Consider the following 72,089-nt stretch of genomic DNA (forward strand, 5'->3'; position numbering starts at 1 on the left):
CATTTTTCTGCCTCCAGTTGTTTGAAAAATACAGGCAATAATAGCATCAAATTTACCAGATTTCTCTGAGGAGCCAATGTGAGTAAACGAATACTTTTTCTTGGCACATAGTTAGCACTCCATAAATAACTAGTATCATCATGATCATCATCACTATTGACAGCATCTCTGTCCCAGGATTTGGAGATGACAGGAAGTGACTGGGTGAGAGCATGCAGAGCTCCAGCAGCAAAGATGGCCATGGATAGCCATGTAAGCTAAACTGTCACAAACCAGACCCCCATGCTCAGACTATGACCCAAGGGGCTCAACCACTTCCCTTTGCCACCATTCTAGCACAGGCACTCATTACTTCCTACCTGTGTTATTGCAAAATCCTCTTGACTGGTCTCCCCAACTCCGGTCTTTCTTCTCTATCAACCTTGGTAGTATATCAATCTTTCTGCTCAAAGTTGAGAGTTTCTATCTTACAGCCTATCTTCCTCAGCCCCAGACCCCTTGTATTAGACCACACACAGTGGAGATGCCAAGTGAAGGTTTTCTGAGATCACTGTGCGAGTTCCCTTCCCAGGGTGGGAAATGCAAGAAATAATACAAGAAAAAGAGGGACTCTGGTCATAGTTGTGGTGACTTGTTAGTTGTGATAAATTCCACTGTGTCTGTTTCACACTTTCACATGCTCTCAGAGGGAGTCAAAGCAGGTGAAAACCCCATTTTATAGGGAAGAAAACTAAAGATTGATTACAGACACAACTCAGCTAAGGTAGGACTTCATTTGGTAATGCAAATGGGGTCCCAAAACTTCTCAGCTAGAGTCACTTTGTCTCTTTTCAATAACTATTCAGAAAGGACCATGTTACATTTCCTGGTGAATTGTGCCCAGTGTGATGAGAATGATAATAGTAACCATTTATTGAGTAATATCTAAGTGTCAAGAACCATGCTAAGCATTCTGTATGGGTTATATAATTTGATTCTCTTAACTGCAGTTGCCTATTTTTCAAATGAATAAACATGAAATTTGCAGCTATTAAATCACCAGCCCAGGGGAACTCAGCAATATCAAGTGAAAAGAGAATGGCTGCCAGTACCTGTGCTCTCACCTGCACCCCTCTTGCCTCCTTGGCACTTGGATTCTCTGGGTTTCTGGCTGTGCCTTAAGCCAGTAAGCAGAGATTACCCTAGAAAATAATTTGGGCTTTTCCCACATCAGATATACCTAACACGAAAATTATGTAATAATTTAGAAATGCCTCTAAATATGCTTTATCGTTTAGAGTCTATCGTCTTAACCAAATTCTTTTTCATTACTCAGATTTTTCTTTGTATTTTTTCACCTGTGAATTCCTTATCCCAAAATATTAAATATAATTTCACTCCCCCCAAAATTTTGTGATGAGTGTTTTTGTCCTGTTTTGCTCATGAAACTAATTATTTCTTATTTTAGGTTTGATGTTGTGGTTTCAGGACATTCTTGCCTAGACCATAGCTTTTCTGCTTAGTACAAAAGCTACCAAGTATATCTTCATAGCACTTTATCAATTGTATTTCTTCTTTAATTTGTATATTTTTCCATTTGAATATATTTTATACATCAAGGAGATTAACCCAGCCTCTTATTTGTGGCAACTTTTAAAAAAGTTGGTTGCTTGACACTGATACCGATGGGTTTGTTTATACAAAAAAAATGAACATTTATGGAGTTAAATCAAGGCAGGTTTTTCTTTGTGCTTTTCACCATTGCTTTTATACTTATCCCTCAGAGAGATAATCTTCCCACACTATCTTTAGTTATTTCTATGTTCTTTCTAGATATCCTTGCTTTACTGTCCATTCCTCCAGTTACTTTCTCTCTATTCATCCATTTTTCTTTCTCACTTCCTCTCTCCTTCCCTTACTTTCTTCTTATTCTTTTATCATTTAACTTTTATCTGATTTTGACATAAATCATGAGAGAAGGATCAACATTTCTAAATTGCCAAATAGTCAACCAGTAGTGTGCACTATTCCTTGAATGACTCCTATACTCCCCTTCTGGTTTCTTTTATCACTTTGTTGTATTTCACATTCTTGTATATTTTCAGATTTGTTTCAGGGTCATAATTCTGAGGTCATTATTCTTATATTAGACAACAATGTATTTTTTATATTCTTATAACCAGTTTCATTTGGTCATAATCTATTATTCTTTTATACATATCTGTATATGATTTGCTAGTGATTTAGGTAGGCCTTTTGTTTTGTGTTTATTCATGAGTGAAATTATGTATAGTTCAGTGTGTTTACGTGGGAAGAGAGTACCTTTATCAAACTGAATTATTAGTGACAAAGAATAGGCAAACAGCAAAGTTTTTCTGTCTTCTAACATAGTACAAAAACATGGAGATTACATGGTCCTTAAAAGTCAGAATTTCTATTTGTTCATAAAACTGTGGCCAAATGATTTTTTTCTCCCATTTGCTCATGTATTTTTTATGAACTCAACTTTGCTACCTCTTCTGCCATCATTTTGATAATTCACAATTTCTCTGAAAATGGTTGATATATGTGCTTTTATACTCTTACTTGGTCCTAGTTTTACATTCACTCTTTGTTTTTTGTCTCATTTGTTTTTTTTTATTGAAATGTTATTTATGCATTAAACTGTTTAAAAGATGAATTTCTTTCCCAAAGGACCAGATTTTGAAATCATTAATAAGTCCTACTGTTTTGTATTCCCCAATTTATTAACTTCTGACTTTACTTTTATAATTCTCTTATTTTCCATGGACTTATTTCGTGGTTTTTCAGATTTCTCCATTTATTGCTTATCTATTTATTTTCGTGTTTTTTTTTTTTTAAGATTTTATTTATTCATGATAGTCACATAGAGAGAGAGAGAGGCAGAGACACACGCAGAGGGAGAAGCAGGCTCCATGCACCGGGAGCCCGACGTGGGATTCGATCCAGAGTCTTCAAGATCGCGCCCTGGGCCAAAGGCAGGCGCCAAACCGCTGCGCCACCCAGGGATCCCTATTTTCGTTTTTAATTAATCATGATAGCATAAAAATATTTAAGTACAGATATGAACATACCCTCAAGTTTTGGTATATATTATTTTTAATAATCTATAAGGATAGGGTTTTGTTTAAAGATTTTATTTATTTATTTGAGAGAGAGAAAGCACAAGTCAGGGGAGAAACAGGCTCTCCGATGAGCAGGGAGCCCGGCCCGGGGCTTGACCTGAGCTGAAGGTAGACAATTTAACCTAGTGAGCTACCCACGTGCCCTTTTATAAGAATAGTTTTTATCTCCCTTTTAATCCGATAGTACATAGAAAAGCTCTCCTTTTGTAATTTCTAGTAGAATTGTTTTCCCTTAACTGTTATAGTCAGAGAATTTGACCAGTGAACTTTAACATTTGAAATGAACTTAAAAAAAATTTTCTATGGTACATGAAAGCTGCTAAATTTGATACAAATACCAATCTTAGGATAGTGTCCAAATTCTCTATATTCATATGGATTCACTCCTTTTGCCCACCTAATATGTGAATGCCCATAGGGATCTAACAGATCTAACATTTTGTACCACATTTGTGTCACTGATAATTTCTTTTGCTTTCAACACATTTTGCATTGTACACTAATACATTTCACCACTGACTTTTATCAATGTTAAATTATCTTTTTTCTACTAAGTGCTTTTTACTCTGTTTCTGTGTTGACGTATATGCCTTTGCCTTTCCTGCTTCTTTTATGTTTTCTTGGCAGGGTCAGTTCTTGCCCATATGGTTATTTTTTTACCTTTCCAAGTTCATTTATTTTAGGTATATCACCAACATCGTGTAATTGCTCTTGTAGTAGGATCTTTTGCCACTGTGTAGAATAAATACGTTTGGCACTTCTGCATTACCTTATTAATTTCCTTTTTTCCCCTTTCTTGCTAAGTTCACTATTTTCTGTCATCTGTTGAATAAGCAGTGTAAAATATATGAAATTTGCTAGATCTACCAAAGATTAATTACGAATCTATTTTTTATAATAAAATTCAAGATCGACATGCTAGCTTCAACTCCTCTCTGTGTAAGAGGAGCTTGAAACTTCCCCCTTACTACTAACCACATATTTTCCCCAATCTTTATCGGAGCTAATTCTTTGCTATTATTTCTATATTAGTTAACTTATATCTCAAAAGTTGTTTTTGATATTCTCCTTCAACCTTGTAAATAAAAAAAGTTTGTCTCTTAAGTAACAACCATACTCATTGATGTTTTTAAAAGACTTTATTTTATTTAGAGAGAGAGAGTACACATATGGGAGGAGGGGCAGAAGGGGAGGGAGAGGGAGAAGTAGATTCCTCACTGAGCATGGAGCCCTAAGTCAGGCTTGACCTCACGACCCTGAGATCCTGACCTGAGTTGAAACCAAGAGTCAGATGCTTAACCAACTGAGTCACCCAGGTGCCCCAATGCTTTTCTTTTTTTTTTTCCCCCAATGCTTTTCCTTTTGTTTTTCCTGTCACACTACCACTTCCCAAATATCTATAGTGTGCCAGGGTCTGTGCTACCCATTTTACAGACTGTAGCTAATCCTTACAATCACCTATGGGATAGATATTATTCTCCTGCTTCATAGATGAGGAAAGTGAGGCTCAGATAGTATGTTTCTAGTAAGTTGCCATGTAACATGTGACTGACATACAAAGCAGTGATTTTGTTGCAAATAACTAAGTACTGCAATAGAAGAAGGAAGAGGGCACACAAGAGGGTCAGAGAAAGGAGGGACTTCCTACAGGGGATGAGCCAGGAGGTAATGAAGAAATGCTTCACCGAAGAGAAGACACTTCAGCTGAGTCATAATGTATGAATCATATCCCAGGAGAACAAGAAGGAAAAGCCATTCTCAGCCCAGGAACGAGCACCTGTAAATGCTAGGAGTAAAAATGGTGCTGGTTTGAGAAACCTGCAAGTATGTGGCTGGAGGCAGGTAGTTTATGGCAATGGCGGAAGTGAATCTGGAAGTAAGAAGCAGGGGTCATATTTTGAAGGAGATTTTGTATCATGTTGAAGAGACTGAAACTCATCCTGTCAACGGTGGAAAGCTACCAAAGGATATTAAGCAGGAAAATAATTCAGCTTGATTGTTGAAAGATTATTCTCTTCAATAAATATAAAGTTGGACTTGGGATGGACTCTCACTGAAGACAAAGAGGTATATGATGAGATTATTGCACACAGAAACCCATTAAAGCAATTGTCACAGGAATGTTTGGAGGTCTCCTAAATAAAACTGTCACCTACTGTTTCCTTTTCTGCCTTGACTGTTGAGTTCAAAGCCATATTTAATCTTCATTTACTATAGCTGTATTAGTCCTCTGAAATCAGTATGGTCTTTTCAACTCCATTCCATGGTGTATTTGTTTTCTTGTTGCTGTAACAAATTACAACCTATTCGGCAGCTTAAAACAACATAAATGTATTATCTCACAGTTTCCATGTGTATGAAATCTGTCACAGGTCTCACTGAGCTTAAACCAAGGTGTTTCAGGGCTGTGTTCATCACTAGACACTCTGGGGAATGATCTGCTTCCAAAATCATTCAGTTACCACGTGATAGTAGAAGTGAGGTCCCAGTTTCCTTGCTGTGAGCCAAGGGTTGTTCTCAGCTGTTGAATCCCTACCTGCGCTTCTTGAAGTGTGGTCCCCTTCCTCCGACTTCTAAGCCATCAAGGCTGGCTGCAGGTCTTTCTTGCGCTTTGAGTATCTCTGACCATCTCCCCACTTTCTGCCACATCTCTGACTCTTCTTTCTGCCTCTCCTACTTTTAAGGGCTCACGTGATTTCACCAAGCCATGCTGAAAACCCAGGATACTCACTTGATTTACAAGTCAGCAGATTCAGAACTTTAATTCTATCTTCAGAATCCTCTTACAGCACACTCCAATTAGTGTTTAATTAAATGTCAGGTAATCGGGATTTTGGAGGGCCATCATTAGAACTTTGCCCACCTACTTAAAAAAAAAAAAAAAAAAAAGAACTTTGCCCACCTAACTCGGTTTTAATTTTTTTAAATTCAATTAATTAACATATGGTGTATTATTAGTTTGAGGTGGAGTTCAGTGATTCACCAGTCTTATATAACACCCAGTGCTCATTCCGTCATGTGCCTTCCTTAATGCCCATCACTCAGTTACCCTATCCCACCTCCTTCCCCTCCAGCAACCTTCAGGTTGTTTCTTATGGTTAAGAGTCTCTTATAGTTTGTCTCCCTCTCTGATTTTGTCTTGTTTTCTTTTTCTCTCCCTTCCCCCATGGTCCTCTGTTTTGTTTCTTAAATTCTACATATGAGTGAGATCATATGACCTCTATCTTTCTCTGATTAACTTATTTCGCTTAGCATAATACCCTCTAGCTCCATCCATGTCATTGCAAATGGCAAGTTTTTATTCTTTCTAATGGCTGAATAATATTCTATTGAGTGTATATATACCACATCTTCTACAGTTTTAATTTTTGATTTCCATTTCAACAGTTTTCTTCTTCATTATTTACTGTTTTGGACATGAAAGTAAATGGTGTTATACAGAAAATTTGGAAAATAAAAATGGAAAAAATCAATCATAACCAACCATAAACCCATCACTTATATACAGCCACTGTAAGTGGTCATATTTTTTCTCTCATTTTTCTCCTTACATATTCATAAAAGCTGAAGTTCAAACCATATGTGCAGTATTATGTTCTACTTCTTAAATTAATGTCAGGTTGGGAGCAATTTCTACCATTTACTATTTACATAACTGCCACATAATATTATAGTAAGTGTATATGCTGTACTTTATAAAAGTGTATGGGATGTTGCAAATTTATCATTATAAATAACACTGAATCACACATTTTTACTGTTGGAATTTTGGATTTCTTTCTGGATGTATACTGAAGTGTTGAGTTGGGGTATCATGTCAGTCTTTTTTTAAGTATTCCTTATATTCTTCAATATGCTTGTAAACTAAGAGGCTTTTAAAATATGAAGTCAGAATAAACAGCTGATTTTGACCATATGTGTCTATCACTTACAATTCCATTGCAAATATGCAAAAAAATACTTCAGCAGAGTCATCTTTTCTCATAGCATGGCTCCCATTTTTGAATATACTTGCAGCCTACTATAATAAACCTCAATTTACAAAAGTCAGTAAAGGATGGGGTAGTCATTATTTCTGTTCACCAAATATCTGCTGTTCTCTTTACAGATGTATCATAAGATTTCATTTCTCTGTTCCCTTGAGTTTGATGTAGCGAGTTATTTGATTTGGCCAATTACAGGTAACGTAACTGAACATTTGTGTCGCTTATTGGTGGAAGCCTATAAGCTAGTATGTGGTTAGCCATACACTCTTTCCCTGTCCCTTAGAGACTGGTAATCTTCCAGATTGTAGATATTCCACTAGTTTAGGATTTGGAGATGGCACAAGGTAGCAGAGCCCGTAGGAAAGACATAGTGTGAATGAGAAATAAACCTTTCTTCTTTAAGCCACAAGATTTTAGAATTATTTGTTGAATAGGGTAATCTCTCCTCATAATCTCCATCATGAGTAGATCAGACACAGCTTCTAACCAACAGAAGTTAGTACACAGAAATGAGCACCCGCCATAACAAAAATGTAGCATTAATTAGAAACTGTGTGAAGAAAACCGTCTGTGGAGATGGAAGAATGGTGATCCATGTTATACAGGAAATTTGGTAAAATTTCATGTGCAATATCTTAGAAAGCATACTATATACCTAATACAATTGGACAAGTAGGGGAGTGAGCCAGAAAACAGAATGTTAGTAATGTGCTGGCTGCTATCAGCTCTATATGACACAGGGAGATAAGCTTACAGTAGAGATAAGCTGAAAAAACGAACTGGTTAGTTTATGAGCTAGAATAAAAAAGAAAAAGAAAGTTCCCTAATTCAAGGGCTGGTAGTGTTACAAGAAACGACTACTCTTCATACTTAAACAGTAAAATATGTAATTGAGAAAGAGTTTTAAGCAACAAAGTCTGATTAAAACTCTGCCTAGTAGCTAAAACTAAATTAAGGATATGGCAATAGTGTTAAAAGCTAGTGCTAAAAGCTCTGAGCAGACTTAACATGTGTATTCATTTCCTGTTGCTTCTGTGACAAATTACTACAATCTTGATGGCTTAAAATAATGCAGATTTACTTTTCTAGTTCAGATCATCTTAAACGGCTTTTTCTAGGCTAAAATCAAAGTGTTGGCAGGACTGTGTTCTTTCTAGAGACCCAAGGAGATAATCCACTTTCTTATCTTCTGCAGCTTCTAAATGCTGCCCAACATTCCTTGGATCCTGGTCTCTTTCCACTTTCAAAGCCTGCCATGGCTGGTCAACTATTTCTCATATTGTGTGAGTTTCTGTTAAATTTCCAGAGCTTCCTGACCAACAGGACAAATAGTATGAGGAATAAATACATTTGTTATGACAAGGGAGATATTTGTTACTGTAGCATAGTCTATCGTGACTGATACAGAATACAAAGACTTTTTTTTTTTTAAGGATTTTATTTATTCATGAGAGACACACAAAGAGAGTCAGACATATAGGCAGAAAGAGAACCAGGCTCCTCCTGGGGAGCCTGATGTGGGACTCAATCCTAGGACCCCGGGATCCCGACGTGAGCCAAAGGCAGACATTCAACTACTGAACCATCCAGGTGCCCCCCCTTTTACTTTGTAAAAGTTTTATCCTGATGTTTCATTAAATATCCCCTAAGATCTATCAGTAAGAATTCAGGTACAGGCCTTCTATTTATACATGTTTTTAGAAATATATCTATTGGAGAAAGTAAGCTATATTCTCCCTATTGCTTTCTTCACTTAGATAAATTTCAATAAATATTTAAGAGATAAAGAGGTAGAAAACTTGTAAGAAAAATGGATTCATTTTATCTAGGGTAGCCCTGTCCTTCACTGCATCAATAAGGATTCCTTGGCTCTATTTAATTATGAGACAGAAGTTTAAGACTTGGGTCTGTCAACTGAGCACTTTTTGAAGGCTGAGCTAGGGAGAATGAGAAACCAACCCCATCAAGCAGCCCCAGGGTTGGGTCGCAGGGTCAGGATTTAATTAACTTATTTACAGAGGGAACTAAAGAGTAAATCTCAAATTATCAAAAATCACAGAAATTAAATCGATTGTCATGGTGAAGGTAAAGGCAAAAATAGTGGGGGAAAGTTATAAAATGTAGGCAATTGCACAACTGCAGCTAAATAAAAATGCTGAACCAGTGTAGCAAGATGAGAAGGTACAGGATTCTTGTGATGAACAGAGCAGAGGCAATAGGACTCTATTATTGGGTGCGAGGCCAGGCTGGTCCAGGTTAAATACACAGGTTGCAGACAGATGGTATCCAACCTACAGATGTCATCAAAATAACTAAACCACTCTCTAGTATATCACTCTAAAGTGATTGCTTCAGATTGTCAATTAATATCTGGGCACTTCTGTGATTTCACTGGAAAAGAGTTGTCTTCATTTGAAATGAAAAAATGTTTAGAGAAACCAAAAGGAGAAGCAGAGGATTGTATCAAGGAAGACAAAAGGAGGAGGAGGTAGAAGAGGTGATGCAGGAGGAAAGGGAGACAGAAAAAGAAATTAGTGTTTTAAAAAATTAAAGGTAAAGAAAAGCTTCATTAGTTCTGGAAACCCAAGGACCAAATTAAGGACACTGCTGAGAGAGCCAAGGGAAGCTACCCCAAAAGGAGGTCAAACACCTGGAAAGTTTGCGGGTTTGGTGGCAATGCAGGCAGTAAAGTCCAGCCTGGGAATTGGAAAACTGGAGGTAGTGGCATCAAGGTATCCAGAACAGAGAAAGCTCAGTGAAAAATATCTCCCAGCTAAGCCAGGGCCAGTTTGTCTTTTGGCTCCTGCTTTTTCACAGCCAAAAGAATCTCTGGGCATCTCTGGGTGGCCCTGAGCAGTCAGTCATGAGCCCCTTTTCACACACAGGAAGAGCCTTATTATATGTGACACAAAGAGTAACCAAAATTCTGAAGAAAATGTAAGAAAGCACATTTAGTCCTTTCCAAAGGTGCCCAATCGATCTCTCCTTGAGAAAGGGAAAATTTTTAAAAATAAATACAATTCATCTTGTGCTTATTTCAAATAGGAATTTAAAATGCCTTGCTTTCCAGTCAATAGCTGGCCTCATCACCGAAGAGCACAGCCACCTAGAACTATACCTGAGGATTTATTCCAAAGCTGGCATAAAACACCTCATTCCAAACCAATCCCATTTGAAATAAAACTCATTTGAGTCCATGAACTGAGGAGATGCAAACTCAAAGTTGGCATTCCTTGAACATTTTCAAAGACAACAGCAGAACACAGGGACTGATGACTTTAACCCAATCAAGCCTGTCACAATGTTGGCGACCCTGCTTTTAGGGATTTTCTAATGGCATTTCTCATTTGAAATATTCTTCTCAGTTGATTTTCTTCCTGTTTCATAAAATATTTTAGCATGAAAAGTCCTCAAGGCATGACGACATATTCTCGGGTCCTTAAAACTTGTAATCAGCCTCTTCCGATGACTTGACAAATCATGTTTTGTCATGAGTTCATTATCACATGCCCCCTGTTCATTTTTTAACTTGATTTGGCTTGTGTAGTGCAAGGAGAACCAGAGTCAAAAGATGTGCCAAGTGTGCTGTCTGGGAATAGACTCATCACTCTGAGGTATAATAACACCAGTTCTACCCACCCCCACCCCTACCCCTGCCAAGTTTTTAGGGAGTATGATATCACATATTAAGTGCTTTAAAAAGAAAAACACCACAGAAATGTAATGCATGTGTTATTATTTGCATTATGATTTTTCTCTTTAATTACAATTTCCATGACTGAAGCTCCAATGCAAGGGATCATAAAAGATCTGTCTGCACATTCAGCCAAGTTCTCATGAACCTGGAAGTCTCCCAAGCATCACGGAGGGCTAATCACTGTCCAGAGAACTAAGACCTTTAAGACACTAAGAAACTCAATTATTCATAACCACTGAGTTAAAAATAAAACAAAAAAACAAAAAAACCACACAGTGATTAGTGACAGAAAAGGAGGGAGAAAGCAGGAAGTTAATCTAATCATCTATGAATGCTTCTCAGACTTACAACATACAACACACATCACCTACGAATCACATTAAAATACAGCGATAGCACTACTGTATATTTACCCCAAAGATATAGATGCAGTGAAACAACAGGACACCTGCACCCAGACTTCATAGCAGCAATGTCCAACAATAGCCAAACTGTGGAAGGAGCCATGATGTCCTTCAACAGATAAATGGATAAAGAAGATGTGATTGCTATATATCACATATATACATATACACACAGTGGAGTATTACTCAGCCATCAGAAAGGATGAATACCTTTCATTTACATTGACATGGATAGAACTGGAGGGTTCAATTGGAGAAGGACAATCATCATACAGTTTCACTCATATGTGGAATATAAGAAATAGTGAAAGGGACTATAGTGAGAGGAGGTAAACTGGGTGGGGAAAAATCAGAGAGGAAGACAAACCATGAGAGACTCCTAACTCTGGGAAACAAACAAAGGGTTGCAGAAGGGGGCGGGGGGATGGGGTGACTGGGTGATGGGCAGCAAGGAGGGCATATGATGAGATGAGCAGTGGGTGTTATATGCTGGCAAACTGAATTTAAATAAAATGAAATAAATTTTAAAAAGAATTATTGGAACTTTCTGATTTTACAGATGTGGAAACTGAGGCCTAATAAAGAGAAGCAAATAAGTGGCAAAAAAGAAAAATACAGATTCTGGTTCAGCAGGACTGTGGCAGAGCCCAAGTCTGCATTTCTAACAAGCTTTCAGATGATGCCTACACTACTGAGCCATGAGCCACATGCCAGGAGAAAGAGAGAGAGAGAGAGAGAGAGAGAGAGAGAGAGACCGAGCAAGCAGAATATATGAAGAATTCAGATAACCAAGAAATTCCAAACAGTAAGCCACAAGAAGTTATCAACATACATGTTTTCCAAGGCCTGTTCACATTCTTCACTTTCCCAAATGATATATTCGGTCTTAAAGAACTATGCTCTCCCTCCGTTCCTTATAAACTGTACATTAAATATAAATGATTTGTTGCTGTGGTATCTCAATACACCAAACTGCTCTATCAGTGAAAAAAGATGTGGAGTTACATTTGTGCACAGGAAATTATGCACCAATCACAAACTACTACATTTATATGTGTACTGTGGCCTGAGGGTAAATGTTACTAATGGGTGTGTCTTATACAGGAGCATTAACTTACAATAAACTTATGTTTATTGACGTCTAGGTATCCAGCACTGTGCTAGGAGCTGGAGTGGCAGGAGTACACAATAGGATATCTGCCTGCCATCATGAAGACTACCAACCAGAAGGTAGTAGGGGTATGTGGAGAAGGAGATAAATCATAATAAAACATTAGCTAGGCTCCTATGGGGGAAAAAGAAGAAGCTGAGCTAGTAGCAGAGGGTACCCACTTTAAATGGAATGGTCAGAAAAGTTCTTTCTGAGAGGTCATAGTGCCAGAGGACAAAAAATTTTTACTACTGTCTGTTCAAGTGAAGGTTCCAGACCAGCTCCATAACTAAGCTGACATCGAATGAAGAATGAAGTCAATCCAAAATCCTAAGATGGTACATTCTAGATATCTGGTAGATAGGAGGGCAGAATGAAAGAAGGGACAATATCAAGTGGGAGAAACAGTATATACAAGGACATGAACATATAAAATAACAAGACGTGTTCTGGGAACCACCAATGGGAATTGAAAGCCAACTACAGAATGGTGAGCCTTGTATACCAGACAAAGAAGTTACATGGTGGGTGATGGGGAGTCCCTGACCCAAGAGTTTTACAATGGCCCTCTTTCTTGCCTTGTCAGCCTGAAGCTGGTTTTCCTCATGCTCATCTCCTGTTGCTTTCTTCCCTACTATTATGTCATATACGAATCTTCAAAGTAGCACTTTTGCACTAAATTATAACTATCTGCTTCTATATTTATTTTCTCCATTATATTGTGAGTTCCTTAAGATTAGGAACAATGACCATTTGGTTCTGCACACCCAATACCTGGCACAACATTAAGTATATGATGTAAGCTCAGCAAATTTTAATGGGAAGTGGATAGATAAATAAATGAGTGGCTGAAAGGTCATAAACATTTTTGAATGTTTCCAGGACTGAAACCAAAACGTTAGCACTAGTATGGGCACATTGCATTTAGATGAGGTTGACAGCAGTTGTTTCAGGTATTTCCCTTGGAATTTCTGATGTCTTTTAATTTCACAGGTTTAGTATTAGTTACTCAGTTCCACCCAGTCTTGTGATGCTGCCTACATTTAGAGCTTTCTCACGAGTTTTTGACCAATCTCACTGTCGGTTTTCTCTAGCCTGACCACCGGCTCCCTCTAGAGGAAAGTCAGGAATTAGTATTTAGCTCTAATCATCATGCCTATTTTGATCTTTTACAGAAGCTGATCAGAGCATCTCTGGCAACAATTCAATGACTGGTTTGATTCCATGTACCATCCTTCAGGGGGGATCATTACTCAATCTGTAATGCATCAGTGGTTACATACAGATTACTAGTCATCTCTCAGAGTGCCCCTCTTCGGCAGATTATTTAGATATGGAAGAGAGGCAGAGGCTGAAGCAGAAAGAGAGGGAGAAGGAAAGAAGAGACAATCAAGAATGGAGGAAAAAGAGATGGATAGAGGTGAGGGCGAAGGACAAAAGAGATTGCATTTCCTTGCCCAGAAGACATATTTACGCTCATATGTTCATATTTAGAAATTACTGCCCATGACAGAGTTATTTAACCTGTATGTGGCAAGGCTTCCAGATCACAGGTCTAGGGAATAAACCCAGAGTAAATGTGGATATGCCATGTCGGCTACATCTGGGCAGAGCAGCCAAGATGGTGCAGTGAACTCCAGAGAAGAACCAACACTGGAAGAAGCAGACAATAGTTCCTGAAACTCAGATTCCAAATCAGTCTTAAGTAATGGCTATCTTTTCTCTCTGATAGGAACTGGATGGAAGAATTCAAGATAGGGAAGAAATATCTTCTCAGAAGAGAGATAATTAGGTACCAACCTATTTGTGGAATATCAGTCGGAGGTGGAAAATAAGAAAAGATTTGGTGTGTGACCCTGAGCAGTATTTAACAAAACTGTCTTTGTGTTTCTGCCCAGCCCCCAGGAACTTATGATGGGTTCCCAGGGAAATAAAAGACAGAATAAGATGGAAAAACTGTGTAATATGTACAGCTTAGAAATATGAGAGGTCAAAGCCATTCTGCTTGTAGCTCAGTAGCCTGTTTTAACATCGGAGAAAAGAAATGTCTGCTTCATCAGGTAAGAACAATGTGAGGTTAAGAGAGGCATGTAGGAGGTGGTCAGTACAAGTTCATTTCCTTCCTCTGTCCTTCCCTGCCTCATTGCCATCTACAGGCTGGAGCAACCACACACACACACACACACACACACACATGCACAGGCATGCATACACACACACACACGTGTGCACACACATACCTCCTCACGAACAAGCCTCTGAAATGAGCAACTATTGCATCTTTGGCCTCACAGATGCAAACCTGACCAGTGGTGACCTCTTCCGGACTGCTCCTCCTAAGCAAAGTTTATTTTGGCCAACTGAATATATGAATGAAAGAGATAATAAGCAAATGAACTTGTGAATTTCTATCTATTCAAATCTGTACTTGATACTCTAATAAGACATCTTATTCATTTGATTTTCAGCACACCTCCAGAGAGGAATTCTTATCTCCCTTTAGAGACGAGGAAATTGATGCTTGTAGAAGTAAGTAGCCTGATTAGGATCATTACACGGGAACTACAGAGTTGAGATTTAAACCCAGATGGTATGATTTTAAGTCCATTTTCTTTTCCTATACAATAAAGCCTCAAGTTATTGCTTATTTCACTCAGCCACAGCATCAATCCTAGTCATTAAAATATAAATGTGGTTGCAAGAGGTGTCAGGCACTGCTGAATACATAACCTGAGACCCATTCCCAAGCACCTCACTCACTGTCTCTGATTCCTTGAAACCAGGAATGGCCAGATACCTGGGTTTTAGCCAAGTGATTCACAGGTTGAAGTTTGCTGGAGTATCTGGAAAGCTCTGCTGTATGATAAAAGAAGTGTAAACCTCTAGCACCATACCTGCCCTTCTACATCCTACACGAATATATGCATGATGTCTGGAGCAGCAGCAACCATATTGAGACTCTCAGGAAAAGGTAAAGAAAATCACAAAGACGCTGCCCCTGACATCAAGCTGCTCAAAGAAGAGCAGTCACCTACATTGTGACTCCTCGATGTGTGAGAAAAATAAAGTATTTGGTTCGGCACTGTTTGACCTATTCTTGTAATTACAGGTAACAAAACAACGGATGCAGGAGAATGTCTAACACACTGACTCTAAAGTATCCAGATTAGTGAGATAACAGAGAAAAACAACTTTAATTTTATAATAATAAATAACTATCCTTACATGAAAAGCATATTGCTAAGTCATAATTTCCTGCTCTGAAAAGATCAAATATCACCCATGTTTAAGTGATTCTAAACACTGAGTAATATGAATGACAAAGGAAAATTTTTATGAAAATGGAATTAAGATAAAGACAGTTACTCTGATTTTTCTAAACAGCCTCTAACACATAGTTGATGCTCAATAAGGCTGAGTGTTTAAAATTATGTATCTTTTTAGCAACCCATCTCTGTACTATCATTTGGGAAAGTTCCTTCTCTCACAAATCAATATTATGAAGAATCAGGCAGCAGGTGGAGGATGTAAAAATGAATCATTTTTCAATAACTTCTTTCAGTGTGGAAGGCCTCATATGTCTAGACATATTTTGCTATTGAATCCCACACTGATATTTAAGGGGTTGCTTCTCCCCATTGCATACAAAATTACCCTAATTATAGCAAAGCATTTTGCTCACACACTGTCTATCCTGAGCCAAGGGATAATAAATTAACTTTTACTTATTAAATAAATAAAGTGTCCCTTCCTGCAGCTCCAGCTAGCACAGCCAGCACCCACCTCGGTCATCAGATATGGGTCAAGTAATAAGACATTTTTCTCTCTAGTTTGATGATGAACACAGTAAGTTCTTTGATTTTTAGAATTGAGTGGAAAAATTACAAATTTCCCACATGGCATTTCATTAAAAGTTGAATCTATTACTTAGTAATAAAAATGTGGAGAATAATAACTAACAAAGCTTTGACTTAAAAATTAATATTTAGGGAGACAAGAATTTGAAAGTACTTTCATGTTCTCATGGTTTCTTGATCATTTGCAGATTATCAGGTGTCCATGATTTGCAGACTTGCATTCATGTCTTGTTTGAGAAATGTTCAGAAAGATAAGCCCAGCAGGATAAGAAAGCTCAGATGCATAATCGTAGCAGGGACACACCTGGATCTGAGAGGAGGAAAGGGAACAGAAAAAGAACAAAGGGCTCTAGAAGACCAACTGGCCAGAATGGTGACAGTCACCTGGGGAGGACCAATAATAACGGCTCAGATCAAGTGACTTCTGAAAATTATTTCAAGGATGCTTGATAGAGCTCATGAGCTATTCCCCAATACACAAGCTCATTATTCTGATGTGTGCAAGAATACATTTTGTTCACTAACAAAAAGGGAGGAATTCGATTTTAAAGTTTCTAACAGGTCACAACATTGCTACTAAATACCTGCTCCCATTATCACGTCCCTGCTCTCCATCTCACTTCATTTAACTTCCTCTTGGCCTGTACTTGCAATTACTCCAAATAAGGATAGAACGCTACTCTGGGTTGTGTGTAGGTGAATAGGCAGTCTTCTTTTTTCCATGTGGCCCCCAGGATTGGACCATTATTAGATATTTTGACATGTCCAAGCAGTAGTCCTCGACTCAACTCTCTACTTCCCCGGCCAAATGACTGCTTAACTCTCTCTTGAGACAATGTTATTTCAAGGACTCTGTTGGCCACCAAGGTATTGTATTGTGCAACCGCCTTTAAACCCAGGCTAGTCCACACTGCAATAATGGGAAATGTTTGGGAGTTGGTCTCACGTGCTTTGGATCTAACCCTAGCTCTGAAACTACCAGGTCTAGGAGTAGAGGGAAAGTACTCAGCCTCCTTGAACCTCAGTCTCCCTTTTAAAACTAGGGGTCTTGATACCTAACTCACAAGGACTGTTGAAGGGCAGAATGGGATAGTTTGGTGGAAAGCAGAATGGGATGGTTTATAGTGGAATCCAAAATAAACTTTCACTGGATCTGAACTGTTTATGGAAAGCAAAAAGCAGGAACCCAGTAACTTCCTGGCACCCAGGGACTTAAGTGTGCCATGCATGAGAATACAGATTCTTTTGTGTTTATATATGCATTGCTACAAAAAAAAAAAAAAATCCACCTAACAAATGTCACACATCCACCTAACAGCACTGGAATGCCTGACAGATAGCACTGACCTTCTCCCAGGAAATCACAGATTTTCAAAACAAGCACTTTTTAAAATTACATAAGTATGCAGTATGAATCAGAAAAGCATGAGGCTGTGTTTGCTTGTTTGATCAACATTTCATTTCCTGTAGTTTCCATCTTTTTACTGCTGGCCTGCTATCTCCCTCAATAGAAGAAGGCTACCGGGATGTTTGTTATAATCGTCTGCTTAAGGTTCTTTGGCAGATCACATGTTTTACTTAATTAAATAATGTCCCAATTAATTGATTTGTTTGTAGACATTCTTAATTTAGTAAACGCTGAGCAGAATGCTAAAAATACCATTATATTTCTGACAGAGGCACCACTAAAGTCTGATAATTGATAGCTTTGCTGTTTTTTCTGATGGCCTGAAAAGCTTTTAAAGCTAAATTCTGTAATCATGTTCATCTTTGGAAATTAGTTTTGTGAAACCACACATTTAGTTCTTGCTGAGAAATCTCATTTTAGTCATTTTAACATAATTTATAATGCATAAACTAAATTAGCTTTTGTAGCTAAGCCAGCACATTTTTCTTTAATTTTTATCTCATCCTAATATATTTTTGACCTTGAAAACTGTAATGTCTGTTGGATATTGAAGCCTCTGAACAAAGAAAATCATTTCCATTCCATCACTATGGTTACACTTTCCTCGCTCTCCAGCACTGAACAGCGCTGAAAGTGTTGAATCTGGATTCCTCAGGAGGGCAAGGGGAACTTCACGTAATATCATTTAGTCCTGATTAAATAAACACATACACATAATGGAACCCAGGAAAGTAGCAAACTGCTCCACTCTGTTTACATTGCATATGATATGACTAATGGTAAGGGGTGATATATCACCCTGTGTTATTCGCTTCAGGTTCTGCTGTATGTGCTTTCTCCCCAGGCAGTTATACATACATATTCGTCTCGAAAAACACAGTCAAAATGCCAAGCAGAAACTAGCACCTCCGGTCCTCCTGAAGTCAAAGTGGTTTCATCCCTTTCGAACACCAGAGAACTTCAAGTGTGAATCATAGTTCCCTGTCCACCAGAGACAGGTTTCAGATGTGCTGGCGACACGTCTCTCACCATCCTAAAATGGCTTTGGCTGCCCTACAAAAAGCAAGAGAAGGAACTGGTCATTCAAACAAACACTATTCTTGCTGCCCATGATAGAAAAAAAAAATACTCTTTACAGAGTACACTGTTTGGTAAAATGTTGCTTGAATTTCTTTTATTACATGGCTGGTTCATAATGTTAACTGTAATAGGTTTTCTGTTTTTTCTTCCTGGAAGTTCATGAATCAATGGCATCTTGCAGGAAACTGTTGGCAATAGTCAGTATCTTCAAGTGGTCATAAGTGCTTGGAAGAGTATATCCAATCAGTATTGTGGCAAATTAAATCCACATAAGCTGAAATGGAATGTCTCACTCCTAAAATTCATATGCAAACAGATTTCCAGCTACCTTGATTGGGTTGTGCAAAAGCAATGCAGAGCTATTAATTTCAGCAGCAAATGATTTTTATTTTTTTTTTTTTTTTTTTTTTTTTTTTTTTTTTTTTTTTTTTTTTTTTTTTTAAATTTTTTTTTAATTTATTTATGATAGTCACAGAGAGAGAGAGAGAGAGGCAGAGACACAGGCAGAGGGAGAAGCAGGCTCCATGCACCGGGAGCCCGACGTGGGATTCGATCCCGGGTCTCCAGGATCGCGCCCTGGGCCAAAGGCAGGCGCCAAACCGCTGCGCCACCCAGGGATCCCAGCAAATGATTTTTAAAAGTGGGTAAGGGAGGAAACACTTGGCGATATGCTAGAGCTCAAATAGAGAAGAAATCTGCATCTTTAATAGTTTTTGGGTACAGAGACCACAGTAATCACCCCTGTGGCCTGGCTCAGGCCTTGCCCTACTGAATCCACAGTAAATGCCAGTGGTGCTGAAGAACAGGTAGATGGATGAACGGCTCACTGTTTTATAAGACAGATTCTTTGATGGTGGGACACAACACACTGGCACTAGGATAGATGAAAGGCAGGACTCTCTGTACCTCAGGGTTCCAAATGAGAGAAAGCAGTCAGGCAGGGTCATTCAGGGGTTGCACCCAGGACAAGGTAAGAGCGAGCTGCGGCTAGAGGAGGCAGCTTACAGACGGCAGACAGAGTGGGGTTCCATCCAGGGGTGCTGGATTCCTGCCAACTGGCTCCAGGGCAGAGGAGCTGGTGATCTGCTAGCTGCCCCCTGGGTAATTAGGACAGGAGCAGAATGGTCTAGGCCCCTGGAACGTGAGAACCTGAGGAGGGAAGTGACTGGGGGTCAGGATTTCATAAGCTGCTCAAGGATGGGGTTTGACTTGCTTATAGGCCTATAGCCAGGGCCTCAAAACTGGATCAAGAGAGCTTTTTTTTTTTTTTTTTTGAAACGTCTGTTATACTCACCTGTCCCTAGAAGGGGAGAATTCAGCTGAAATTCAGAAAAGCATCACATGTCATTTAAAAGCAACTAAAACTGTCAATAAAGTGTCACAGGGAGTGTTTAACCAAAGCTAACCAGGCCCTTACTTGCACTAACTATAAACATAACTACAAAATAATTCAGTACAAGTCTCTCAGCAGGATTATCTAGTTTTCTTTTCTTTTTTTTAAAGATTATATTTGCTTTTTTATTTATTCATGAGAGACAGAGACAGAAACAGAGGCAGAGGGAGAAGCAGGTTCCCTGCAGGGAGCCCAGTGCAGGACTCGATCCCAGGACCCCAGGATCACAACCTGAGCTGAAGGCAGACACTCAACCACTGAGCCACCCAGGCAGCCCTGGAACACATGTAACTCTAAAGCAAATGTAGCAGGGGCTGTCCAGCTCAGGAGGGACTACAATCACATAGTATGCTGCAGCAGAGGCAGAAATCAAAAGACAGCTGTGATGGGCAGAGCACTCATCCCCCAAGGATGTCCCTGCCCTAATCCCCAGTGAGGATGGTACATTACATGACAAGGGAAACTGAGGTTGCAGCTGGAATGAAAATTGCTAATCAACTGATTTGAAAATAGATTATCCAGGTGGGCTCAATGTAATCACAAGGGTTCCTAACAGCAGTCTAGGAAGACAGAAGGGCAAGTCAGAGACAGGAGGAAAGAAGGGCCCCACCCACCATTACTGGCTTGGCAGATGGGGCAATGGGGATGGGGGGGGTGGGGGGGTGGGGAGCGGCCAGGACCTAAGTAGTGTGGGCAGGCTGTAGATGCTGCAAAGGTAGGAAATGAGATTCCCCCTGCAGCCCTCAGCAAGGAGCAGTGGCCTGCAGAAGGCTTGATTTTAGCCCAGTGAGTCTCAGGCTGGACTTCTGATGCACAGAACTGTAAGAGAATACGCTGGCGGGTTTTAAAGCCACTACATTTGCTAGATTTTTTTATAGCAGATATGAAACTAATGACCAACCAAACTCCCAAAGCATAAAATTGTTGCTACTTTTTTTCCCCCAGATTTTCTCTTCACCCAAAGTTTTATTTACTGAGGAAGCAAATCCTCAATGATTTGTCCAGATTCAGCTGATTTTTGCTTTCGTTGAAATATTTGCATGTTTCATATATAATTCATGACAACCTCATTCTGAAAGCATTTTCTGTTAATGTACCATCCTTCATCCTCAACTATCAACTCCCTTTGAATATTTATATTTAAAAATAATAAAACCTAAACCTATTTTGATTTTGTAGAAGGTGACACCGGAATAGAAGCAGTTTGCCTCTCAGACCATATCCACTTTCAGGACATCAAATGCCAGATAATATTCAAGGAAGATAGCCATCCATTCTGCCATTAAAGTGATAATTCTTACTTTCCTTCTTCATATTCATTCTTGTATACTCAAAAGAATACAACTCACCCTAATCCCCTTAGTTAGATGTGGAAGATACCAGAATTTGCACCATGTTTTGAACAGAATACATTGAACAGGAAGCCAAAGTGGTTTCAAGGTCAGTGCTGAAGAGTTTGATGGGACAGGGAAGTGGCTAGAAAAATGCAGGGTGGCTGAGCTGTTGTAGCATGGCTCCTTCATGGGAGGCATTATTCTAAGCTGTTTATCACAGATAATGGGTAAATATCAAGAGGTGCATAATCTAGAGAGCAGATCATTACGTAGATGTTGAGATCAAAGTGAATGTCAATCTCAGCTTCGCTCCCAAGTATTGGCAGGCAGTGTTCAGGTAACCTCCTTCTGTTTTTGTGTGACCTTCCTCTGTTCCAACACTTAAATCAAAATGCTTCTGTATCTTGCAGGGATACCCTATTCCCTTTACTTCCCATTTGTTTCCCTTAATGGAGTTTTGATTTTTTGATCTATCTCTTCTGCTTTTTTCCTTTCTGAGTTCAGAAAGCTTGAGTATCTGATTTCCCTCTCCTTTTTCTCTCTTCTCTTTCCAATCTAGTTTTTAAAATGTCACTTTTAGTCAGGGGTCTTCCCGTTTTTATTTTGGGCTTGTCTTATTTCCCCTTTTCTTGAAAGGAAAGTTCTTTAAAAATTCACTTTGTAACTGCTGTTTAAGTTTGTTGTTGTTGTTTTTAATAACAAAATTTTATATCTCAGAAGAAGTCATGATAATAAAATCTCCAGAGGCAAACTTGTTCCCTCTTTCAGCACCTTTTCTTTTTTTTTCTTTTAAAGATCTTATTTATTCGTGAGAGGCAGAGAGAGACAGAGAGACACAGGCAGAGGGAGAAGCAGGCTCCATGCAGGGATCCTGACATGGGACTCGATCCTGGGTCTCCAGAATCAGGCCCTGGGCTGAAGGCGGCGCTAAACCGCTGAGCCAGCGGGGCTGCCCTTTCAGCACCTTTTCATTGAATGCCACCTCACTTCATGATAAACTTCAGGAAGGAAGGATAAGAAGATGAATAAGGCAGTCATTACCCTCAAGAAATTCACCCACTAGTAAAGAAGAAAACAACTCTATTACAAACAATAACTCAAGGAATGGGATGACCGATTCCCAAAGGACGCGACATACAGCATTCTATGATGCTCTACCCCTCCTTTCTTACCATCACTCCTGAACACTCAGAATAATACATCTCAGCCCAAACCCCCTCAACCTAAAGAGAAAGGTAACCAAGCAGGCATCCAACCCAATCCCACAAATACCTGAACTTCAAATGTCATCAGAAAGAACAGCAAGGTGCGCCTGTGGAGCTCTTGATCTCAGGGTTGTGAGTTTGAGCCCCATGCTAGTAGTGGAGACTCCTTAAAAATAAAATAAAATAAATTTTTTTAAAGGAATAGGTAGCACTAAAGCACACTAAGTACTCTTGAGACCATTCTTGGTACACTCACAATGCTAAAATACCCTTTGAAATCACTGAAAATTAGCCAGGAAACAGACACAAAGAAGTTGAAACATGGAAACAAGTGAATTCTGATTACCTGGAGCCTTTAATTAATAAAGAAACTTATTTTTCTTCACACTGGAAAAAAAAATCATTTCTAAGCAAATCTGAGAATCTTCATCAATACCCTTATTCTCCTCCCAAAGTCTTTACTCCCTTCATTCTTCTCACTTTCTCCTAATCATCTCAAGGCCATCTTCACCTCTCTTTATCTCATACTGCTCCTTCAATCGAGTTACTAACTGATGCTGATTCTACTTTAGAAATATCCAAATCTACCCTCTCTGTTTAATTGCTAAGGTCAGTTTCATTTGATGGCTATGATACAATTTTTCCATTGTCTTGTTGATGGCCATTTGGGTTGTTTCAGTTTTTGGTTTTAATAGAGCAGCATGAATATTTGTATAAAAGTCTTTTCTGGACATATGTTTTCATTTGTCTTGATTACATATTTAGGAGTGGAATTATTTGGTCATAAGGTAGAAGCATGTTTTAACTTTATAAGAAATAGCCAGTTTCCAAACTGGTTGTACCATTTTGTACTCCTGCCAGCAACGGAAGAGAATTCCAGTTGCTTCACATCCTGGCCAACATTTAGCATTTAAGCCATCCCATAAGTATAATGATATTTTAATACTAATTTGCATTTCCCTGATGACTAGTAATGTGCAATTTTTTAGGTGTTTATTGGCCATTTATAATCACTTCCTTTGCAAAGTGCCTAGTTTGCCTATTTGTCATTGAGCTATTTTCTTACTGTTGAATTGAAGGTGTTATCTTTTAAGAAAGATTTTATCTAGAGAGAGAATGTGAGAGACAGAACATGAGAGAGACAGCACGAGTAAGAGGAGGAGCAGAGGGAGAGGGAGAAGCAGACTCCTCACTAAGCAGGGAGCCAGATATGGGGCTTGGTATTGGGACCCTGGGATCATGACTTGAGCCCAGGGCAGACGCTTAAATGACTGAGCCCCCCAGGTGCTTTGAAGATGCTCTTTATATACTTTACATACAAGTCCTTTGTCAGATATTTATACAGTATTATATTTGTTCCCATGATTACCTATTTACTTTCGTATTTATTTATTTGAGAGAGAGTAGGTGAGCACACAAGTGGTGGGGGTAGAGGAGCAATGCAAGAGGGAGAGAGAGAGAATCTTAAGGCTCCACATCCAGTGCCAGCCCGACTGGGGCTCGACTTCATGACCCTGAGATCATAACCTGAGTCGAAATCAAGAGTCCCAAACACAACCAACTGAACCATCCAGGCACCCCTACCTATTCATTTTTTTTTCCAATTCATTTTCTTAATGAACACTTTCAGTGAGCTGAAGTTTTTTTTGAAGGTTTTTTTTTTTTTTTTAAGATTTTATTTATTTACACTTGAGACACACACAGAGAGAGGCAGAGACACAGGCAGAGGGAGAAGCAGGCTCCCTGTGCAGAGCCCAATGCGGGACTTGATCCTGGGATCATGACCTAAGCTGAAGGCAGACACTCAACCACTCAGCCACCCAGGTGTCCCTAAAGTTTGTAATTTTGAACAATGTATCCATTTTTTTTCTTTTATGGTTAGTGTTTTCCAAGAAGACTTTACCTGTTTCAGAGTTATGATGATATTCCATTATATTGTTAGAAACTCTGTACTTTTAGCTTTTGTGTCACAACACATCTCGAAATAATTTTTGAGTAAAGTGCGAAGTTAGGGCTGAGTTGGTTTGGGGGTTGTTGTTTCCTCATTGTGAATATCCAATGATTCAGCATCATTCCTTGAAAATACTTTCTTTTTTTTCACTGAATATAGCTTTGGCTCTTGTGTCAAAAATCACATTGACTATATAATCGTTTATCTATTTCCAAACTTTCTGTTGTTTCATAGACCTTAAAGATCTATTGTTAGCCACTATCACACATTCTTCATGATATGTTCTGAAATCAGGTAGTATATAACTTTTACCTTGTTTCTCCTCTTCAAGACTTTTTTTTCCTTTACCTCTTCTTTTTTAAAATATTCTAAGTCCTTTGTATTTCCAAGTAATCTTAGAATCAGCTTGACAATCTTTAGAAGGAAAATGCTTTGGGATTTTGGATTGCAGTGAAAATCTATCTATAGACAAATTTAGGAAATTGTACATCTTACATTAAATTTACATTAACATAATTAATCTCAAATCCATGAATATTGTATTTATTCTCTTACACAGATCTTTATCTTTGCTCAGTAACTTTTTTAGTTTTCAATGAGGAGTTCTTCCACATACCTATATCTAATTATTTAATGTTTTGATGCTGTTGTAAGCAGTGGGTTTAAATTTAATCTTCAAATTATGTGTTGCTATTACATAGAATGCAACTAATTTCTGTATATCAACACTATATTCTCTGACCTTGCTAAAGCCACATTTTGGTTCTAGGATCTTTTTTTGATAAATTCCATAAAATTTTCTATGTATACATTCATATTGCCATTTTTCCTTTTGTCCTTTTTTTTTTTTTTTTTTGCTTTATTAACACTAGCCATTACTTTGAGCATAAGGTTGAATGGAAGTAAGTAATAGAAGTAAGCCTTCTTTGTCTTGTTCCAACATCATACGGAAAACAGTCCTTCACCATTAAATATGTTAGCTGTAGATTTTATCAGATTGAAAGACCTCCTACTATTCTTACTTCGCTGAAAGTTTTGTTATAAATAGGTGTTGAATTTTGTATTTTTTTCCAAATTTTAGATAATCACATAATTTTTCTTAATCTGTTAAGTGATATATTACTTTAATTTCATTAATGTTATTAAATTCATTTAAATAATTAATTTTAAACTGTTGAAACAACCTTGCATTCATTCTCAAGATAAACCCCACTTTGTCATATATATTATCCAACTAGGTATTTCCAGGTTCGAATTTTAATATTTTGATAAGATTTCTGCATACACACACACACACACACACACACGTTAATGAAGTTAAAGTTTTCCAAGTAAACAACCTGCATCTGAAATTATAGGAAAGTCTTAAATTATAACTTTAACTTCTTTCCATTCAACACAGTTATAGTGTTATTGTTAATTTCATGGCATAAAGATAGTATTTTCTTACTAATTTTTAATGTTCACAGCATCTATAGTGATGGCCCCTTCTACATTTCTGATAATGGTAATTTGTAATTTCTATTTCCTTTTAACATTTTTCAATACAGGGGTGCCTGGTGGCTCAGTTGGTTAAGTATCCAACTCTTGGTTTCAGCTCAGGTCATGGCATGATCTCTCATACAGCAGGGACTTCATGTGAGATTTCTCTCCTTTCCCTCTCCTTCTGCCCTTCCCCCAGCTCTCTCTCAGATAAATAATCTCTAAAACAAAAAATAAAATTTTTATCAGGGCAGCTGTTCTCAACTAGGATTCCACAAAATAATTAAGCCCTAATGCTCTAAAGCATCAATCATATAAAATGAAATTTTTCTATTGATCTAAAATAGTATTGGCTATGTAACTTACTTAGAAGAATAGAGAAAATAGTCCAATAATATTAAGTCTAATTCTCTTGCAGAACTCCAGTTGAGAAAGATCAGTTCTCAATTTTATTGATCTTTTCTGATAATCAACTTTTTGGTTCACTGATTTGTTCTCTTATCATTTTGTTTCATTAATTTCTACTATTTATTATTTCCTTCCTTCTGTGCACTTTGGTGTAATTTTCTTTGCTTTTTCTATCTTCCTAAGGAGCAAATATGGACGGTTGATTTAAAACCATTTGTTTTTAATATAAGATTTGCCATTATAAATTTCCATCTAAACAATATTTTACCTGCACCTCAAAAACTTTGCTATTTTGTTTTTGTTACCATTTAGTAAAACATTTCTCAATGATCTTTGTAATTCTTTTCATTTGGTGAATATATTATTTAGAAGTGTCTTTCATATTCTAAATACTTTCAAATTGTGTCAACATTTTGGTATTGATTTCTAATTTAATCCTTTATGGGCAGAAAATATGCTCTATAGGATTCATTAAGGTTAAATTTATAAATACATTTTGATGGTCTAGCAAATAGTCTCCCTTGATAAATATCCCATGTACACTTGAAAGTGTCTTACAATTGTTGAATAGTGTGCTCTAATTATCTAGTAGGTCAAGTTGGCTGATGGCAGCATTCAAATCTATAGCTTTTAGTCTGTTTGTCAAACCAGTTACCGATAGCAGACATGTCAAAATGTCTAACTCTGATAATGGATATGTCTATTTTTGCTCTCAGTCCTTTCACTTTTGGTTTATATGTTTTGAGGCTCTGTTATAGATGCACTCACATTTAAGACTTTGTCTTCTTAATGAATAATAATTAATTCATATTTCTATCATGAAATCTTCCACTTTGTCTCCGGTATATCTTTTACGTGAACTCTCCTTTGCCTATCCTTGATGTAATTACTGCATCTTTACTATGATCAATGATCTTTTTTTCTCTTTTAACCCATCTATATCTTCATGCTTAAAATGCATCTCACATAACTTATTAGAATGGTTGAAATAAAAAATAGTGACAACATTAAATGCTGGTAAAGATGCAGAAAAACCAGGGGCACCTGGGTAGCTCAGTGGTTGAGCATCTGCCTTCTTCAGCTCAGGTCATGATCTTGGGGGTCCTGGAATCAAATCCTCCATGGGGCTCCCTGCTCAGTGGGGAGCCTGCTTCTCCCTCTCCCCTCTGCCGGTCTACCGGCTTGTGCTCTACAAAATAAATAAAATCTTTTTTAAAAAAGGCAGAAAAACTGGATCACTCATACATTGCTCGTGAGATTATAAAATGATAAAGCTACTCTGGAAAAGAGTTTGACTGTTTCTTATAAAACTAAACATGAAACTACCATAGAGCGCAGCAGTTGTACTGTTGGGCATCTATCCCAGAGAAATGAAAACTTATGTCCACACAAAAATCCCTGTACACAAATGTTCACAGAAGATTTATTTGTAAAAGCCAGAAAGTGGAGACAATCCAGAGGTCCTTCAATGGATGAATAGTGAAATAAACAGTGATACATCCATACCATGGAATACTACTCCATAATAAAAGGAACCAATTATCATTACGTGCAACACCTTGAAAGTATCTCCAGGGAATTACATTGAGTGGAAAAAAGCCAATCCCCAATGACTGACTACTGTATAATATTATTTACTACATTTTTGCAATGACAAAATCATAGAAAGAGAATAGATTAGTGGTTGCCAGGGGTCAGGGATGCGGGACTGGAAGGCAGGTAGGTGTGGCCAAAGCAAAGAGCAATAAGTCTGCTAAATTCAAGCTCTGTGTTATTTCTGGGTCTGTTGCTATTGACTCCTTTTTCTCCTGGGTAAGTGCCACATTTTCATACTCCCTCACATGTCTTCAAATATATTATGTATACTCAATTATGGATTCTATGCTGTTACATAAGTCTGAATTTTAAGACTGTTGTGTTTTGTTCTGGAAGGCACTTAATTTATTGACAGATCAGCTTTATCCTATCAAGGTTTAGTTTTAAGCTCTTATATGATGAATCTAGAATAGCGCCACTCTTAAGATATAAATTTTCTGGGGTCTCAATTGAATGCCCAGGGTATTTATGAGGTCCCTTCATGTTGGATGGCCATCACTCCATCTTCCTATACTGTGCAACCTCCAAGATTTTGTTCAGTTCACAGTTGTCCAATAACTGTTCTCTGCCTATTTTTACTGAATCCTGATCTATGCATATGCAGCTTTCTATTCACCCAAACCTCCAAGGGAACCTGATGCAGATTTCTGAAGCCATCTCACGTGTGCACCTGCCTGCTTTTCAGTGACCTGACCTGTTACTTCCTGCTCCATCAGCAGCCCCAAACTCTATTCTCTTCTCGCCTCTACCCAGTGAGTCCATTACCTTAAAAAGAAACACACTTAAAAAAAGACGAGGCTTAACTTGTTTTCAATTGGGCTTCACTTACTTCAGCTGAAGTTTGGATGGTGGTCCCAGGCAGAAAGCTGTAGTGAAATATGGTGTTTTCCTTATCTCAAGCATCACAGCCCTGTGCTATCTGTTGTCCAACGTGTGAAAACAGTTTATTCATACATTTTGTCCAGTTCTACAGTTCTTCACAGCAGAAAGGTTCAGTCGCATGATCATTTCTCCACGATGGCTGCTATCACATCTACACTTAAGATCTGAGCTTTATTTCACTCTCATAAAAACTCCATGAAATAAATACTCTTAAATCATTTTCTGGCTAAGAAAGAAGACCAAACTTAGATAAGTTAAACACTTTCTGTTATTCTTTAAACCCTTCAAGGGTAAAAGCAAATTTTATTCACTCTGTTCTTCATCGCACTTTACTCGGTCCTTTGTACACAACAGATGCTCGATAAATAAACTAACATTTTGGTAGGTGCTATTTTCAATGTTACACACACGAAAAACCTACATCTCAAACTAGGGAAAAAGGAAGAAACAGAGCTTGGATTTGCAAACTATACAGATCACAGGCCCAAAGTGACCCACATGTCTTTTTTAAATAAAGTTTTATTGGAACACAGCCATACTCATTCTTTTACATATTGTCTCTGGCTGCTTTCAAGCTATGATGACTAACTTGAGTAGTTAGGCCTGCAAAGCCTAAAATATTTACTATCTGGTCTTGGGCAGAAGTTTGCCAGTCCCTGATTTAGTGTATGTTATATGCCAGGCAATCTGCTCAGCACTGTTACATACTTTTCACCTCATTAAATTTCCCAGCCGTGTTGTGAAATAATAAATAATGCCATTATCCAGATGTGGACTGAGACCCAGAAAGGTAACTTGTCCCAGGTTTTATGGCTCGTGAGTGGCAGAGCACAAATTTGAATTCTGATTTGTCAGACTCTGACACCTATGCTTTTTTTTTTACTTCTAACAGTCAGAGAACCTTGACAAGAAATGGAAGATGCTAAACGGGAGGGCCCTTTTTGTGATTTGCATATCATCACATATGGGCAAGTGGGACTACAGCTAAAGTAAGCTGAAGAGCTGGCTTTATATCCTATAATAAAAATAGTTAATACCATTACTGTAAGAAGTGTTTTATATGTTAACCCCTGTACTGATCAAGAATTATGTGCATGTGGGATGTGTGATATATAATGTTGTTATGTACGTATGTATGCGTGTGTGTGTGTATCACACAAATATATAGGTAAATATATGTATTTAGATATGTGTGTGCATATGTATAGTTTGATTTTATTTCTTCATATTCCATGAGGATGTCATTTTAGGTACACAGAGAAATGCTGAGTAGGTTTATATTTCAAGATGGTAACTTAACTAGTAAATCAAATGTTTAACTTGTTTTTTTTTAACTCACTAAGTACATACCTGCTTTCCATTCTTTTCAACTCTCTCCTAGGTTTTCATGACTTCAAACACCATCCCAGGGCAAGGAGAATATCTTACAGGTCCTCTCTGGTCACACAAAGTACCACAGGCCCACTTGTCAACAGCTCCTCTGGGCTTCCTTGGCAATCTTCCAGCCCTCATTCCCAGCCCTGTCAAGATGTGATGCGTTTTTTTCCTTCTCTCTTTTTAAATGCTTTAAGCTCTGAGCCATCATCATTTAATTTTAAATTATCTTCTGATTTCCTACGTGGGCCGAGAATGAGAGTAGTCTGGGGAAAAATGGTAGTGACAATAAATGAGAAGGGAAGCATTTGTGAAAATCTTTTTCTTCTTTTCAAGAAGAGCTGTAATAGTGTTTTGTATCAACATGACTCCTGCCTTCAGCTGTAACAAAGTTAGAGAAAATGTTGGTGCTATAAATTGAGAGTTCAGGAGGTAACTCTATTGACCCAGTCTTTTCAATGGGATTGGTATTATAGGTTTCCCGCATAGAAACCAGTGCAGAAATATTTCTAAAGTAATTTCATCTTTGCCAGTAGCCCTTTCCTCCCCCCTTATGCCTCTTCTCTTTCCCAAGGTGTTCCTAAGTTCTTCGATCTCCTGGTGTCTTCTGTTCATGCTCTCCTTCCAAGCCTCTGCAACTTCCTGTGGTGCCCGAGATCAAATCGCTCAGGTGGCAGAGGTAGGGATATAACTTACCATTTGCCAAATTGGGTTTTCTTATAACTAGTTCAAGAGAGCTCTCTCATAATAGACAGACTAATAAATGTTATACAGACACAGAGAATGTCAGATCTATACGACTAAGAGTCTGATGAAATATAAGATGCCATGTCTATAGATCATTTTCTTGGAGGAGTTTTGTTCATGTAAAGATAAAGGGATACGGGTCACAATTACCCTCATGGGTGCTCCCAATAGGGTCGTTTTAGTTTTAGAGATGTTCCAAAGGTAAGAAATGGCAGTGGAGTAAGCATGTAAAACCTGAGTGCAAATGTGACATCTATAGGCCAGCCAGAAAACTCTGGGTGCTTTAGGATTGTGCAGTCATTTTTCCAATAACAGACACCACACTACACTCTATCCCAAAGGGAGCAGGATTGGGATTGACAGCCTAGGGGAGACCAGGAGTCAAAAAATCACAGCAGAGAAGTGAACCACTAACTGGGATTACAATCCCACAGAGACTAGGAAGCTGGCCACCATTTCAACTACATTTTCACCAAACGTTTTTAATTGAGTCTACCGAGAATGTTCTTTTTTCCTTGGGGGGATACATCCTTGATTTTATAATAGCAGTTAAAAGAAACAATTGGGTTCATTTTATAACCAACAGCTGGCATACACCTGTTCCACAGAGCAAAAGCTAACTGTCCTTCCAATTTAAGTTATCATGTAGAAGCTTCCACCATGGATTATGCCTCTTCTGAACCAGCTTTCTTCCAGCTTGCCCATTTACATAATGCCATCTTCTCTGTCATCCAAACCTTAACTTTGCTTCCCCTTTGTCCTTCATTTCCCAAAATCCAGCCTACTGGTGGATGCTGGCCTTACTGCCAGCATCGATAGTGGATCAGGGTTACCTAGAGACACAGCAACTGTCAAAGACGATTCCAGCGTTAGCAGTTAATGATCACTTGACCTTCACCATTTCTCTGCTCCCTGACTGAAACATCTGTGAAAGAGGTAGGGAAAGAAGATTAAATGAGAACACCATGCTCTTCTTTACTGCTGGTCACCTGGCTTAGGTTGTTGGGTCTGAGCTGGAGAAGGGGAAAGAAATGAGATTGGAATCTGAGACTTACACAGGCTTGGCTTTGTCCTGACTGGAAAGGCCTAAACAGCAGTGGAATCCTCTTAAAATGTTAATAGAGAACAAGAATGGAGTAAATTGGCAGACAATGTTTCAGATGGTGAATGAAAAACAAGTAAGGCCTTCCCAGCCTTGTACTCCACTGAATTCAGACTTGTAAACAGATTACACTGTTTTTGTTACTTAATTTACATAGCCAAGACCCAGGCCAAGGCTAGCGAAGAAAACATTTTTTGGAGTCATATAAGTCCAGTTTCAAATCTTTGTCACTTAATACCTGGGTGAAGTGGATTACTTCACTTTTTTTTTTTTAATTTATTTATTCATGATAGTCACACAGAGAGAGAGAGAGAGAGGCAGAGACACGGGCAGAGGGAGAGGCAGGCTCCATGCACAGGGAGCCCGATGTGGGATTCGATCCCGGGTCTCCAGGATCGCGCCCTGGGCCAAAGGCAGGCGCCAAACCACTGCGCCACCCAGGGATCCCAGATTACTTCACATTTCTTGAGTGTGTTTTTGTTTTTAAGATTTTATTTCTTTATTCATGAGAGGCACAGAGAGAGAGGCAGAGACACAGGCAGTGGGAGAAGCAGGCTCCCCATGGGGAGCCCGATGCAGGCAGGACTCAATCCCAGGACCCCAGGATCACAACCTGAGCCAAAGGCAGACGCTCAACCACTGAGCTAACCAGGCGTCCCTCTTAAGTATACTTTCGCATCTATAAAATGACTACTGCATCCAGCTTCTGCACAGTCATCACGAGGATGACTTGGAATAATGCACGGCAAGTGACCAGCACATTACTAGACACAATAAAGCACTCAACAAATCCTTCTATTGTCATCACATGGGTTTACCTGTAATGTCTGTTTCTCTCATTTCCCTCAATTCAAATGCCATGGCAGGTTCCACCTCTTTATGAATCTATCCCTAACTATATTTGAGAGTTTCGTGCAAGTATTGGAAAGTGATTGTCAGGAGAAAAAAAAAGAGAAAGTGGACATTCTGTATTGCTCTCACCGGGCAATTTTACACAGAAATAAAAAGAAACAGATTTGAGTTTAGTATCTGAAATAGGCTTCCAACAATTTAAGCTAATCAATAGCAGATTAGAAATAGTGAACTCATCTCCACAAATGGGGATGCTGCTGAATGCTGCCACATAACAGCATACAGAAGCTTTGGTAGATGAGAGATCAGGTTTTAAATCCTGAGTCCACCACTTCCTGGCAGCAAGACCCTGGCCAAGTTGCGCAGCATCTCTCTGTTCCTTCAGTTGAAAACCGGTCTTAGTAACACCTATGGTGTCAGCGTTGTTCTGAAGATTAAGCGTTTACAAGAACCTCCACCACCGAGACAAAACACTGTCCTGGCTGCCCTGGGGACTGAGGTAACAAAGATAAGGAAAGAGGCCTGTTGGACTCGTAAGCCTGAGGAAGGTGGAGAAACATCGCAGTGCCTGCCAAGATCACAGAGGCTGGCAAGACAACAGCCAAAGCCCAGACAACCTTTTAAAGACAAAAATCTTTTCTTACACTGGCAAAGATTTCATGGTATTCTCGAATAGTAGCCCCCACTGCAATAATATCCCACATGCAATGACTGGATTACAGGGGCGCTTTCAGAAGGAATGTTTTGGGTGCTGTGTACCAATTATCTGGAACAACGGTGCTCTCTGCAACTTCCCTTATCAATATGTTGACGTGACTACCCATTGTACCAAAATCCTACATATTTTTCCGCCTTCACTAAGATATGAGTGACATCCAGCATTGTGTAAGTTTGAGGTGTATGATGTGTTGCTTTGATACGCTTCTATATTGCGAAATAATTACCACCATAGCATTTGCTAACACCTGCATGATGTCAGCTAATTATCATTTCTTTTTTGTGGTGAGAACATGTAAGATCTACTATCTTAGCAACTTTCAAGTAAATAATTGTATGAGTGTGATTACCTATAATCACTATGCTGTACATTCGATCCCAGAATTTACTCATCTTATAACTGGAAGTTTGTACTCTTTGACCAACATTTTCCCCTTTCCCCCACCTCAGCCCCTGGTTAACTACTATTCTAGTGTCTGTTTCCAGGAGTTCACCTTTTTTTAGGTTCCACATATAAGTGATATCACACAGTATTTGTCTTTATCTGTCCAATGTACTTCATTTAGCGTAATGCCCTCAGGGTCCACCCATATTCTCACAAATGGCAGAAGGTCCTCATTTCTCGTGGCTACATAATATTCTATGTATCAGGCTGTTTCCATGTTTTGGCTACTGTGAACTTGGGATGCAGAGATCTCTCTAAATCCCATTTTCAGGGATGCCTGGATGGCTCAGTGGTTGAGCATCTGCCTTCGGCTCAGGGCGTGATCCCAGAGTCCTGGGATTGAGTCCCATGTCGGGTTCCCTGCAGGGAGCCTGCTTCTCCCTCTGCCTTTCTCTGTATGTCTCTCATGAATAAATAAATAAAAATCTTTAAAAAAGAATAAATCTGTTGGGTATATACCCAGAAGCGGAATTACTGGGTCATATGGTATGTCTATTTTTTCTTGAGAAATGTCTGTACTGTTTTCCATAGTGGTTGCACCAATTTACATCCCCACCAACAGTGCTCACACAAGGGCTTGCTTTTCTCCATATTCTCACCAGTATCTGTTACCACTTCTCTAATTGATCTGAGCCATTCTAACAGGTATGAGGTGATTTCCCGTTTGTTACGGTCTACGGTATTTTGTTATTGCAGCCCAAGCAGGTGAAGCCAGTCCTCCTGGGACTCTTCAGGAAGACAACTTACGTATGCTCCTGCTGTGGACTCTTATGATGGTATGACAGTCCTCAGTGTAAGGGAGTCCCTTACCTTGGTAGCAGCCTGGGCATTGACTGATGGAAAAACCAAGCTAAATTTTTCTTTCTGTAGTTGTGCTTTTATGAATTATTTAACTGGGCTTTGTCCCTCCCTTTATTTAATTGCACTCACAGAGAAGTACGGGACTGTTGGCATTAAGAACCCTCTAGAAGACAAAGCAGTTGATTATTCTTATCATCAAAATAGGCTCTCACATTGGTGCAGTAAGAAGCACTGCACAGAAACAGCTTGTTGGCAGAATTACACTCTCAAGGGTGAATATCTTCAAGCCATCCTTGACTCTCTAGAGAGAAAGACAACCACGTACAATGCCGAGGAGTGGGGAAAATGTTGAACTGAAGGCAGAAGGATCTCATGTGAAACTGTGAGTGGCCTTCAATGACACCTGTCAAAGAAAAGATTCACAATGATTCGCTTTCCTTTTCCATAATGGAACTACTATCCCCAGGAAAGCCCTGTCTTCTTCCTGACTTGAGTGTTAACTGATGGTATAAGTGAGCACAATTTTTTTACCTACTTGTCTTCGCACATGGGGTTCCTCTGTCAGGAAGGCCTCCTCACCAAGCTGGCCTCCACCCCACCTGGTTCTTCTGGGGAACCATTCCTCCATGGCCTTCCACACCTAAACAGTAATCCTAGCAAGCACTTATGTAGTGCTTACTACATACCTGGTGGTATGGAGGGTGGAGGATGGGGTAGCAGGAGCATCTGCTTCAGAGGCAAGCCATAAGGAGCTGGACTGTTGATAGAGGATTTAAAAATAATAACAAAACCAGGGCAGCCTGGGTGGCTTAGCGCCATCTTCAGGCATGATCCTGGACACCCGGGATCGAGTCCCACATCGGGCTCCCTGCATGGAGCGTGCTTCTCCCTCTGCCTGTGTCTCTGCCTCTCTCTATGTGTCTCTCATGAATAAATAAATAAAATCTTTAATAATAATAATAATAATAATAACAACAACAAAACCAAAAAAATGAGTTTGCTTTTTCTGACTACTGTATGTTGGCAATTCTGAACAATGTATAATCAAATGCTCCTCTCTGCTGGCAGACTTCCTCCTGAGCTCCCTTCTTCCTTGGTTTCTGGTGTGTCCAGCACCTTTCTAAGCATTTATATATAATAACTTCCATAATTTAACCCCATTTTACAGCTGAGAGAACTAAAGCACAGAGAGGTTGTATGACTAACCTCACACAGCTTCATCATACTGCCTAGCAGGTAATTGATGTGCCCAAGGTCTCAATCCAGACAGTATTACACCAGTTCATCCACTTCACCACTGAACACATGCCTCCCAGATTATCTATTACACATATAAATATGCCTCTCTAGGAGGACACCCCTGATCCTCCTACGATCTAATAGCTCCCTACACGTGTTCCCAGCTTCTGTGCTGTTGTATAGAACTATAATTTATCCATTTTCCTTGCTGTATAGCACTCCACCATGTAGACAAACTAGAATTTACTTACCATTCTACTATTCATGAATATTTTGGATAAATACAAAGAAAGCCATACTTTGTGAATCGTAATAAAACTGCTGAAAAGATCAAAGATATCTATTAAAACTTACCCACTTATTTATTTTTCCAAAAAATGCTAATTCTCTTCCCCCTTTCTGGGAATTACTCCTTTCTCCAGACTCCAGCTTATTTAAATCCAGTAATTTCTGAGGAATGTTGAAGGTGGTAAATTTTGTCAGCATAAAAGAAGAAACAGTATCAGAAAAGTGCTTTATGAGTGGCACAGCACTGTGGAAGCCTGCTCAGCATCTTCTTCAGTGTGGGCCTGTCTTCCACTTTAAAGAATCCTCTCCCTTGACTTTGTACCCCCAAGCCTTGGTCACAGAGAACTGCCGGTGAGTGACGTAAGCCTGTGTTCTGGCTTCAAGTACACATGCCTGGCACATAGAAAGAACTCAACAAATAGTTATTTTATAATTGCTACTCAAATTCAGCACCTACTACTTAGCTACAGGCTCCTTCCTCATTTGTGGGTGATTACTTAACCTGTCTACCAATTGCTACTTCAAAATCTAATTCTTCTGAAATCTGCATTCTTACTTGATAAATAATTCTCCATCCTATTTTTTTGTTTTTTTTCTATTCCCATTACATTTTGTATTTTTTTATTTATATTCAATTAGCCAACAGAGTACATCATTAGTTTCATATGTAATTTTAAATAATTCATCAGTTTTGTTTTTTTAAACATTTTTTTAAGATTTTATTTATTCATAGAGACACACAAACAGAGAGAGAGAGAGAGAGGCAGAGACACAGGCAGAGGGAGAAGCAGGCTCCATGCAGGGAGCCCAACGTGGGACTCGATCCTGGGTCTCCAGGATCACACCTCAGGCTGCAGGCGGTGCTAAACCGCTGTGCCACGGAGGCTGCCCAATTCATCAGTTTTGTATAACATCCAGTGCTCATCACATCACATGCCCTCCTTAATGTCCATCACCCAGTTGCCCCATCCTCCCACCCATCCCTCCACCCACCTCCCATTCCATTTTTAATGAGCAATTCCAGAGATTCTCTTCTTCATTCTAACACCTTTGTTTATTTATTTTTTTAAAGATGTATTTACTTATTTATTTATTTGGAGGGGGGGCAGAGGGAGAGAGCGAATCCCAAGCAAACTTCCCAATGAGTGTGGAGCCCAATGTGGGGCTTAATCCCATAACCCCGAGATCATGACCTTAGCTGAAATCAAGAATCAGATGCTTTCATTTAAAAAAAAAAAACTTCAGAAAAAAAAAATAAAATAATAAAATAATAAAATAAAAAAAACTTCGGGGCAGCCCGGGTGGCTCAGCAGTTTAGCGCCGCCTGTAGCCCAGGGTGTGATCCTAGAGACCCGGGATCGAGTCCCAAATCGGGCTCCCTGCATGGAGCCTGCTTCTCCCTCTGCCTGTGTCTCTGCCTCTCTCTCTCCCTTTCTCTCTCTCTGTCTCTGTGTCTCTCATGAATAAATAAATAAAATCTTAAAAAAAACTAAAACAAAAACTTCAACCTTCATTTTTACCCCTTTTCCTTCTTTCTAGCTCAAAGGAACTGGTGTCCTTTTTTCACTAAAGCTAGATCCCATCTGAAAGATAGTCGCTATATTTACTCCCTCTCTGTGGCATCTTCAGACTCTCTCTACATAGACTTCCAACCCAATGTGTGTGTTTCTTCTTCACCTTGAAAGATAATCTCAGTATGACTTTGGTGTCGGCTCTAACTACCATCTTATTGCTCCTCTTTTACTGACATATTTCTTAAAATGAAGCTCAAGGATACATTGATCACCTGTCTTGAAACCTTGAAATGGCCTCTACCCACTTCGAAGGCAAGTCATTCTACCTCCTTCTGGATCGATCTCTTCTCCAACCCAGGCTTTTCTCCTCCCTCCTGTCCCCCAACTCTGAATCTTGAGCATTTCTGAAAATTCAGCCTGGGTGCTGAGTTCTTTCTTCTGCTACAAATGTTCTGTCTGCTTCTTGGATCATATCTGCACAAGTGACACCCAGATCTATACCTTCCACCTTGGTCTCCCACTCCATTCCTGCTGTGTTGTCTTTGATTCCTGCTGAATGTTCCTGCTTGGCTGTTCCATTTCCTTCCCTCAAACGAACACTTGCCAAACTGAGCTCATCCTTTTCCTTACACGCACACTGGGCTCAGCATGCTAAATTCCTCTCCTCCATCAATAACACCAACATTTCCCCACTTAGGCAGGCTTGAAAACTCCATCATCACTGACATTCCTATCTTTCATTACACATAGTAATCAGTCACTATGACTCAGGGAGATTGTTCTTTGAAAAGACTCTAGCAGCCATGCTTCTTTCTCCTATTCCCACATTCATCCATGATTTATATTAGCTGATGACATTACAAAGCTCAAGAAACACATGGCATCTTCCTTTTCTCCTGTTTTCCCTTCTTGATAGATCTGTAATTCTTTTCTCTCTCTGAAATGCATTTTTAGCTCTAAGCTATTTTCAGAACCAATATTACTGACCAACATGAATTCTAGGAATGAGGAAGTCTTCCATGGCTAACTGTCCCAGATCTGCTCATGTCCCTTCGGCTCTTAATAATCCTCACTTAGGAGATTCTTCCAAAGGAGGGAGTGGGGATAGATTCTAAATCAAAATTTTACAAAGTCATTACAAGATACCTTAAACCATTTGACAACAGCCATCACCGCTCTCACCCAGAAAAGCAGAGATGGTTCCCACATCTTATCTTGGTAGTCAGAAAAGCTAAGTACTTATTTCTCCATAACAGAAGAAGTACAGAAGTTGTGTTGACCATTCTGTAAATGTTGCAGTACCTAGCTCCAAACAAACACATTTCTTATGGTTCTGGAGACTGGTGGAGGTCCTCTGGCAGACACTACCTTCTTGCTATGTCCTCACATGGCAGAGAGGCAGCTCTGGGGTCCTCTTCCTTTTAAGGGTACAATTTCATCATGAGGGCTCTACACTCATGGGCTTATCTACATTTAATTCCCTCCTCTAAAGCCCCACCTCCAAATACCATCACATGGAGACCAGAGCTTCAGCATATGAATTTTGGGGAGACATAAACACTTAGACCATAGCAAGGATGCCCAGACCCAACTTGTTATTTCCTCAGTTCTCTCCCACCGTTTCCATGCCCCAGCTTTCCTCCTCCTGCTCTGATTTCCTTTACCTCAGGGAACAGCGTGATCACCCACTAGGGCTCAAGCCACACACCCACGAGTCCACTTCCATGTCACTCTCTTGCCTGAACACATCCATCACTAGGACCTTTAAAACATGAATATATCATTTGTATCCACTGCTCTCTAAGCACACTGCTACTGACTGTCCTGGGTTCAGCTGCCATTAGTTCTTAGCTGAACCACTGCAGGAGCCTCCTTTCACATTTCAGTGTCCACGTTTGCTCCAGGCCAGTCATGCTCTACAAAACCTCCAGAGGAATCTTCCAAACTGGCAAAAACCAGTGAAAACACATCCCCAATAAAATTTACTGTTCTTTCAAGGTATTTCCTTCTCCTCTCTACTCTCAGTTCCAAGTCCTAGTTTCTGTTCTCCCTGCATAGAATCACTGCAGGTCACCAAATGTCCCATGGGTTAGGCTCATGCTCTTTCCTCTGCTCGATATTCCTCCATCAGTTTGTCTATCCAAAAATCTCCAACTGATGCTAGAAAACCCAGTTCAAATGCTGCCGCCTTTCAGGTACCTTCCCTAACCTCTGCAGGCCAACCTAGATGCTGTCTTTCACAGTTTTGTGGCATCCAACAGCTCCATAAATCAGTGTTCTCATCATTTCATAAATGTTTGTTTACAGGAATATCCTCCAGCACCTCGACTAGATGCTGTACACCAGGACAGTAACAATGATAATATACTAATACTAGTAATGTTATTATATGTATTATGTCACATATATACTATATTAACATTATATATACTATGCTAATGATAATACATTGTTAAAGTTTTTTCTTCTGTTTCTAAAAATTGTTATTAATGTGAAATCTTTGATAGAATTCAGGTACTTTGCTAAGCCATTTATTAGTATGAACCACGTAAAATTGCTATTTTATTGGTCTAAATGGTCATATATTGATGATTTCATGTAGCTTGACCTAAAACATTCGTCTTTCTAATTTCAGTTTCACAATACCCCTAAGAGCTGTTTATTACCTTCACCATATAGGTAAAAAAATTGAGGCTCAGAAATTTTAAGTACCTTTGCCCAAGATCATAGAAATAAGAAAGTGAAAGAGCCAAGACTCTAATCCAGAATTGCCTGACTCTTGGTGCTCTTACCTATAACTACATCTTGACTCCCAGAATTGTTTAATTGTGTAATCAAGCAGTGACATGGGGGCCCTGGAGATATGATGATGCTCAGCTACATAAAGATGTCAGTTTGTGTTCAGCAAGTCCAGAGCAGACAAATCCTAATGTTCCTATGGCAGTTGAAATAGGTTTCTCTGCAGCAAGCAAAGGATAGTAAATACCGAAATGAGTTAATCAGGAAGGTTACAGAATCTCCTTCAAGGGAAGGATTTCTTCACCCGATGGAGGATAGATTCTCATCTGTCGGAGATGGTTTAAATATAATCCTTTGTGAAGGTCAATAAATTGGGCTCACAAAGTCCTTTTCAGGCTCCTTATGATACTCAGACATACCAGCTTAATGTGGATCAGCATGTAGCCTGAAAATAACGGGAGGGTGCTGATCCCCCAGCCAGAAAAAATCCCTCTGCCTTTAGCTTCCTCACCCTCTGACTTGGCCTTCTTTGGGACATATGTAGTGATTTGTGTGTGTGTGTGTCATTCTGCTTTCTTCAAGAGAAAAATACATGGAAAGTATAAAACACAAGTGGTTCGTTTTGGCATCTTCAAACATTTAAAATTTTTGATTAAATAGAAATTCTTTCCTCTTCAGAGAGAATCCTGTAGTATCAACTGAAAAGAGGTCTCTAATTTTTGTCTAAAATCTATTATCAGGGGCAGCCCGAGTGGCTCAGTGGTTTAGCGCCACCTTCAGCCCAGGGTCTGCTCCTGGAGACCTGGGATCGAGTCCCACATCAGGCTCCCTGCATGGAGCCTGCTTCTCCCTCGGCCTGTGTCTCTGCGTGTGTGTGTGTGTGTGTGTGTGTGTGTGTGTGTGTGTGTATCTCTCATGAATAAATAAATAAAATCTTTAAAAAAATAAAATCTATTATGAAAATTCAGCAATTCACACCATGAGAACAAAGTTTTAAGTGTGCTTTTGTGCCCATTATTATCAGGTATAACATAATTGTTTCTCTTTCCATCGGTATCATTTTAAAATATGGTCATTCGGATGTTAATTCCCGCTAGGTAAAAAGTCTGAAAGATGAGCCAGCATTTCAGTCAATAAGAGAGAGATCTAACTAGATCACTAATAGAAATAACACATTCACACATACAGTAATTCCTAGTTAGAGTCACTAACATCTCAAAATAATACTAATGGAAAAGTTTCTTCCATAATTGTCACTCCATAGAAGCATGACTTTCCACAATGATAATGAATAAGTGCAATAAAATACTGCCCTAGACCCTTATTCTCAATAAAAATAACAATAATAACTACTTGTATGGAACATTAAAGTAAAAACATCTACCAAATGATCTAGCTCACTCGATCCATATAACAATCCTTACCATTTATGTCACCACTTTAGAAGATATTTACAGGAAACTTGGATCAGAGAGATGAAGAAAATTGCTGTGAGTCACAATGCCAGGAATAGCAGAGTCTAGACTAGAACCCAGGCATTTTCCTGGTTCCAAATCTCATGATCTCTCTACTGCATCTTTCTGTCCACATGGCCAATCTTAAAAAAAAAAAAAAAAAAAAGCATTTCCAACTCGGCAGCATAGAAAATCAAGAGCCAAAGAAAAATGGCCAATTTGCAAAAAGAGGCACATTTTCTTAATTTTGGTAATTAAGCTTGAACATTAATTCCTCACACTTGTAAAAAAAATACCAATACTAACATTTATTGAGCACTGACATCTTGCTACCGTACTAAGTGAGTTATGTGGATTATCTCATCGCATCTTTACAAGGAGTCTAGAATGTTGGTCCTCTTCTGATTTTACTAATGTAGAAACTGAAGTTTAAGGTATAAAACTTTAACTTTCTCAAGGTCACATGGTTGGGAAAGTTAAGTGGCAGAGCTATGGTTTGAACCCATATCAGCCTGACCCAGAGCCTAGGCTCTTAACCACCATACTAACCTGCTACCGCAGTGGTTCTCAAAGTTTGGTTCCAGACAGGAAGCATGGGCACCCCTGGGAACTTGTTAGAAAAACAAATTCTTGGGGCACTTGGGTGGCTCAGTGGTTGAGCATCTGCCTTCCACTCAGGTCATGATCCCAGGGTCCTGGGATGGAGTCCCGCATCAGGCTCCTGACAAGGAGCCTGCTTCTCCCTCTGCCTATGTGTCTGCCTCTCTGTGTGTCTCTCATGAATAAATAAATAAAATCTTTGAAAAAAAGGAAAAAAGGAAAACAAATTCTCTGCCATACTAGACCTACTCTGGAAGTGGGACCCAGCAATCTACATTTTAACAAGTCCTGTAGGTGCTTCTAAAGCACACAAAAATCTAAGAACCACTGTGCTAGACTGAATCAAAACTGAATGACACCCATTTGCAAGGATTAAGTATATGCTCTGTGCTATCAGAGAATACAAAAAGGAAGTGAGAAAAGTTGAAGACAACTATAAGGTTGTTGAAAATGAGAATCTTTGAGGGATAGTAAAGCCAGAAAGTGAAGAAATAACCTTACTAGTGCATGCAGAAGCTGAAAACAGCAATGATGAGCAATTAATCACGCAATACATTACACTGTAATCAAGGATCAGAAAATTCCGGAAGGACTAAATGATACAGAGTTTATTACTGCACGTTAAATGATCATTAATAACACGTGGCTGTTAAAAGAAAGAGATGAATAATCACATAAAGAAAAATCAGCTGTAGAAGGAATAACTTGTGGTCTTAATCACATGGAAAAATCATAGGTATGGACACAGAAATCAAAATAAAATAAGAGATTAGCAGTCAGAACTGCTATCAGAACCTAGCACAAAATTGGTAGCTTTTTTTTAATATAAAATCAAGATAACTACAAAGATAACATGTACTTTGATCTGGCTAACATTTCAACTTAACATTTCAACTATTAAAAACAATGAATTTATATAATTTTAGTAGCACACTGCATCAATCTCTACCTGTAGTAATAAGAAATTACTTTGTTGGACTTGCTTAAATGTAGATTACCTGACTTGGGAGTGATCTGGTTATACCCTGGATTTTATCTGACTGATGACCTCTGCTGATCTGTGACTTTCCTAAAGGATTAACTCTGCACTTGAGTGCTTCCAAAGAGAGGACCAAGAGCAGCTTCCCAGGGCATGCCATTCCAATATTCCTTCATTATATCTCTTGAGAGGGCTGCTTTTTCAAAGTGCAATGTGGAGGAACTGAAAAGTGATATCAAGAACAAAATACCCACAAGTGAGTATAAAAAGAGAAAGGATCCCAACAAAGACACCAAAAGTGATTAGACAACAAAACAGTGGGTTATTCCTTTCACTTGGTAGCTAACAATTTGCCGTCTCTCTCTCTTTTTCAAATCTCTAGTAGTTAAGAAGAAGGAAATTAAAGAGGACGCATTAATTGAAGCTATCAAAGGAAATATTAAAATTGTCTAACTGGATTTTATAAGAAAATGTCGTCACTTCCACTATGGAGGAAAAGGTATGTTGTTCTCTAACTTGATGTTTTGTTGCAATTCTCCCATTGTCATAGCAAGAAAAATTAGCTGAAAGTAGCTAAAATGCATTCACTACTCCCTGTGTGCCAGGAATCACATATGTATTATTGTTGTCCATTTGACATTCTACACATAAAGATGAAGGCAGAGTTATTCTCCAAAGATAGCCCCAAATAATTCAGCTCCTCCCTCTACATACAAGCTGCTACTCCCATAAAGAGGTGGAGCTTACACTCCCTTCCTTTTGACTCTTTGCTGGGTCTAAGACTGATCTGCCCAACAGAATGCAAAGAAAGAAATATTATGAATCTTCCAAGCCATGGATTAGTACAGACTAGCAGAGATCCAGCCATTAGGTTGTGAGAAGCCCAAGCAACCACATGGAGAGGCTCATATGGAGAATAATCAGGACCCTGGTCAACAGTTTCAGTTGAGCTCCTTAGTAAACACTCAGCACCTACTAGTTAGTTAAGTGAGTGGTCCATCTCGGGAGTATATCCTCCAGAATGAGTCAACACCCCGGCTGATGGCACGTGGAACACAGATAAACTGTCTCCACCAAGTCCTACTCAAATTGCAAAATCATTGTTGTTTTAAGCCACTAAGTTTTGAGATAGTTCATTACACAGAAATAGGTAACTGAAATACTGAACTACCTCATGTTGCACCGTGGGACAATCCCACATGAGGCAGGCCATACCTTTCACTTTCAAATGAATTAAACTGCAAATGAGAAGGTGCAAAGAAAGGTTTCCAAACAGGGACAGGGATGAATGGATGACGTGCTTACATGGGCCCTTTATTCAACAAATAGTCACTGAGAACCTGTGAAGTCTCAGGTACTGAGCCCAGGCACTATAGATGCAAAGATGAATGATCAAGTCCAGAGTTCTGAGCTGAAATTCCCTACAAGGCCACTAAGACAAGTGACAATACCAGACAACATGATCAAACAGATGGAAAATAACAGGTAGCTACCTGAGACTACTTGGTGACTTGAGTTAATACTCTTGACTCTTTAAATCCAACCCAAGGCAAGGAATCACAGGGCAAGATTTGGAATGAGCTTAGAGTTGGGGTAAAAGAAAAGTGCAAGGAAAATTGCATGATAGGTCAACAACAACGTGTGTGTGTTGTATGTGAGTAAGGAAGGCAAAATACAATAATGAGCATTGGAAGAAAAAAGTTTCCATCATTTAAATTTCTCTTTGTGAACACACCACACATGTGCATGTGCACACACACACACACACACACACACACACAGAGGATTCCTTTGACAAAGTCACACTAACATTCTGACCAAACTGAATGTCTAAGAGTTCTTTAAAAACGGTTACAGGACCTCTAGTTCTAGGATGGAGGAGCCCATTTCTCCCTTTCTCATAGGTGGAGGTCCTCTTTCTCGCAGGTGAGAACACATGAACATGGAAGCACAAACAAGCTGAAAGACTTTGAAAGGTGGGAGGATGAACAGAGACTGCTAGGAACCTTAGGACTTGAGGAGCCACATGCCCCCCTACACACCCTCTATAGCCCAGACAAGGCTGCAGAAGCCTCTAACTAGAAACCACCAATATGCACAGACAAAAAAAAAAAAAAAAAAAAAAAAAGCCCACACCAAAACCCACATATACAACTCTAAGAAGAGTCTATTTTCCCTAGCCAAAAGACTAGGAAAAGGGTAGCCTATCAGCAGAAACCCTGTTTGGCAATACTGCCTTACTCGAGGAAATTGGAAAATTTTGAAAGACTACATTCCTCCTGCATCCATAGTTTTAGGAGGGTTGTGCAGGGATCCAGTCTCCCCCTGCCGCTCCTGCTCACTTCAGTAAGTGTGCATGCAGATTCCCTCACCAGGGGAGCCCATCAGGTCCAATGAGCTGCAAAGCCTTCCATCCCTACCAGGCAGTGAATCTAGGACCCCTCCATCGTGTCAGGAGCCCTGTGGGGAGCTGAACCTCTGTGCCTACCTGGCGTCAATGAGGTGGTAAGAGGAAGTATGAGGTGGGGGGAGGACAAGGGTGGTTAGTCAGCACTAAGCACCTATCCCCTGAAATCAAGGATGCCCAGCAGGGAGCTTCTGCCCCTCTCAGCAGCAAAAAGCAGGTGAGTCAGCCTGCTGCTCCCCCCTCCCTGGCGTCAGCAGGGTACAATCTTACCAAGGCACAGAGAGGCAGTGGAGGCAGCCCAAGTTGATGCCCCACTTCCTCCAAGAAGGTGTCTGCAAGGACTAAATGGGGAGCTGAACTTCCACCCCACGCTCCTGCAAGGAAACAGTGTGAATCATCCTTCCAGTTCTGGTATTGGCAGAGCCCTGCAGGAAGCCAGACATATATACCCATCCAGCCCTCCAGCTACATCTCAATGGGGAGACTACCAACCAAAAAAAAAAAATAATAAATAAATAGGATTCAGTCTCCTAAAAAAAAATTCAGAATGTCTAGGGTCCAATAAAAAACCATTTGTCATACCAAGGACCAGGAAAATCACAACTTAAATGAGTAAAGACAATCATCGGCCACCAACACTGAGGGTAATCGGATATTAGAATTATATGACAAGAATTTTAAAGCAGGCTTCACAAAAATGCTTCTACAAGCAATTACAAATTCTCTTGAGTCAAATGAAAAACTGAAAACGATTATTAACAACGTTATCTCTTATGTTATTAACTTTATATAACTGGCAATTATGGCTATGTCACCTTTTTCCCTCAAGGTACACAAGTTGTTTGCTCCTTAATAATCAGGTATCACATCCCCTGAAAGTATTTATAGTGCTAGCCCTCATTTTCCAACGAATCTCAGAGATTGTTATGCAACTGCATCTTCTACGGGATCCACGGCCAACATGATGCTGTTGGAAGAGGTCACTGAAAGGACATGACTGCCAGTTGACCTCAGAGCTAGACCCAGGCAGCTGGAGGCTCCTCACCCCTGCCCCTATCCTTGGAATGTAGGATCCACCCACCACTCCCCCACTAGGAGCTGTTTCAAGGACACAGCCTTAGAGAGTAAGGTATTATTGAGACCATAAGAACCGACCACAGTTAAGGCCTCTATATGCACTTTTAAGATTGTGAGGGGCAGGTATAGAGATCTACTCATCTTGTGGCTGCTGAAGACAAGGCCAGCTACAGACAGCACCAGTTACAGATTTCACCCAGGTCCTGAGTTTGTGAACCAACAGATGCACAACATATGACCAGTAGTTAATTTCACTGTTTCATGTTAGTCACTTATGAATTTCCCACAAATTTCACTGTATGTCTTCATTTGGTTAACCTCTATCTCAGAACTTAAAATCCTCTAATAAAGAGGCTCTAAAACACGATAAGTGGAAGAAATACTGAGTATTTTTGGCTTGACATTGATTTTTGTTTAACCTTGACACTGATAAAAATGAATTTCCTTCTTTCTGAAGATAAAAATTCGTCAGACATTTACTGTGAGATAAGACCTTAGAGAGAGGAATGCTTCCAATGACCTTCCTTCATTAAGGTTTTAGGCTTCCTTCATATGAAGCAAGTGGTGCCCCCCCACCCCCAGGCTATCTTTGCCTAATTTCTGCCATAAAGCCTGAAATTACATGACCAAAGTCTTTACATTAAGCACTTTTCAATCTTCTCAGGCATCCTCTCTAGAAGTGAAAATACTCTGAGGAAATGCATCTCAGGGATAAATGCCCTGTGAGGCCTCAAAAGACAGAAGTTTGATCTGACTCCACTGTTGACTACCCGGTGCGACTCTGGGCAAGTCTTTTTTAAAAAAACTTCTCCAACCCTGCTTTATAATAGTAGTAAAATGTGGATAACTCACATATCTGGTCCACTTGTCAGAGTTAACAAGAAAAATAAAATAATGCATATGTGGATACTTTATATAATCAAATGCACTATTACAAATACAGGTGATTAACTCTTAGCAGGTAAATTTTTATAGAATTTTGTAAAAAACAGTTCTCATGTCAGAATAAACTATTCAGTAACAAAGCATACAAATAGGATTTCAGAGGCTATGAGAGGGCTAGTAGGTATATCAAAAGGAGTTAGAGGACCATGGGAGAAATAGTGGGAGGCCACCAGGGACATTTTGCTACACCTTGATGCCCCTACAGCAGTACGGAGTTGGAATGAATGGTCCTTACAACATAACCAGTGTCGTGTATGCTCAGGACTGAGAGGTGACCCGCAGCTGAATGTGTTGTTTATGCACATGATATACAAATCTATAAGAATTTGGGCAACCTCCAAAAGTGCTCAAAAATTAGACACCCAATTCAGTTAATATATTTCCCCCCATAATCCATTTTTCTTAAAAAGTTTTTCTCTCTCCTACCACCCCAAAACCTGACAAGCTGTAGAGGAATAAAGAAAAAGTGAGGGAAAGAATATCCAAAGGGTGGATTCTAATTTGATTCCGTTACTAACTTGCTGTGTAACCAACCCTGAGCAACCTCTTTTCAACACTGAACTAATATTATATGTTTTTACTATCTGTGGTTGGGAGACTTTTTTCAGATTTACTTTCACTGGCATCTGCTTTTATACAAAAAAGTAAAAAATAAAAATACTAGTCTTAGGAACTATTTCCTGATGCAGAGTTTCATTTTCTTGCAGCCAAACTACATGTAACACCACTTAGAGTAGTGACTCGCACTACAGTTTCACAAGTGTGTATATGTGTGGATTCTGATAATTTTGTACCCTGTAGGAGAGGAAGAGAAACACAACTCAAGTTGAGAAAAAAATTACTCTCAAAATGTTTCTTTATAACTGTTTTTAGAGACCTTTGTTAAGGGTAAAGTTTGAGATGGTGCTAAGGTAGTAACGTGTGCCAGAAAACAATGGTAAAATCTCAAGCTTAGCAGTCAGAGAGACCTCACTGCAATCCTTGGTTCTGCTACCCACTGGCTAAGTGACTTTTTTATAATTGTAAATTGGGATAACATCTAGTTTGTAGGTCAGATTTTCTATGGTGATTAAAAATAATGGAAATAAAGTCCTTGCACATACAAGAAAGTCAATAAATGCTGCCTTTATTCTGATGATAGTTTTGATGACTGGGGGCAAAGAGTAGGCATAAGATCACCCTCTGCTACTATAGCAGCAAAGTCATCCTCAGCTCTGTAAAGCCTTCCAAGAGGGACTGGAAGCCTGGCTTTCGTTTCGAGAATTCCAATCCGTGTCCTCTAGGTTCTTGGCAATAAACCATAGTGTATCCTCTAAGATGCCAAATTGTCCCCAGTAAGCTTCTCTTGAATGCTGTTTCCCCCATGAGGAGTAAAACAAAAACAAAAACAAAAAAAAAACAAAAACAAACAAACAAACAAAAAAAAAAACACCTTCCAAATTCTGGGACACAAGATAATGATCACAGCTATCATCACCATCATCTTCACTTATTCACTCATTGGGTCCTCTCTTTAAAGGCCAAACACTGTGCTAAGTCCTCTACACGTATTATCTTACTCAATCTTTTTTCCAGTTTTGTGAGGTATTACTGCTCTATTAAATGACAAGAATCTCAAGACTCAAAGAGGTTAATAACTGAAAGAGCCAAGATTCAAACCCACTTGCTTATTCACTACTCTATTCTGCCTTACGTGATGCACTAAAATACTTAGCCTTGTTAATACTTAACCTAGACTCCCTAGCTGCTAGGAATTTATGATAATTGTATAATTAGAATTTCAAATTTAGGGCAGTGACTGAGAATTATTATACTTCATTATGTGACCTTACAAAAGTATTTACTATAATAAATTTGTCTGCACTATCTTTTGGAGAAGTCTACAGTCTTCTTAAGTAGAGTCACACATACTTAAACAGAAAAGAGAAATATGAATGAGATCGTATCCTTGACAAACAAGAAGGTGCTCAAATTAAATTGCAAATATTATCATTGCAAATATATGTAAATACTAGATAATGGACATAATTATAAGCATTTTCCATATATTATTTAATCTTCACAACAATTCTATGAAGTAGGTACTATTAAAATCCCCATTTTACAGATGAGGAAATAAAAACGGAAGTGTCAATAACTAATTTTGAAAGGGTTGATTAAACATCCAGGACAGGAAAAAAGTCTTTAATGAGTTAAGAACACAACAAATGCAAATCCAAGAATCGGTCTTCATTTTTTAATTCGCAACAGTAACAACAACGGTAACAGCATAGGAGTCGGGCCTTGATTAAGGGATGCTCATGGTCAATTTACAAATAAATTGAATTTGTATATCCCAAATATGTTGGACTTCACACCCCTGAGCCAAAGTCAGTGACCCCTTTCATGGTGCTAATACCTCAGAGGTCTGAGGCAATACAGAGATTGCGACCGCATGCATATATCAACATTTGGCCTTAGGCCTAGCCCACTAGTTTCTGTACTCTGGGAATTGTCTTTTAAGACTCGATGCCTAGGTTTCATAATACATTTAATCAGTCCTTGGTTCTTATTTTTCTCATAAAACTCAACAAATGGGTTGTGATGCATTCGTTTATGGAATGGACCTTCCTCTAACGAATTAGGGAGACACATTAAGTTATCTGACTACTCCACAGTTAACTTTCCTCTTCTTTTTAAATAAATCAGTAACCTGCTTATGCTGCTTTTAATGGGATTAAATGAGTAGAAACCTGGCCTTCCTTTCTAACAGGGGGTCAGTAGTTTCAAATATCCCAAAAGTGACCTTGAATCTGTGAGATACATTGTCTGCCTTCTGTAATAATTCTTAACTGGAACACTATTCCAATAATATGGGACATAGCCTGAGTGGTGCTCAAGATTGGCATTTGAAAATGAAATTAAACAGATTTTTAACAGTTAGCTAATTGCCCTTCTCTGCTTTCCTCAAAATTGTGCTCGCTTTCATATACCTGTTTCACAAATATAAATACCAAATGCCTACTAAAACCTAGGCTTTGTGCTATGCGCTGGGGATGCAAAGATGATTAAGACATACCCACAAAGAACTGAATAAGACAGGGCACCAAAGCCACTCAGCTGACTGCCATCTAGAAATTCTGGATCCTGTGTATCACTTATCACTCACATTTTGTCCTCGCCTTTCTGACAGCCGGCATGAATCTCCCTTTCCTGAGCCCTGACCTCCCCTCTCCTCATCTATTCTTCCACTGCTGAACCGGAACAAAGGTCACTTGGAATGGAAGCAAAGCTCAGCTGTAACCAAAGGCGCAAAGATCAAAGCTGGCAGCCACACCGAAGTTCAGATTAAGAGACTTCCTCTTTAAGATCAAAATTCCAGATGATCCAAATATAGGCAAATGAGCCCCAGCAGAACACTCAGCTTTCTGTGCTGAATCCAGGAAAGAAGCAGAAATCACCATAGAAGCAACTCAGTTTCACTCTTTCCAACCCCGTGGGCTCGATGCTAATTGCCTACCCCAACAGTGAGATCGCATTTCAAAATATGGTCAAACACAAAACAGCCAAGTCAATCAAGCATTAAGTATTCAAGCACAATTATCCCAACACATGCCCAAGTACCAGCAGTGAAGCAGCTTAATTTGGGAGCAGCTCCGTAATCATCTCTCTGGGCAGCTGAGATTTTAACCTCTCCCCTCGGGCCTCCCATTCTGGGCGCTAGGCAGGCTCCCTCAGTGTGGGAGATCACAAGGGGAGCAGCGGCCACCCCCCAGTTGTGGGGCCTCATTGACATGCATGCTGGAGGTGGGGGAGGGGAGGGGCAGAAGGTCTGCAGAAGTCCCCATTGTTGGGGGGAGACGTGTGGGAGCAGATGGTGAGGCTGGTCACTCAGTCTGGCTGTCAGACGCGCTCTGTCAAGTTCCCTGGGGACCTTGGGCCTTTCTTTCCACCCTCGGCTCGGGTCCTGTGTGTTTTCCCAGCGTGAGCAAGGGGTCTCTTTCTTTACCGCTCCTCAGACTTCCAGAAGGCTGAGTTGTCTCATCTACCCCCACTCCTTCTTCTGCTTTCTCTGGACCAGCCAGTTCTGAGCCTCCGAGGGCCCACTCGATGCAGAGTGGGCAAGCGATTTCCTTTGTCTCTAATTGATGCTGCACTCTCATCCAGCAGCTTCTGACTGGCACACTCACTCAGTTATTTAACAAATTACTCCACAGTCCTCATTAGGACTATTGACATTTACAGCTAACCAGCCCCTACAGTTAGGGGTGAGGTGGTGACTGACTTTCAAGGTCCTTCTTCCTCCTTCCCCCATGTCAGCCCTGCAGTGGAGTGAGCAGACGGACCTTTGGCACTCTGGATCAGCCTTACGCCCACCTTTTATAATAGGTCAAGATCTAAGAAAATAAATAAATAGAGCATGGATTACAGATGTGCCTCTTATTTGTATCCATAAGGGACAAACACAGAGTCAGCTTTTCTACATATAACTCTTGTCTCCAAAGCATTAGCTGTTGAACATAAATCTTGGCCTCAAAACCTGCTCCCTTTTAAGATTCCACACAGCTTATGCCAAGGCAGCTATTCCTCGCAGTTTTCAGTGAAGATTTCCTCCAGCTCAGGATGTTGTTAAATTTGTTTTAGTTTTTAAACCATTCTGGCAGTCCAGTGCTCACTAATGATGCCTCTGTGAGCTGGGTAAAGTCAACAGTAGCCCAGAGAGACTGGTGTCCGGGGCTGGGTGGCAAACTTAAAGTCATTTATTCCCCCTCATCTGCCTGAGATTAATCTTTTCCTCCCTGGGGCTATTCTCTAGACATAAATGCTTTCATGTTTCATTTTTCACTCATCGACAGAATTTCAGGTTCACGTTTATCTCCCATTCTCTGCAAAATTGTGAAAGCCTTCTGAAGGCAAAGATTGTAGTATTCATATTTATCAGTGCAGGACTCAATATTCTCCTCTGGTACATTGGAGCAGCTCAATAAATGTTGAATACATGAATGAATAAAAAATTAACAAACGGTAGAAAATTAACAAAAGGGAATATAATGAAATCTGAAAGAAGAGTGTCTAATCTAAATGTCAAACCTTTCCTCCACACCCCAGCTATTCCAGATATTCCAGTAGCTATGTAAAAAACACATTTTACTTGGAAGTAAAATGGCTGTGAGGAATTAGAAAACCTGAAATCACAAAATACTCATGATCTAAAACATCAAAGAATTCTAACTGTCCAAGTGCTAATATCCCCTGGAGACAAATCCATCAACTGGAAATTTGCACAAGTAGTTTTGCAAGAAATAGAGTCAGCACACATATGGGACAGAAGCCTAGCATGGCCTCTCAGACCTCATCCAGTCCCCTGGGTGATCAGTCTTCTGTGTGACAGGGTCTGCATGCAGAAGCAGAAATTGTGCATTCATTAAGTGCAGGTTTGCCTTCATGCCCAGGATACAAAATATGACACAGACAGTAGAAGGTGGGGGCTATCTCCCCGCTAAAGAGCACTTCTATGGACCCTTTCGGAGCATCAGAAAATGGCATCCTTTGTACCAACATCCAACAACTTCTTCTGTGGGTACCTGTAGGAGCAGGATACCATTAAGTGGCTTCCCAGCACATCAATGTAGGTGGAGGGCTAGAGAGAAAAGGCAAGGAAGAAATGAACGCATCCCACTGTGGGAGAGAACACTGTGCAAACACCCTCAAGGAAAATTAAAAAAACAAAACAAAACTGAAAATTGTAGGCATATATGCCCTACTTTAGCAGATAGAGGCAAAAGCTGGGACATATTGATTGTGTACATTTAAACACATATTTTTCTTTTCATTGCCTGTAGACTTAAGCACCAGAAAACCCATCTTTCACATACATCAATGCACCCTCTAATTTGAGATCATAAAACACTCTGCTTAGGAATGTGTATCTTAGTTTGTTTTTCATCATTTGCCTAAGAAAAGCTCCCATAATTCATTCAGGCTGCCATTTTGTACCTTTAAAATAAAGTTATTGTCTGAACAAGAATTAAAGAGACTATAAAATAGGGTAGGAAGGTGCATTATAGGTACACTGTGCTTACTCTTTCTCCTACCCATTACAGATATTGTTAATCAATCAAGGCCTTAATTATAGCCTTAGAATCCTAATAAAGCACAACAGATCAGCAGCCTCTGCCAAGCAATCTGTGCTGGTATCTGAGGTTACTCTTTATTTGTCACCTTGACTTTAAAGATAAGAATCATATGTCCTAAGCATTAAAGTATAGGAAATTAGCTTCATTGTTTAAGAGGCACTCAGAAGACTCCATGATGCAACCTTTACTATTAAAAGGGCGCTGTTTCCCACTGCTGATTTTCAGAAGAAGCCATGGGATACAGCCTGTGGAACTGGAGTAGGGGTTCATCACGGGAGGAAGAGCTCGTATGGGCGGCAACTCAGTAAACTCACACTACGTGTCTCTGTGGTTCTGGCACTGCTTTGGGGAAACTGAGGAGGCCTATGGCAATTTCCAAGGAAGTGGTTTCCCAGGCCACAGAAGAGGAATAAAAAGTCCATTCTCCTTGGCCATCTCTTTCTAGAAGTGGTAAGGGCAAGCACTGCATCTCATTTCCTTTCTCCTGGGACATGGCCTTCATAACATATGAAAGTCCTCAGTCTGTATGCTGAAACATTAAAACAAAACAAAACAAAAAAGCCCATAACAGAAACGAACAGAAAAACACCACAACATAAAGAATGCCACTGGCCAGGGCACCTTCTCAGCCTTGTCTTCACACTGCCTAGGATATGAAATTAGAAGAGCAAGGTGATTTATTTTATGGTTTTGGTTTTAGCCATCAATTCAGCATAATCTATTTTGCATATATGTTTACTTCATTTGATCTCCCTATAAATTAGCTCCATTTTTAAATGAGTGCGCTAAGACCCAATGAGATTGATGCACCCTGAGTCACAGCACCTGAAGTGGCCAAAACAGGATTCAAATCGAGTCTGTCACAACAAAGACCCAGAGGACTGGACAATATTTTAAAAACCGGGAGGGCGTAAAAATGATACAACAGAACACTGGCCCTAAATATGGAATAAAACATGACCTGACAACAACTTGATTGCATGTTTTAATATGTCAGGAGGAATGTGTTGGTCAGAGGAGGAGGGCTATTAGCTAGAGCATGGACTATGGAGGCAAATGCCAACATGAGTGCCCTTCCCAATGCTGATCTAAAAGAGGTCTTGAAAAATAATTAATTAATTATTTTTTTTTTTTAAAAAAAGAGAGATCTTGGTTCACTCAGCAGGATTAACTGATGGTGGAGACAGACCCAGCTGGCCCTGAGCCTACCTACATCCATTAAACATTCAAGCTACAGAACTAATCCTTCACTCTGCTTCCACCTATTTTAAATTTTATTTTGTTTGAACTTCTACGCTGCTTTTTCTCTGTGAAACAGCTAAGATGAAAACATTTTTATACGAGGAAGTGCATGTTGAGGGAACTTAGAGGAGTAGTGGATGTCTGTTACATCAGGTTTAAGTCCCACAATTAACCCAGATACTGGGCAGGAGTATATTCTTTGGAAAAACTTTGATTTGCCCATGCTTCGTATTTTCAACTCGGGAGTCTCAAAGAACTGTTAAGAGTGATACCAGCCAAGTTTGACATTAAAGCCGATAGTTATAAAGAAAAATAAGACAAGTGGAACCATTTCCCAAGTGCTGGTAACACTGAAAATGTAAACAGGTTCAAGGAGGGTCTGATAAGTCCATGGATGTCAAATCTGAGCAGATTAGTGTCTTCTCGAGTCCTTCGAGATTTATGTGATAGAGAGAGACTGTCTTTCACAAAGATGGTGCTGTCAAAGGGGATTATTAAGCTGGTAGAAGGATGACTCTGACCCATGTGATGATATCCCTGTGGGATTGTGGAGGTTAGCGGCAGTCAAAATAGTGGACAGGACTGACCCCACACAGTAGTTCCTAAACTTCGAACCTCTGAGTGGTCCAAATATGAAGGGTTTTAATACAGGGGTTCAAAAGCTTGCACAACAATTGGAATAGCTGACAAAAAAAAAAAAAAAAAAAACAAAAAACGATAAGCATTGCTAAAGATCTCTGCAGCAGTGAAAACAGGTGGTTCCCAAGAAGCTACTGCAAAAGTCAAGAACCTTCAGGAAGCCCCTGCTGCCTAAATCAGCTGGCGACACTCAATCAAGGATTCAGAAATAGCCACACTATCTCCACTGGCTAGAGGACAAAGCAGGTAACTCACAGGAGCTTGCCAGAAGCTTCTGTAAGGCTTGAATCTGCCACCTGTCCACACATCTGCCTAAACTCCTACATGGCCTCTTTTCTACCCCATCTCCTAAATCTCACCTGGGTTGTTCTCACTGGCAGACTCTGACTTGGAAGCTCAAAGGGAAGGGGATCCTGGGACATATGGTTCCTTTCTTCTCCTCTATAAGACCTTTGAAGTGTAAGGAGGTGATTTCAAGCTGAGAACAGACAGCTCAGCACAACAAGTGGAGGCCACATTTGAATAAATGAGTAAATGGACATGAACTTCCACCCCTGGATAGGGTGAAGTAGCCACATCTCTATGTAGCCTTTCACAAACTGGCAAAAACATTCTAAAGTTCTGGTGGCTGAGAGAATCTTATTTGGGGACTTCCTAAGAGAGAGACCTCAGCTGATCCCTGAAACTGAATGGTTCTCAAAGTTATGAAAGAGAAGAACCCAGAATAAAGAATGCTCTTTGCAAAATGTCGTGCTCTGCCAACCACCTTAAAATATCACCGTAGTGAGAGCTCCATCAGATGAAGCACGCACAATTTTACTAGGAGAAAAATTCTATATGTGGAACTGGGAGCCCACATGTCCACAAAGAAACAAGCTGTCAAACCAGACATGATCAACTGTTTCAGAATTTTCCCATTAATATTCATTCACTGTTTGTTCATTTCTTGGGTCATCTGCTAGTGCTTGCTAGCTTATAAGACAAGGGGTAGCAGGCACCAAAGTTTAAGAATGAATTTTGGGAGAAAATGCTCAGGAAGTTATTTTCTTTCAAATGGTCATTTTTCCCCCTGTAGATTTGGAAAGAGTCACCACTACGCTGGATTAATGCCAGGCCATCTCAGCCCTATGTTCCGCAGGGCAATTGGCTATAATGCAATGGGTCTCCAACAACCACCTGAAAGAGTATTAAGGTAGAGGCCTAACAAGATTTTAAGAGGAAAGCAAAATGGTACTAACTTGCCACCCAGTTACCCCAATAACCTGTTCCTACTAGAAACAGCATTTAAATGTGGAAATCTTTAAGGATTTTTCCAAACCTGAGATTCCATAAACTGTACATCTCTAGAGTTCCTGTGCCAGGAAGTTCTTATCAGTGGCTCGAAATCACGGAAATGTGCTGAACCAGCAGACAAATGTAAGCAATCCTATGCTAGAAACCCAATGCAGGAAGTAAAAAGAGTCTTCTACCAGAAAAGCCGAAGATGTACAGACATTTAGAGCTGAGAGAGCAAGAGAGAGACAGAGAACATTTTATAGGATCATGAACATAATATTTTAAGCAGTTCAAGGATATAGTCTGGAGGACAGGCACTAAAGTATGATGTCCTTCCTTTATCTATTGGTATTAAGGGGGAAATGAGGAATGTGACCTTGACTTTTCCCAGGTGAATGTCAAAAACATTTATTTAAAAACTGGTGTGATGGATTATATTGTCGTAACCAAAAGCAGATGATGGAAAAGTAGTACATCGTGCACTGTCAGAAAGGAAATTCTCCAGAGGGCGGGGCTCGAGTATGTGACCTACACAAGCAGTGGCAAGTTCAGTGGACTTACAGGCAACGTGTATGTTGTGTATCCTAGAATGGGAACTGCCTCCGACCTGCCAACCTGGTTCCAGGGACTTTTCATTACCCTTATAATAACATCCTCACCATGGCCTGCAAGATCCTAAACGACTGGACCTCCAGCCCCTAGTCCAGGCTCCTTCCCATTTACTAAGCTATAGTCACACTGGCTCAGCGTTGCTCAAATACACTAAACTTATTCCAACCTCAGCAGCTTTATACCTTCTATTTCCTCACTTCTTCACCTGCCTGGAGGCCTTTCCTCACCATCCCACGTAAGAGAATCTCTATCATTCCAACCCAGTCAAGTTTTTCCTTTTCTCTCCTTTATTTTCTTCAAAGCACTTACCAACATCTAAAGTTAAAGAATGTACATATACATTTTTTAAAAGATTGACTGATTGGTTGGAGGGGAGGAGAGAGCCAAAGGGAGAAAGAGAGAGAGAGAATCTCAAGCAGACTGCATGCTGAGCACGGAGCCTGATGCGGGGCTCAATCTCACGACCCTGAGACCGTGATCCAAGCAGAACGCTTAAGTGACTGCACCACGCAGGGACCCCAAGAATGTACATACTTTTTAAATCTGCCTCTACCACTAGCATATAAACTCTATGAAGCTGGGACTCTTCTTTCTCAATTAGGACACGAATGAGGTGAAAGAGTGTATCACCATGAGAGAGAACCCTTCAAGGCACATGCACCACCGACTATATGCTCCTTTAGTCTTTCCTTCATTTAAAAAACATGTTATTACTAACCTGCCCCCTGCGTCAGGTACCATTCCAGGTGCTGAGGACGGAGTGATGAACAATATCCCTGAACATGCGGAGCTCATATTCTAGCACGCAGAGAGAGCCAATAGAACAATGGCAGGTCCACCATGAAGAAGAAATAAAGCCAGGTATGAAAGATATTTAAGTTGGTATTTTATATGGAATCCTCAGCAAAGGCTTCTTCTGTAAGGTAGTGACATTTAAGCAGGGACCTAAGAGAAATGAAGGACTAGGTGACACTGGACAAGAATAGTTATTACTCCATGCAGAATACATACGAAGCCCAGAGGCTCTGAGGTGGAAGGATGGTTGGCACAGCCGAGGAACAGCAAGGAGGCCAAGGTGGCTGAAATAGTATGTGTGAAGGGGTCTGTGACATCCCCATCCACAGACTGAAGCTGTGGTGGCTTCTGCTTCGGTCTCCAGGGAATCAAGCAAGGTCCCGGGGGAAAGCAGGAACATGAGGCCTGGCTCATCTCAACCTCCTGCACTCACAGGGTTTCAGTATGAATCTCATTTCTTGCCCAGATGTCCACATTTATGGCAGGCAGCCTTAAGGGCCGAGTTACAGTTTTTCTTTTCTTTTCTTTCTTTTTTTTTTAACATTTTCAATTCTCCAGGGAAGAGGCAGCAAATAAGGAGGAGCACTCCTTCCTACAAGTGTTGCAAACCTGGGGGACCACGGGAAAATCTGGGGAACATGTGGAAGTAAGAGCCTTTGTGACTCAGCAAATAAAGAAACCAGTCTTACTGTGACCCTATTTAGGTAATCCCAGATTCATGAGAACCTGGGATTTGTGAAACAGACCTAAGAATAGGTTTGCACGTGTGCATGTGTGTGAATATACTCTGTTAAGCCTCACACATAATTTCTGACATCTCAGTGGGGACAAATGAGTTGACACCCAAGTCTTCATTTGACAGGGAGGAAAGGAAGGTGCAGAGAACCGAGGTCACATGCCCAGGTGTGCATGAGTGTTTAAGAGCTGATGTCTCAAAAAAAAAAAAAAAAAAAAAAAAAGAGCTGATGTCTCACTCTGCCTTTGTCTTCCCCAGTCTGAGCTCCTTTAGCACAGGCCCCTGGTAACATCCACAATCCACATGTTTAGGCAGATGACATCCCCATCCAACGAAGAGACAGAATTCAGCAAAAGGGAGAACTCTCTGAGCTGTTGCCTTGGTACCACTGAACCAACGAAGAGGACTGGTGGCAATAGCTGACGCTGTATTCCAGTTGCTCTCTACCACACTCTTCCTTCCTTCTACACTTTAAGGCTAGTCAGGACACCTGAGTGGCTCAGCAGTTGAGCGTCTGCCTTTGGCTTAAGGCATGATCTCGGGGTCCTGGGATGAGTCACACATCGGGCTCCTTGCATGTAGCCTGCTTGTCCCTCTGCCTCTCTCTCTCTCTGCTTCTTTGTGTCTTTCATGAATAAATAAATACAAAAATCTTTAAAAAAATAATAAAACAACAACAACAGGGTTTAGTCAGTGTAGCCCAGCCTGTGTGACTGAGGGGTGCACTGTGCGTGTGTCTATGTTGTGCACACACACCTGTCAGCAACTGACTTGTCACTCAGCATCGGCCCGCCTTCTTTGACGAGCTTCATAAGGCCAAGCCTGGAGAAGATGATTGGCCTAAACAATATGATCATGTTCTTCTTCCTCTTCTCACACATTTAAGTCAATTTAAATCTGGTTGTGAGGATATGCTTGAGACAGAGGTGATGCTACTCAGGAGTCACTAACATCCCTCCTCTTCTTCACACCCTTTGTACAGCATTAAGTTTCAGTGTTCTTTTCACTCTCCCCATCCTATCTGCTCTCATGGTGTGTTAGTCAGGGTTCTCCAGAGCAACAGAACCAACAGGATAAATACAGATATAGATAAGAGGAAATTTATTATAGGAAGTGCCTCATGCGATTACGGAGGCAGAGAAGCCCCACGTTCTGCTGTCTGCAAGCCTGAGACCCAGGAAAAACCGGTGGCGTAAATCAGTCTGAGTCTGAAGGTCTGAGAACCAGATTGAAAATATGATACTCCCAGTCTGAGGCGACAAGCCTAAGAACCTGGACCGGGGACAAGATGTGGTGGGGGTACAAGCAGCTGGTGTTAAGTCTTGGAATCCGAGGCTCCAGAAAACCAGGGGCTCCAATGTCTGAGGGCAGGAGAAGATGGAGGTCTCAGGTGAGGAAGAAAAAACAGTAACAGAGAGAGAGAGAGAGAGAATACGCCCTTTCCCTACCTTCTTGTTCCATTGGGCCCTCAACAGATGAGACGATGCCCACCCACACTGGTGACTGGTGAGGGTGATCTTTACGCAGTCTACGGATTCAAATGCTAAGTCAACTAGAAACACCTCCAAAAATGAACCCAGAAACAGCACCTTACCAGCAAGGCGGGAACCCCTTTGTCCCGTCCAGCTGACGCACAACAGTAGCCACCACACGTGGTTCCTCTGATCACTTCCTCCCCAACTGCCGACTCTGTACCAGCAGCTCACAGCTCCCTCCTGACTCCCAAGCCCAGAGCAGCGGGCCTGTCGTCTCCTGTCCCGACCCCACTCCCTCCGGGAAATCGATCCTCTTCCTCCCAGATTCAGTAGGAAGCTGTACTGCCGTCAACACCGCTTCCCAAGCTGGAATCGCTCCCCCCTCACCTCTCTCACTACGTTGTCCACGGCGTCTGCCCAGGCCTCTACCACCGCCGCCCCTGACCTTAGCTCATCTCCTGCCCGGCCTTCAACAACAGAATCCTACTCCTCTCGCCACCACTTGTCAAACCCAACCTGCAGGAGGGGGTAACTCACTGTTACCGGGTCTCTGGAGACCGAGGAAGGATGTCCCCAAACAGGAACCCAACAAGACCTGAACACGCACACTGGTTGGAGAACAGAGCCTGCCAGGGTTTCTGCCCTGAGGGTGACGGTCCAGCGGGTACGTGTGTTCAAAAAGGAAATGAAACTCACCCCTTTTACAGGCACATGCTCCATAAAAGGGCAGGAGTGTCAGTACGCTCCAGATTCTCGACATCATTTTGGGGGGACTCTCTCGTTAGAGGACTTGTAAGCCAAGTGACCTCTCTGAGCTTTGATCTTCTGCCCGCTTGGCAGCATGGTTGTATTGAGTGTGTCCACGTGTGCAGTGCACGCCTCTCTCTGCCTAACGCAGAGTAAATGATACGAGATTCCTTTTCTCCCCTTCGTACTGCGTCCTTCTTCCCTATCCACACTCACGCTCCTCCTCAGCAATACCTGACCCGAGCGTGAGAGGCTGGACAACGTCGCCAACATGCTCAGCTTGCGGGGGTTTAAGGTAAGCAGCCTGTTCTTCGGAGTCCCTAGCCTGGGTGTCAGGCACATGCTCCCACCGGCTGGCTGACATATGTGGCCTGCTGCAGACTAATTTCTTCTGACATGTTGCCTTGAATGCACAGTCACAGAGCATGTGCTGAAGTGCTAAACACCCCCAAACTGTGCACTTTCCAATCTGTGAAAGCTTTTTGGTGGGTCCTGGCTTTTTTTTCTCAACCTGAGGCATTATAATGGAGAAGCACATGGACACTTCATTGAAGCAATCTGTCATCTTGCAAATGCTTAATAGCAGCAGCAGTACCTGTGTGTCCCGCTCAGTGAGCTAGACGCCACCAAACAGCTGCTCTTCTGTGCGAGTTGTGGCTGCATTAATGAGCTTTCAGACAAAGAACTGACTGTGTGGTGTGTGGCTCGGGCTCTGCATGCAGGCTGGGGTAAAGCACAGAGCAAAAAACCACACTCGAAAATCCAAGTGCTTCATTTATAGAAATTGGTTTGTGGCCCAAATGAGCTAATAGGATTCTTGCGACTTCAGCTCTTGGGAAGGCGAGATCATCCCTCTGTCGTCTTTAACGATCACGATGGTCAGCTAGCAGTTTTCCAGAGCTATGGAGTTTACCAAGTGTTGTCACACTCTGAACCTCACTATGACCCAATAAAGGTATTATTTCACAGATGACGAAATTGAATCCTTGAAAGATACAACAACAATCGCAGGTTCACGTGGCTAGTAAAAGGCAGAGGAGCCCTCAGATGGAGCTCTGTGTGATTCCTGGTGTCACGACTCCCTGAAGAATCATCACCAAACTTACTCCCAGCTCCTCCATTTACACTGAGATGTCACTCCAATAGCTAAAGAGCAAGTGTCAGAGGGAAAGAGCTTCTCCTTGAAGATTTTAAGTCTCTTATCTGCCAGTCAAGGGAAAATGCTGGGGCATCAGACTTTTAAAGAATCTTACCACCACATCATAAAGGAGGTTACTCCTGGGACTTGCCTATGACGATGCTGTAGGAACACAGTAACCTCATCAATACCCTATGCCAGCAACACAGGGGAGTAACCACTGAAAATAACAACAGACACAGAAACCCCACCCCCAAACTACTACTTCCTCTTCTACTACTAAGGCACTGATACAAATAAAACAGAAATAGCAAAATTAATAGTATTAGTAAGCAGCATTTCCTTAGCCTCTGCCGGGTGATACCACTTGGTGCTTGCATTCATTATTGGATTCTCTACACAATCCATCACACAGGTACTTTCAGCCCCTTCGTATAGATGAAGATGCTGAGGTCCTAGAGAGGTTGAGTAACTTACTGGAGGTCACAGAACTTGTACAGGGTGGCCTCTTGACTCCAAGGCTGCTGTTTCCACTGGTCTGTGTGCCTGTCTCTAAAGGAGATACGCAATCTCCAGATTCATGAGTTGTGTCCAGGAGGTTAGGACATACCCATGACCCAGTCTGCAAGGCTAGGAAAGACTAAAGAGGTGCCCCGTTGTTCCTTCGGGCCATCTAGTAGTAACCGTTATTCCTTGACATCTAGAGAACGGGTTTTAATCACCAGCTTTTCACCTTCTGGTTACCCAGAAATAGGGGACAAAAGAACAGGTTCTAAACAAAACAAAACCAAAAACCCAAAAGCAAAAGCTGGCCTCAGGTATGAGTTCAATCGAACCCTCTGACAGTTGTTTTAAAATATCCATATATGTGCACACACACACCCCCATCTGTGTCACACGGATGGAGGATGCGAGCAGAGAACGGTGGGCTGATTACGTGTCCTTTTCTGCCTCCTGACAGCTATGAAACCACAAGTGGGTAGATTATAGTTGAAGATAAAAATAGGCATTATGCTGCCGCCTTCCTTCTCAGCTTTTTAGTTGCTCCAGCTTGAAAGCATATTGTAGCATTTTATTGTAGTCTGGGCTCTTGTGGCTTCTCTTGATTGTGATTCCTTTTTGGAAAACTAGAAACGTTCCCTCTCCATGGAGAAATGAAGTCAAGTGTGAGCGAGAGAAAGGCGACAGAGTGTGTGCGCGTGTGTGTGTGGACGTGTGTGTGTGTGTGTGTGTCTGCGTCCCTCCCAGAGCCTCTGAGAGAAGAGAGGAGGCAGAGTGTGAATCTGAATAGAGCGGAAATTGGAAATTGACACAGCTGTTTTTGTTTAACTGTAACCGTTTTTAGAATTTCAGGATGCACTGCTTCCAAATGAGACAGCCCACTCAACCTTGGTATCCAACATTAGGGGGCGGAGAGGATTCGAAGCACTGGACGTATCATCCCAAGGTCTAGGAGATATCCCTTATCCCAGCCAGCACTTCGGGTCACTTGGGACTACACATGTTCATCACCCTCTAAGTCTGGCAATTAAACTGGATTCTGCAAAATACTTGCACATCAGGTCTCATCCCAAACCCCTTCCACTCATCACCTTCATTCTTTCTCCACAGTTTTTTTTTTTTTAATCTCAGGGTCACTTCAAACACAGCCAAGAACAGCATTCAATGTATCTCAATTCAGGCTCCCTGAACCACAGCATCCCTACATCACTGTGTGTTTCATAATACACATTCCTGTGCCCCCTCCACAGGTCTACTGGATTTGAATCTATCATGAATATGAATTTTTCAAAAAGCTCTCTGGTTTATTTTCACAAACACTAAACTTTCCAAATGCCTGGTAAAGTGGCCAAGGAAAAAAGACTTTGGTGTTACACTTGCCTGGTTTTAATGCAGGATCCATCACTCTGTACCTAGGGAGAAAAGAAGAGACTCAGAGATGCTATGTATTCTCAACCTGTTTATCCAAGTTGTATGACCTTGGCCAACTCACACTTTCTGTAGGCTCTGAACATTCATCCACAAAATGATGAGGAAATGGTATCTGATATACAGGGTTGTTGTACGAATTGAGAAAACACACGTATTTAATATAGGACAGTGGTCCTCATCTGGGGATGGGATGATTTTGCCCACCAACGGCAATGTCTAGGGACAGTTTTGGTGGTTACCTTTGGGGTAGAGGTGATGGGGTACCACTGTTACCTAGAACAGAAGCCAGGGATCCTGCTAGACACCCTACAAGGCACAGAGCAGATAATAGAGAATTACCCCTCTAAAATGTCAATAGCTGACATTTTGAGAAACCCGGGCATAGAGCCGAGCACTCATGCCTGGCTTTGAATTCTGGGTGCCACCCGTCTAGCTGTGTGATCTTGGGCAGGTTGCTCAGTCATTTGAAGCTTTCATTCCTTCATCTGTAAAACACAGAAATACCTGCTTCACAAGAGTTCAATGAAGGAACTGATGAGACCCGTCGGGTACATTTTCAGGAGGGTCCTTTCTCTTATTTCCTCAACCTCGCTTGACTTCAAAAGGACTGATTTCCACATTCACAAGAAGCTAGGGAAGCCTGAGGCTTCCTCACCTTTAATTTGTCAAGCGAGGTACTTTAGGAGTTGGCGCAAGGCAGGGCACAGATGGCCCGTCATCTGAGCATGCATGCATGGCCAGGCTCTGTTACTGAGGTTAGGAATCACAGGGTGCCCTGCTGGGCTAGGGCTCCAGGACTGTCCCAGAGACAGCCACAGGCTCAAACGCTTGCCCTGAATGCACTATTAACCCCGTGGTGTTATTTTAAAATAACGGAGAACCAGCTTATTGGGAAAGAATGGTACCAAACCTAAAAATAAACCCAGCTAACAAGGTGAGGTTTCCAACCTAGAGAGAACAAAACACTACATCCTTTAACATTTAGGCCATCAGATCTAGAATTTCCCTAAAATTGACAGCAACTACTCAACTGCCTACAGAAATGGAAGAGAGCAGAGGTGTGCAATGATTTCAACTGTCCGTGTGACCTCAGAATGCAGTGTCAAGGATATGCAAGCAAGACTTTGGTGGATGCTTCCCAATGTGCCAGGGTTTCTGGGTGCCCCACCTCACATCAAGTTTGGCTCTACTATCAGTGGGGTAGGAGAGGCCTGCGATTTTACCGCTCTGGGAGTAACTTCAACATATAATGGTTCCACACAGAGGACAGTGGCCAGATCTTTCTGTTAACTTGCATTCGAAGAAGCAAGATACACAGAGACCCACAGTCCCCCTGCATTTCTCTCTCCGTCTCAAGGCTACTGGGGTCATCCTCATTCCTCCTCTTTCCTAGCATGATCGGCGGATTCTTACTGACCCTCAGGCAACCAGACACACTTTTTAAAAATCCGCCTAATGGGCTCAAAGCGCAAAATGGCCAGAGGCACGGTTCAGGCCCTCCGGGGTGGTAAAGGCAGAAAAAAAAAGGTCACCCCCACACCTCCCCAAATTAAGGGCTGTTGTGCCCTAAGAAAAGATACAAGTCAGAATCGGGCCTTCTTTTTTTTTTTTTTTAATTCAATTTGAGATCTTCTCTGGTTTTTGTTTTTTTTGTTTGTTTGTTTTAGAGATCTTATTTATTTATTCATGAGACACACACACACACAGAGAGAGAGAGAGAGAGAGAGAGAGAGGCAGAGACACAGGCAGAGGGAGAAGCAGGCTCCATGCAGGGAGCCCGACGTGGGACTCGATCCCGGGTCTCAAGGATCTCGCCCTGGGCGGAAGGCAGGCGCTAAACCGCTGCGCCACCCAGGGATCCCCAGAATCAGGCTTCTGAGCCTTTGGTATTTGATCCTAGTCACACACCACACACGTGGCTCTTGGGAAGAGGTAGAGGGAGCAGGTGAAGGGCTCCGCTATGGGATTTTGGCTCCAGAAGATGGAAACAAGCAAACACCACGCGCCCCTGCCACGGCGTGGAGGCTGCGCCGAAGCCAGTGGGCAGGTGCTGCCTCGCCTCGCGCCCTCATCCTCATCACGCACAGCTGCTTCAGCTTTTACTTTTCATTCCAAACAAACTGTAAATCCATCCTACTCATCAGGAAGCCTCCCGTTAAGGAAACAAGACTGGGACGGAGGGCGGCGGCGTGAAAGCCGGGGAGGCCGCGGCGGCCAGCTCTGCCCGGGAGGAGGCTCAGCCAGCCAGAGCCTGCGGCCGCTTGTCTTTCTCAGGCGAGCGCAGCGCAGCGCCGGGCCGCCCCGACCCCCGCCGGTCCGGGGCCCCTGCCGGTGGCTCCTCGGTCGCTGTCACCTCTGACCAGAAGACGTGGGCCACCCTCCGCTCTGAGCGGGGACGAGATGCAGTCTTCACGAGAGCCCCTGAGGCGTATAAGGAGGATCTTCATTTTAGTGAAGTTTAGGGGAACAAACGGAGTCTCGGAGCATAGAGAAGGGCCTCTCTCCCCAAGGAGGCCTCATCAGCCATAAAACTCCCTTTACACTGAAATATGTGCAGGCGGTTAAGAAAGAATCTGATCTTGTTACTCCCTTGCTTAAAACCTTCCGAAAGCTTTCCCCTTGCCTGAGGCAATGCCTCTCAACCCTGGCTGCACACTGGAATTACCTGGGGAAATGTCAGAAATGCCAATGTCCTGGCCCCAGCCCAGACCAATGAAGCCAGAATGTACGGGGGTGGAATCAGGCTCCACGTCGGAGGTTTTTGAAAGCTGTTGAGCAATTCTCAAGTGCAGTCAAGATTAAGAACCACTGCCCTAAGGGATTAGTGTCAGGCTCTGTAACATCTCTTGCCAGGTCCTGGCTTATCTTGTCAGCTGCATCTCCTCCACCTCCCCCACTTCACCCTCCTCCACTGCATCTCCTCCACCTCCCCCACTTCACACTCATCCACCCTGAGCCAGCCTGGGCTTCTCCGGCAGATGACACATTCATGCCTCTGCCTCCATGCTCTGCCATCTACCTGGAACAGCCCTCCCTCTCTTCTTCACCTGCTTCATTTCTATTTTTTCTTTCAGACTGAGTCAGCACCGCCTCCCCTAGGAAACTTTCCCAGACACGAGCTGGTGACGCTCCCAGGTGCACTGCATGGGCGTTATCTTATCACTATAACAGATCCCCGTTGATCTTTACCTGACTCCTTCCTATTACCTGGAATGAGTGCCTACGCAGGCCGGACCCTACGCATCTCCTCCCTCTCAGTACATGGCTGCAGAGCACTCACCAAGTTCGCTTGCCCAGAAGAACTGATAGCAGAATCTCACACAGAATCTCTGCACTGATGTTCCAGCAGCATTCACAGCAGCCGAGGGCAGGGCGAACCCAAGTGTCCACCATGAGAAGAATGGATGAACAGAACATGGTACAGCCATAAAATGGATTATTATTCAGCCTTAAAGAGGAAGGAAATTCTGACACATGCTACACCACGGGTGAACCTGGAAATACTAATGTTAAGTGAAATAAGCCAGACACAAGAGGACAAATACTATGTGATTCTATTTATATAAAGAGTTTAAAATAGGCAAATTCAAAAAGAAAGAAAGTAGAAGGGAAGCTACCAGGGCCTGGAAGAGAACAAGATACGGGGAGTTACTGTTTAATGGGTAGTTTCTGTTTGGGATGATCCAACAGTTCTAGACGAATAGCCATGACGGTTTGCCCAGGACTACTGATTCACTTAATGCTTATATTAAACTGTACAGTTAAAATGGTTTAAAATAATAAACTATATATGTGTATATTTTACCACACACCAAAAAAGCTGGTTGAATAAATAAATCACATTGCACTTAGAAGAGATCTAAAGCTATCCATGGTCTGTTAGACCTAATGTGATCTGGTCCCAGCTTTCCATTCTAATCTCCTCTCCTACTCTTTCCCAGTCATTGTCCTTCTCTGATTGTATCAGTCTCCTCTTTGTTATGCAGCTATAGCAGACCTGTTCCCTCAAGTTTGCTGCAACTGCTTTCTGGTGCTTAAAATGGTCTTTCCCATCTTCTTGTGGCTCCTCCTTCCCTTAACTGAAATGTCATGCCCACAGAACTATTTCATGACCACTCCATTTCAAATTGCTAACCCCATGTCACCACTCAAATTACTCTAATAGTTAAGATAATGCTCGCTGATATAACACATAAACCCCAGAATCTCCACAATTTAGAACAGTTCCAAGCTTTAGCACACATCAGCATCATTTGGAGGACTTCTTAAAACCCAGACAGCTCTCACATGTCTGATCCTGTATGTCTGGGGTATGGCCCAGAAATTTACATTTATAAGATCTGAGATGTGATGCTGACACTGGTTAAGGCAACCACTGGTTAAGTTTATTTCTCACTCACATAACAATCATGGTAGGCATTCCTGCAGGGCAGCTTTCCTCCAAGCAGTGATTCAAGTAACCCCATCTTACGGCTCCAACTATTGTTAACTAAGGATGCCCAGGGTTGCCTGAGGAGCTATTTTCTACCAAGCAGGCCAAAATGGGAAAAGCAGAGAGTCCCACAAGTGGGAGGTCTTTAGGGGTCAGGCCTGGAAGGGGCACACATCACCTCTTCCCACATTTCAATGACCAGACCTCAGTCAAACGGTCACAGCTGAAATGCAAGGGAGGTTGGAAAACATAGGCTATCTGCGTTCACGTGGAAGAGTAAATGAGATTGGTGATCCACCACATCCAGGGGCCCTTGATGCAACTATGTTTGTCTTCATAGGCTTATCTACACCTGAAATTATATCACAAATTTATTTGCTTGCCTTTTCATTATCTTCTCACAGTAGAATATAAGCTTCGTGAGGGCAGGGACTCTGTCTTGTTCACCACTGTACCTTTAGCACCTGGTACAGTGCACATGGAAGGCACCAACAATTATTTCTTAAATTAATAACGTACTTCTCTTGGAGTATTCTGTCCGACGATCTTCTATTACCTCTTCTTTCAGATGATCCTGAAGCCACGTTCCCTTTCTTATGTCAGTGGGCCCCTGCCATTATACCAGGCCCATGTTTACACTAACACACAGGATCAGTTTTTCCATTAGCATCAGCCGAGGTGTGTTGCCCTCTCAACGGCTCCATCCTGGGCGTGCCAGTCACGCTATCTGCCATTCCCAAGTCACTTTCTACTTGACCCCAGTGGTTTTCATTGTCGTGGAGAAAAGAGGCCCAAAGGATGTTCTTTCCCAGCCAGGCTGAGGACCCATGATCTGGTCTAGCACAAAACACACTCCACATGGGCCTATGGTGACTAACACAAACACAGGACAGCCTTGTGGGATGTGCACTAGAGGAGTCTAGAAAGTAATCAGGGAGAAATAAAAGAGCAAATCTGAAGAAGACACACCATGATAGTCAAATGGTGAACGTTAAAAAGGAGAGAACTGTCTTAGATTCCCATAGCCTTCCTGTTTCATTTGAAGGATATCCTTAAAATAAACTCATTTTTAAGAGGGTCTCAATGAGTCACTGTTCCTCATTTAGTTAGGAGCCTGACTAACCCAAGCTGGCACCTGCTGGCAAAATGGCCAAGAGCTCAGTGAGGCAGCTCAATGAGTAGTTGTCACATTCATAAGCCACTTAAATAGTGCCACAGAGTGAACTGCTCCACCCAGAGATGACATCTGGAATGATAACTCCACACAAGTTCAGACCGTGTCATCTTATACCAAGAAGCATGCAACAGTTTCCCTACTCCCTTCCTCATCTCTTCCAAACCATGTCACCAGATTCATCTTTCATAAAGCACCACGTTCATTCTGTCACTGCACTGTTCTAACTCCTCCTCTGTTCCTCATGGATGACAAGTGACACTGCATTTGAATCTACGGGATAGGGATTCTCCTGTATGTACTCTGTTTTGCTTAATCTAAAATGCTCAGAACAACCATGCAAGTAGGGCTTATATCTGTATTTTCTAGCTCTGGGGATTGGGTCATAAAACGATTAACTAAATTGCCCACAGACCTAAAGCTAGGAACCAGCAGAGTCAAAGTAGAAATCCAGGTGTGCCTGCTTTTAAAGTATCTCCAATTACCCCAATCATTCAAAAAATACTGGTTGAGTGTCAATCATGTGCCAGCAATTGTGCTAGGTGCCAGGATTACAGAGGATAATTTATCAAAAGCTAATACAATGCAGTGTGACCAGTGCTGGGCAGAGAACAAGAATGTGAAGGAGGTGGACTGCAGGGGCACCAAGCCAACCTCATGGGTCAAGGAAGCCTTCCTCAAGGTAGGGTCATTTGAAATGAGGTTTGAGGTCTGAAGTTCGGGAAGTTATTGGAGAAGTTAACCTGGTGGCCACGGGGCTGCCCAGAGCCTTGTCTCTCATTCTGAATGTCCTAGACTGATGGATGGGCTGTCAGGGAAGAAGGGAGAGCCGGACTGGAAGGGATAAAGGGAGAAACCAAAAAAATACCTGTTAATTGTCAACAATATTACCAAAATATACTTTCTGTTCTAACTCCTAACCTTGGGGCTTACAACAGTTCCTGTGTAATTTGAAACTAAAATGGATTTCCTTACCCAGAAGCATCTCCTCTGTCTTACACACACACACACACACACACACACACACGTGCGTGCACATGCAGCCTCACTGCTGGTCTGCTGGCAGTGCTAATTATGTTCTCCATAACACATTCCTGATTGCATAGAATTAAGTAAGGCAGGTGTGGAGGTAACAGAACACAACAAAATATGACTTATATGACAGACTGACTCGTTTGGTGGGGGACAGGGTGAAAACAGCAAATGTTATATATGGAGATTGGAACAAAAAGCATAACAGTCACTTTTATAAAAATAAATAAAATTAAAAAAAAATAAATAAATAAAATCAAACTGAAGATAATTTTTGCAGTTTCTTCTATTATAAATGTAGTCTGAGCACACTGTCTTACAGTTTTTTCAGCCTTTCAGCGGCTTCTGATTTACCTTCTTAAGATGGCACTAAATTAATAGAGAAAACTATTTTGATAGAATATTCAATTTTGCATTTACAACTTGAAGACTGATTCACAATCACTACTTCTACACTAGCTGGAAAGTAGAAGGCATAAACGCTTTTACACTGTAAGAGCTTTACC

At 41.0% G+C, this 72,089-nt stretch overlaps 1 long non-coding RNA gene across 1 annotated transcript; it reads right to left on the bottom strand.

Annotated features, from left to right (window-relative positions):
• Nucleotides 1–15,532: 15,532 nt before the first annotated feature.
• On the bottom strand, nt 15,533–35,703 carry LOC112650139 (uncharacterized). Its single transcript, XR_003129985.3, has 5 exons — nt 35,209–35,703; nt 30,309–30,598; nt 28,906–29,184; nt 22,707–22,805; nt 15,533–18,680 (listed from the first exon to the last, which is right to left on the bottom strand). It is a non-coding gene; the product is annotated as an uncharacterized LOC112650139 (long non-coding RNA).
• Between the last annotated feature and the right edge of the window lie 36,386 nt (nt 35,704–72,089).

This window comes from Canis lupus, chromosome 11 (assembly GCF_003254725.2).
Source record: "Canis lupus dingo isolate Sandy chromosome 11, ASM325472v2, whole genome shotgun sequence".
Lineage (NCBI taxonomy): Eukaryota > Metazoa > Chordata > Mammalia > Carnivora > Canidae > Canis > Canis lupus.